This window comes from Schistocerca piceifrons, chromosome 2, assembly GCF_021461385.2.
Source record: "Schistocerca piceifrons isolate TAMUIC-IGC-003096 chromosome 2, iqSchPice1.1, whole genome shotgun sequence".
Taxonomy (NCBI): domain Eukaryota; kingdom Metazoa; phylum Arthropoda; class Insecta; order Orthoptera; family Acrididae; genus Schistocerca; species Schistocerca piceifrons.
In genome coordinates this window covers 527,040,876-527,112,964 of record NC_060139.1, presented here as the reverse complement: position 1 = coordinate 527,112,964, position 72,089 = coordinate 527,040,876, and the positions used below count along the sequence as shown (strand labels likewise).

At 40.5% G+C, this 72,089-nt stretch overlaps 2 protein-coding genes across 2 annotated transcripts; both read right to left on the bottom strand.

The window, feature by feature from the left end:
• Positions 1-15,171: 15,171 nt before the first annotated feature.
• On the bottom strand, positions 15,172-22,596 carry LOC124777571. The gene is made up of 3 exons (XM_047253026.1): positions 22,515-22,596; positions 19,701-19,925; positions 15,172-15,586 (listed from the first exon to the last, which is right to left on the bottom strand). The coding sequence occupies exons 1-3, from the start codon at positions 22,540-22,542 to the stop codon at positions 15,525-15,527; spliced, it is 315 nt and encodes a 104-aa protein (XP_047108982.1). The 5' UTR covers positions 22,543-22,596; the 3' UTR covers positions 15,172-15,524.
• A 21,502-nt stretch (positions 22,597-44,098) lies between these two features.
• Positions 44,099-48,002, bottom strand: LOC124777595. The gene is made up of 3 exons (XM_047253058.1): positions 47,971-48,002; positions 45,151-45,375; positions 44,099-44,494 (listed from the first exon to the last, which is right to left on the bottom strand). The coding sequence occupies exons 1-3, from the start codon at positions 47,996-47,998 to the stop codon at positions 44,433-44,435; spliced, it is 315 nt and encodes a 104-aa protein (XP_047109014.1). The 5' UTR covers positions 47,999-48,002; the 3' UTR covers positions 44,099-44,432.
• Positions 48,003-72,089: the final 24,087 nt, after the last annotated feature.

Sequence of the window (72,089 nt, the reverse complement as noted above, 5' to 3'; positions counted from 1 at the left end):
CCATTTCATTCATCTATGGAGTGTAGGTGGATTATTGGTCGTATGTATCTCAGCCAGCAGGCATGACCTTCATTTTATGCTCAAAGTATCTACGCCGATATATAAAGGGATGACAGACATTCACAGATTATATTGTATCCGTGCATAGGAATGACTAGGTTTCCACGGAAGATCTGGCGTCATTGACAGAACATTTGCCAGTGGAGACTCGTGGACGAGGTTTTTGGAATTCACTGACTATTTACACCACCTTTCATTTATGTAGTCTATGGATTAGACGTCGTCTGGTAGGACGACCTGATATGAATTCTGCTGGCTTGTGCGGTATTTTAGTACACATTGTATAAGATTTCTGTGAGCAATCAAAAGCATACACAACAATGGACCAATAATTAAAACTCCAGAAATGAGCCAACGAGACAGACCCGCTTCAAATTCGTACAGGTTCTACTATTGACATATTTATAGCACATCAGAGACTCATATTATAGCCCATTAAGTGTGTAGTCTAGAACTGCGTTTTGTGAACTGCATTCCCAAGAGGGCTCACAACCCTTTTGTGAAAAAATGGTATGCAAACATCGCGACCTGAGCCCTTGCAATACTACCGTTACCTCTGGCAAGCTTCCGTTTGCTCGACAGCCGAGTGTTGTTGTATGGTTGTTACTTTGATTTGCTATGACAGGTGTACAGATATTCAATAATAGCGGGTTAAAAGCTGTGAGCTGTCTGGGGAAGTTAATCTTGCATTACTAAGCAACTGTTTCACCAGATATCTAGTCTAGGTTTACCAAATTCCCAAACAGACTAACATTAATTATAATCTTTTAATAGTCATACAACAACCGGTAATATATATATATATATATATATATATATATATATATATATATATATATATATAACACTCCTGGAAATGGAAAAAAGAACACATTGACACCGGTGTGTCAGACCCACCATACTTGCTCCGGACACTGCGAGAGGGCTGTACAAGCAATGATCACACGCACGGCACAGCGGACACACCAGGAACCGCGGTGTTGGCCGTCGAATGGCCCTAGTTGCGCAGCATTTGTGCACCGCCGCCGTCAGCGTCAGCCAGTTTGCCGTGGCATACGGAGCTCCATCGCAGTCTTTAACACTGGTAGCATGCCGCGACAGCGTGGACGTGAACCGTATGTGCAGTTGACGGACTTTGAGCGAGGGCGTATAGTGGGCATGCGGGAGGCCGGGTGGACGTACCGCCGAATTGCTCAACACGTGGGGCGTGAGGTCTCCACAGTACATCGATGTTGTTGCCAGTGGTCGGCGGAAGGTGCACGTACCCGTCGACCTGGGACCGGACCGCAGCGACGCACGGATGCACGCCAAGACCGTAGGATCCTACGCAGTGCCGTAGGGGACCGCACCGCCACTTCCCAGCAAATTAGGGACACTGTTGCTCCTGGGGTATCGGCGAGGACCTTTCGCAACCGTCTCCATGAAGCTGGGCTACGGTCCCGCACACCGTTAGGCCGTCTTCCGCTCACGCCCCAACATCGTGCAGCCCGCCTCCAGTGGTGTCGCGACAGGCGTGAATGGAGGGACGAATGGAGACGTGTCGTCTTCAGCGATGAGAGTCGCTTCTGCCTTGGTGCCAATGATGGTCGTATGCGTGTTTGGCGCCGTGCAGGTGAGCGCCACAATCAGGACTGCATACGACCGAGGCACACAGGGCCAACACCCGGCATCATGGTGTGGGGAGCGATCTCCTACACTGGCCGTACACCACTGGTGATCGTCGAGGGGACACTGAATAGTGCACGGTACATCCAAACCGTCATCGAACCCATCGTTCTACCATTCCTAGACCGGCAAGGGAACTTGCTGTTCCAACAGGACAATGCACGTCCGCATGTATCCCGTACCACCCAACGTGCTCTAGAAGGTGTAAGTCAACTACCCTGGCCAGCAAGATCTCCGGATCTGTCCCCCATTGAGCATGTTTGGGACTGGATGAAGCGTCGTCTCACGCGGTCTGCACGTCCAGCACGAACGCTGGTCCAACTGAGGCGCCAGGTGGAAATGGCATGGCAAGCCGTTCCACAGGACTACATCCAGCATCTCTACGATCGTCTCCATGGGAGAATAGCAGCCTGCATTGCTGCGAAAGGTGGATATACACTGTACTAGTGCCGACATTGTGCATGCTCTGTTGCCTGTGTCTATGTGCCTGTGGTTCTGTCAGTGTGATCATGTGATGTATCTGACCCCAGGAATGTGTCAATAAAGTTTCCCCTTCCTGGGACAATGAATTCACGGTGTTCTTATTTCAATTTCCAGGAGTGTATATTCATGATGTTGTAAGGATTGACATTTGAGAATTGAAGCGCAGTACACACACCACACATACGAGCTTCTGTCGCTGCACAATCAGCATACTTGCTAGATCGCTATTCAGCTATCCAGAGGTCACTGTGAGCACAGCCGAGAGGATTTGACACCAAAATTGCACCCAACAGCCGACTAGCTGGATTCTCTCCTTGTACCCGTCTGTTGCACGACATTAAGCACAACTTCCGATCGCATAATACGTGAAGACGACTTTGGTCCTTTGGCCATGGCACACTGCATGACAAGCAGGTGTGTCATACAGTTACACCCTGGGACAGACCCTCCAGGAGATGCTCTTTTCAAGGAACACTATGGAGAACTGATATTTGAAGATGACTACTAAATGATTCTACTTGTACCAACACATATTTCACGTAACGACCACAAAGACAAGCTACAAGATACTAACGCTCCCATAGAGGTTTATAGCAGTCTTTTTCTCTCTCGCTGTTTTTGCAAGTGGAATCGGAAAGGAAATGCCTAGTAGTGATACAAGCACATCATCTGCCAAGGCTTGCGAAGTATACCGATATAGATGTAAATTTCGCCTACTTATTAAGATGTCGGTCCCACCATTTATAGACAGACAAACCTCATGTTGCCCGTTATTTGTCAAGGAAGCAAAAGAACTTCTCCTGCTGATTGTCTCTCTATAAAAACCTTTGGGTTATAATATTCATAACAATACAGAAACATAGCACCTAAATTTCTTTGCTATCTAATGATTGTCTATACATATTCCCTGCACTTGTCCTACACTGCTTTTTCACAGTTCTACGATTACTGTGCTAGAGATACGAAAGTATAAGGGTGTCAGAATCATTTATGACTGCGTAGTGTTCCGTGAGAGAAATATCACTTTTCTTCAATTTGTGCATAACTCCATAATACGAATCTATCAGTAACACAGAGCTTCCATTAAACTGTTGCACGAAAACTACAGTATCACACATCATACACTGATCAGCCAGAACATTATGACCACCTAGTTAATAGCCAACTTTATCATGGATAACAATTGTTACGTTTCATGGCATGCAAGCAGTAAGGCGTTTGTAGGTAAATGGATAGGGTTGGCACAACTTCTGCCCATACAAGTCACCTAATTCCTGCAAATTCGGGTGATGGGGGCAATGAGCTCTGACGTCTTGTTCAGTCACGTCCCAGACTTGTAAGATTGGTTTCAGACCTGGCACGTCGGTGGGCCGGCACTTCAACTTGATCTCGCCACAGCGTTCCTGAAACCACTCCATCACACTCCTAGCCTTGTGACATGGCGTTTTATCTTGTTGGAGTGTGCCAATGCAGTTGTAAAACATGATCGTCATGAAGGACTGTACATGGTCAGCAACCAGCGTGGTTACTCCTAGGCCATCATGGTGCCTTGCACGAGCTCCACTGAACCCATGGATGCCCACGTGAATGTTTCCCAGCATAATGGAGCCGACACGGCTGGGCTCCAGCCCTCAGTACAAATGTCAACGAGCTGGTACTCTCGAAGACGACTGATTCGTGTACTTCCATCAACATGATGAAGGTTATCGGGATTCATCAGACCAAGCAACCCTCTGCCACTGCACCAGCGTCAAGTGCCGATGGTCACATGCCCATTTCAGTCGTAGACGCTGATGTAGTGGTGTTAACTCTGGAACATGCATGAGTTGTTGGCTGCAGAGGTCCACAGTTAGGAGCTTGTCTACAAGATCGCCAATCTAGGAGATCTCGTGTTCCTTTAACTTTAGCATGCTTTTTTCGTTGTTTCTGCAACACGGTTCTAATTCGTTTTATGTACCAAGCGTTATCAGCACCGTCCTTTGTTAAATTATTTGGCACGAATTTTTAAATTTCTCTCGAACTATTTCTTTGAATTCAAGACACATCTGGTCTACACTTACAATGTTAATTTGGAACAAGTGAAGATCGACTCTGAGGAAGGCATTGAAAAAAGGTGACATATTTGTCACGAGACACTATGCTGTCAATGAAAACTCTGTCACCATTACACTGTCATATTTCTGGCGTAGTAACCATAGAAACATAATAAAGGAGATTAGGCCACGTACAGGGTGACATTTGTAGGCACTCATTCGATATCGATGAATTGTAGGTGCTATGTGTCTGAATTCCTTTGTGCAGTCGACATATAATTTACATGGCTGTGACTATCATCCTATAAGACAGTGCAGTAGTTTTCTAGTTGTGGTAGCTTTCTACATAGTCAGTGATGGGCAGAGGACTAGACAGTCTGCTGAAATGGTTCAAACGGCTCTGAGCAATATGGGACTTAACTTCTGAGGTCTTCAGTCTCCTAGAACTTGGAATAACTCTTACTCGTTTACTCGTTGAAATCAGGTGGATTCAAACGTTATATATCAAAGACAAAAAGAAACTTGAGAATATAGTATGTATGTTATACTCTGACGAAAGGAGAAAATTGAGCTCTATACCGCTTTATTCGAGGTTTGTGAGTAAACTAATTACAGCCTCTGACATACCTCTCATGAACTGACTGCAGCGAGAAAACTGGAGGTTCACATGACGTTTTCATTGAGAGACGATCTGCAGCAGATGTTCTGTCTTTTGTATTCTTGATAAATAGGAGACAATATATTTCCATTGGTTTCTATTGATCTGACGAAGACTTAGGCAATACTTCCTTAATAGGTTTTACAAACACAGCAGGATGATTTTTTCATGGGTTGTGATAACCTCGAACTGTCGCTGCTTCAATAGACATTCATCTAACAAAACGGCAACTCCCGCCCTGTATGGAACACAGTTATGTGACACATTTATTTCACCACTTTGCATTCTTTCAGACAGCGCCAGACTAATATAGTCACCACGCCCTACTAACTGATGGCGGCATGTCATGAACCATTTCTTTGACAGCAGACAATACTAGCTTATATCACTAATTTGAGAAGTGGTATTGAAAAGCCTTTCAGGCAACTCTTTACTTAAATTAGCTTTGATTTCATTTAACTTTGACCTGAGTGGTTCATCTGAAGTTCCTCTCTCAGATAACAGATCAGAAGAGGACCTTTGCCCAACAAGCTGTAAGTCTTAATATAGTTTTTCATTCATCTGAGTGCCTATATGCAAAATCAACTTTTAAAAGTACTGTGAATAATTTTTCCCTCTGCATGTGAAACTGTTTCTTTAACTTATAACTTTCCCTCTACTGTTCTAACTGTTTCTTTAACATAACGTCTTTTCCAGAAGTGAACTTATCGGATTTTCCATTTACCTCCTGAACATATCCTTTTATATAACTTATTCCACCTATTAATTTTCGTATGGCCTTGGTATTGCCATGGTATTCAAAAATCGTTTTCACCATTGCCTTTAAACTTCGACATATTGCCGTAAATGGGTACTGAGTATGGCTAGCCAATTTGTTCACTCTCAGCCTTTGACTCCAATTCACGCCCCTGACGAGACAATATTTTTGCCGGTCGCATCAACGAATTCTCTACCTTCAGGGTACAATTCTACGTGATTATGTTTTTCAGATTAAATTTTTATTTTTTTTCTATTTTTGCCATAATACGGAGATGGCTATAATTACATGGGCAAATTACATATATTAGTGTAATAACAGCACACAAGCAATTTTAATTAAAAATGGGCACCTTTCACTAAGAATTTCAAACAATGTAACAGCACTGTACCATGTTGCATATTCGCTACACATAGTCAGCTAACTTGCACAACATAACTATGTAACAGTGGCAATTAATTCACAAATAACTCAAATAATGCAAGTTTGATTGAATATGGGCTGTCAATGATTAATTATATAATTAATTATATGCATAAATTAAGTAAATAAGTAATGTTGTCCTTACCTCGAACGTTTTGACGTAAAGAAAAGCACATAATTTCAAAAAATTATAACATCTTTTTCTTCGACTTCAGTCCGTTTCCGCCAATATTTTAGAGTTTTCGTTCAGTACAAGAAACAGAGAAAAACAAGTTTTAATAACGTAATGGCAATAAAAATTCGTATACATAATATTTATAAACTGTGCTGTAAGACGGCCGACAGTGTAATATATCACCTCTCTTCCCCCCCCCCCCTTGGGTTTTGTTATTTTAGGATTGTTCATTAGACCTAATGTTATTAAGAAAAGCATACATCACACTGCGAAGAAGAAAAGAGAACACGTAATTATAAAATTTAGGAAGATGACGTTGATTCTTTCACTTTTTTCTTACTGTCTAATAGATCCTCCAAGATATTGCGAGTTTGATTTCATTTTCATGAACAATTAGCAGCAGACCAAGAAGTAGTCGTTGGAATGAAAAGAGTTTGATGACAACGTATCGTCTTGGTGTTAACTGACAAAGTAAACTGATAGTGTTTGTAATAATAACGAAACTTCGTTTATAAACATAGATTGCAGTTTCAACTTACTATGTTGAGTTCAGAATACGATAGAGCGCTTACTGGGTCCGACCGTCATGTTACTAAACAGGCTGCTTCAATCTGAACAGAATGCAGGACTATGCACTATACTGCAAAGTAAATAGGAAATAAATCAAGTTGAATTACTGTGTCACAGTATAACTCAAGTTACAGGAATGACACAACCCTCTGGCAGCAAGGAAGAAAGAAACCACTATAATCTATTACTCTAGAAAAACCAAATATCAGAATGTTTTTCTCAGGCAAAGTGTCTACAAAGATGACGTTTATCATCACCGATTTCACTGTTAGGTTAAATAATTTGCTGCAGATGCTAACAGAAAAAAAAATCAAGGGACAAACCCTCACAAGATCTTACTACCGAAATTAACTGACGACATTGCAGGACATTCTCAAGACAAAACTTCGCGGGGTGGATTTACATAGGAATCCTCTTTTAGTTAATACAACTTCGCTCTCCTCTGGTAAAATCCTGATATGGTAAGAAGTGTCATGTTTCTCTTCGTTCGGATGAAGAATCCGTTTTGCTGCAGGCATTTCCAGAGACACGAGAGGATTTTCGAGGTGCTACCGTTTCATGAACAGCCAAAATGCAGACTTCTACAACCATACATCCTAGGGCACACTGTGTCGCAGATGTAGAAGACGAACACAGTTCGAAATCGCAGCATGACTTGTGCTCTTCTTGTAGCGAAAGATTGTCGCGCTGTCTTGGGAGCCTTGTCACGGTCCATGCGACTCCACCCGTCAGAGGTTCGAGTCCTCCATCAGGCATGGGTGTGTGTGTTGCCCATAGCGTAAGTTAGTTTAAGTTAGTAGTGTGTGGGCTTAGGGACCGATGACCTCAGCAGTTTGGTCCCATAAGACCTTACTACAAATTGCCAGTTTTCGACTTTGTAACTGATAACTGTACTATCGTAGTTGCTGTATCCTGCGTGGAAACCAATAAATATCAGGAAAGTTCAATTGCTGTAATATAGGCTATATGCTATTTGTAAGAGTATATGTGGATGCTTTGTTACAGTAAGAAAATATTCCTGTCTTTGTGCCAATACAAACAGAAAGAAGTATGCTAGCAAATGAATGGACAACAGAAGTCGCGTTATATAGTAAGAAATGATATCAAGTGTCAGTTTACATTTCACACATTTTAGATACAGTGCATATTCATTCCAAAGACGTATTACAAATTCTGTTAGCATCCTGTCACAAATCCCACTATAATATTCGATGTTGCACACAACGACACATGTATTTTCACCGTTCCCAACTGGTCGACTGCGTGTCTGAGTGAGACAGTGTTGTCTCCTGGATAGTTAGCCTTGCGGGTCTGTTTCGTAGAGTAGGTCAGTGACTTTGTGTTGTGTTAAGATGCCAAATGGTTGTACAAACATCAAGTACAATTGATATCAGGGTCTCCTCAACATTCGGAAACGGTGTAAGGATCACGAGAGTCTATTTTAATGTTTTGAGCTACAAGGCTTTGTAGTCGTGAATTTCAAAACAGTTTGAGAACTTTACGACGAATTTTTCTTCCTGAAATGTTACGCTCGTGGCTTTGTGAATTCAGTGGTCTACAGTGCACGGTACAGAATCACTCTTTTACCCATTGGAATATTTGTGCGTTTGTGTACATCACATGCCCATTCAATGAGCACAATTACGTTTTCGGTGCGACTGTAAGGTTATATAATAAAATATTTTCAAATCATTGGAATTTCCTTGCTTTTATGTTCCAGTGTTAACCATTTGACACCGAGCTGTTCTTTGTTACTGGTAGCAATTCATTCCACTTTGATTCAGAAATGATGTTCATGTCGCTGAGTTCTTTCTACGATCCACAAGACGCTAATTGTACTGTAACCAATCATCTCTGTTCTTCTCAGCACACCAGGGCACAATATAAGTCAGTTGTTGTTAATGTAGGTGAGGCACCGCTTTATGTTTTCATATAAAGTCTTGTATTGTAAACTACGATAACAATCTGAATAAAACCTGCCTCGTGCACAAAGCTGAGCTATAGCCGCAGTTACATACATGTACTTCAAGTAAATTCAGGTGTTTATTGCAACTTGTCGGTTCTGTGCATATCAATTAATTCGTTACCGTGTCCATTATAAACGCGTTGCGCAAAGTGAGTCCCTCTCGTATCAGGTCATGTTTAATTGATGATTAATTGAGGGCACGCTAGCACATAAATTCGTGGGTCTAAGCTTTCTATAAGAATTTTAGAAGACGAAACTTATACTGTTTAGCAAGTCATCGACTTATCTCTCATATGAGATAATCAAACAAGCCCTAGGCAATGAACATTTTGCCCAGACTGTATTTTCCATAAATGAGAATGAAAATACGTCCAATACTTTGCTTCTGACCGACCGGGTGTTCAGAAGGTTTGCATTTTTCACTACTGAACAACGCTTTGGTACACTTTGTCGTCTCGTGATATTTGTTCTAAGTCAACTCTGCTCCACTGTGTGTTGGATGTCTTACAAACTGCCCACACTACATTGCAGAGAATAAAAGCCAAAGGAAAAAAACTACCCTTCCTGGGAGTGAATGAGGCTTTCTTTTTAAAATATGTCTTCCGTCGTTTTAGATCACTAAGGCCTAGGGGTAGAGATTTTCGCTAGAAATCAAAGTATCTTTGGTTCTGGTTTCGAACCCAGTCAGCGAGTAAAATTTTGATGAAAATCATTAGCAGAGACGGCCACAGATTTCCAGTGTAAAAGTCAGCCTAGTTCTCCCAACAGCATTATAAAAAGTGGGCGGAGAAGAAAAGTGAGATCTGGGCAACCTCTTGTGTTTTGGGTGGAAGCTGTCCCTAAAAGGCTGAAGAATCAGCGATGAACAACGGCATAAGAATGGAGAAGCCAATAGAAACCACTACGTTATGTACGTCCACAAACACGTCGCCTGTAATTCAAAGAGTGTCATGATAATCTCTCCATCGGCAAGATATTCTAGAGCAGTCGCTTATGAGTCGGAGCGTGGAATATCAGATGTTTGAACATTGTGGATAGGAAGCCTAATTCTAGTTACAGTGAGGATAAGTGAAGAGAATTGCAAACACGAGAACAGTGTCATTTCAGCGGCAGCAGAAAATGTTATCAAGGTAATAGGTTTCATCATGAACAGAAAGGACTATTCTCATCAGAATCAATAGTAATTAAGTGTCAACAAAAATATTTCAGGTATATAAGACGACATCGCAAGAAGAAGAAGGAGGGACAGCAAAAGTATATGAGGACTTTGAACAGGTAATCCAGTATGTAAAGGGAAATTAAAATGTAATAGTCATGGAGGGCAGCACCGCTGTAGTAGGTAAGAAAAGACAAGAAAGAGTTAAAGGAGAAAATGGGTGTGGTAGTAGGAACGTGTCAAGTGAAAGCCCGTCTGGCTTCTGCAATCAATATCAGTTTGTAATAGCTAATACCCCGCTCAAGAATCACAAGTGGATTGACTCTAGTTGAATTACTCATGGTACGTTGAGAGGCTCCAGAAATCAGGTATTAGATTCGAAGTGTACACAGGAGCAGATATACATTCAGGCCGTAATTTAATAATGGTGGATAGCGCATTGTACGTTAAGCGTATTGGTCGCAGAAATCGAGGTTGAAACAAGTGGGCTACTGAAGTACCGGTAGTGAGGAATGGTGTGGGTTTGGAGTCAGTGAGCAATGTATAGTTCTAAAGTTGGCAAACGCGGAAGTAGCACCAACATAGATACAAACAAGGGAACTGTAAAGAGACCGTAGGTAAGACAAAAAAAACTTCTTCTGATCAACGGAAAAACAAAGTACATAAATGATCTGGGAATGGCCACACTGTAGCAAAATTACTGATTTAGCAATTAAAGAAATGGCAAGTGCCGGGGAACTGCGGAGAAATGTCTGCAAGAAATATGTGGAGAAATTGGAAAAGAAAATGTCGTCAGAAGGACAGCTGCCACATTCAAAAAACTCATAACACCCCTTGTTGTAATTAAATACAATACCAGTAACAATAACATGAAATGGAAATTCTACACTTAAACACAGAGAGAAGTGCAGGTACGTCGAAAGACTACATTTATCCCTCGAGCAGGTGCGCCTGTGTATAAAGTGTGCCAAGGACAAATAATATTGTTTTGTACGACCCATTGTTGTTTTATAATTGAGAGCCAATACTTTTTCCTTCATTATTGCTTCACGTAACACAGTGATAAACTATGTTGTCCTACAACCAAGTGAGGAGTATTAATAAAAAATAACAGCGAGCTAGGCGAGAAAAAAATTACGATCCGTGCAAGGAAATGTGCCAGATACACAGCTAACATCACAATACCATAATGAGACAATTTTCTATGAGATAGTAACTGATTAGGCGTTTGGCTGAGATCTGATGCAATAGCATTGTTTAATGCTCAGAGTGGTTTATTAATGTGGGGTAATACATGTATGCAGCAACACAATTATAAAATGATAGTTCCTTTTAGTATCGTTAGGCTTAACAGCGATTTATCTCATATGTTTATTTTATCTTTGTTCAGTGAACTAAAATTAAAAAGTGTTTCTGTTCATACTTGTTAACCTGAATAACATAAGACAGATATTCTACACATGTGTACAAAGTTAGCAAAGCACCCCTTTGTCTAATGAAATACAGCATACCAGCACGAGGGTTAAGGCCAGTAGTTCGAGGCAGGATTGTCTGATGTTATAAAAGAAGAGAGGGTAGTCGAAATGGGAGACGAAAACAAAGTTACTTGCTAGACTAATGAACTAAAGAACAGAGATAAAAATTGAGGGACTGTTAGACGACAACCAGTTTGGGTGTAGGGAAGGTAATGGCACCATTAGAAACGATATAAGGAAAGGGTGCGTTCTTTCTCTCCTACTGTTCAGTCTATACATCAAAGATACAATGACGGAAATAGAAGCAAAGTTCAATAGGATGATTGAAATTTAAGACGAAAGGAAATCAATGCCAATACTCACTAATTTCATTGCTATCATGAGTGAAAGAGCAGGAGATTCACAAGATCAGTTGAATGGAATGCACAGTCTACTGCGTGTAGAATATGGATTGAGAGTAAACCGACGAAAGACTAAAGTAATAAGGAGTGGTAGAAATGAGATTTGCGACAATCTTCACATCAAAATTGCAGACTACAATGGAAACAACCTGAATTAAGTCTGCTATGTGGAAGGATATAACAAACGACAGATAAAGCAAGGAGGACACAAAATTGAATAGTACAGGTAAGGAGGGCATTCCTGTCCAAAAGAAGTCTACCAGTACGATACAGTGGCATTACTTGGAGAAAAAATTTTAAAGAATGTATATCTGGATAACAGCAGTTTATGGAAGTGAATCATGGAAGTTGAGGGAACCGAAAAAGAATCATTAGAGACCTGGTGCTGTAGAAGCATATAGAAAAATAGGTGGGCTGGTAAGATAACGAATGTGGATGTTCTACCAAGAATCACCAAGGTAAGGAATGTGTGGAGGACGCTGACATGATGGATGATACGAGGTCTGCTATTACATCAGGAAATAAATTCCACAGATCTAAATACAGAGGGTAAAACCTTTAGGGGAAAACAGAAATTGTAAAATACACAAAATCTAATTGAGAACTTTGTGTGCAGGTAGTACTCCTCAATAAAGATTTTGGCATGGGCTATAGAAGGTGTGCATCAAACCGGTTCTAAGGCTGATGACCACAAAAATATGTGTTTCGTTAACCGCTGTACAATACATGAAAAGGGGTAGTTCCAACTGTTATCGTGTCTGTGGTTTCCTATTACAAGCTAGGGAGAAATGAGAATATTCCCTTATAGGCATCGCCTGTTTTATTTTGCCGTTATGGATCCTACACAGCTTATATGATGGGGGCCAGACGTACTTCATTGTCTACGTTAGATATTAGAACAAAAAATTATAAATCAGTTACGTGGAGTAGTTAGAAACCATATTATGACATTGGCCTGCCTACTGCCAAGTACACCATGTTGTGCTTAAGACAATGTTATGGAGCAGGATCAGGACATCGCTATGAGTTAACCAACAGCAGTTTATGAGTATACCACTGAGATCCTCAAGCGTCCTGGGTATCTGCATATCCTCGGTATAGACTGCCAGGAAATCAAAGACACCCGTTCGTATTTGATACGACAGGCTTCACATGCGCATTCCATTTCATATATAGAAATTATGGTACAAAAACAAGACTAAGATGCCTGAGCCTAGACTTTATAATATGATAGGGCATATTTTTTACCATTACGTTTCCCTTCAGGTATTTATAATTAAGCCGAGATGCCACCAATTGCACAATGTCAGTTGTTGTTTATATCGATCTGAAGTTAGTTGTTGTTTATATCGATCTGAAGTTGTTTATACTATTGGTCGGCACATACAACTGAACACTCAACAGACGCTATGAGAGGGTTCTCCACATTGTCTAAAACATGGTTTATTAATTTTGCATTCAGACCTCAGTCTTTCAAGTGTGTTGATGTTTTCCATAGCTTTATCGCCTCTGACGCTTGTCGCTCGAATCTACCAGACTTTATTAACATTCTACATCATTATTCTTCATATATACACGTTTACTCCTCAACATAGTCGCCCTAAAGACGAACACAGTTCTCGCAACGAGAAACCAGTATGCTAATACTATCACTGTAGAATGTCTGACATTGTCGACGTTAGTACTACCTTGCCTGCACCACTTCATTGCTATCAAAGTGAAGTCCTCAAAGGTGTTCCTTCGGCTATGGAAGCAGATGATAGCAGACTGGGACAAAGTCGGAATTGAATGTATGATGATGGATGACGATGAACCCGAGGCGTCTGCTTGTTGCAGACGCCGCTACGTTCGTTTCTGGTCTGGCTCTGTCACGCTGAAGGGGAGGGTGCTCTGCGTGTGGGCGAACACTTCGAACTCGTGATTTTAGTTTTCTGAGTTTTTTCTCAGGCACCGACGAGGTTACGTCAGACAACGCCATGTTACACTTCACAATTCGATATCTTTTACCGGCAGTTTGAGTGATCGATCCGGAAAAGTCGACTATATGCTTGATATGTATTTCTTCAGCCGATGTAGACAATAGAACAAAGAATTCTGAAGAATTTATTTTCAGCAAGCCCTCGTAGCAGAAAATTATTCTGCATCTAGGGAACGGTTACCATTCTGAAATGTTCCGCACTACTCGCGATGAATTTCGTAAATTCATTTTTTTTATCATTTACATCGCCATATTCAATAAAGTCTTAGCATTTTGTCTACTTTGCATGGGTTTCTTGTCTGCTTGATATACCGACTATATCACAACCGCCAATAGTCTGCGTTATATTTTTTTCGGTTTTTACCTCCAATAACATTACTGCCCACGTGGTTCAGAACTACCTGAGCATGCGTTTAAGCAGTCTATATCTCCTGATATTTATGGGCTATCAGATGTGTATTTCTATATTCTAAGCCTGTAATTAAGGTCTACTTCATTTTTATCAGCTTTCAGTTAAGTGTCACGGAAATTACTTACAATTTGTTCATATACAGTTACAGTTGTCATAAAATGCCTTCCAAGAGACAGCCAACTGAAGATTGTGATGCAGCTGTGATTGCTTCCGTATTTGTCCAATGGCATTTATTTATATAACAGCTGAAGAGTTCACATAAATCCCTTATAAATACAACAGCATTAAGTTTTCGTTAATTTCATAAACAGTCATTTAAATATAGTACTTAAATATATGTGAAATGTAAAGAGAGAAATGTAAACTGGACCGCGGTCCCTGCCAAGGATGGGGGATGTGGACAACAGCAGGGGAGGGTCCTGGTGAAGATACAACGACTCTTTGTTAGATTTTTACTAATTCATAGAGCGCAGACATTCTTATATATATACCCTCTATTTTCTGGCACGATGCAGCGTCCCCTACAAATATTACGGCATCGCAACTGAGGTGTATACGTCTTTAGTTTGCGAGGCGACTTCAGATGGCATGATGTGGCCGCGTTGCTACCACGGGTGGCAACCAGGGGTTCTGTGACGCTGCAGATGGCGTCGTTCCAGTGGCACGGCGATGGCGTTGCCCAGAGTGCAGGTCTGGCCATCGGTGAGGAGCAGGAGCAGTCGGATGTGTTATCCAGGAAAGGCAAGGACAAGCCACTGTGTCAGTCATAAGTCTCCTCAGTGTCCATCGGTGTCATCGTTCCAGTTAAAGTGTTAAGGCAAGAACAGGGTATTTGGATGGTTCATGGTTAGCATGAATGGATGTTGTGTATTTTGTATAATTAATACCCAGTTATACTTTGCCACTATTTATGTAAAGCTACAGATTAGGAAATGTGTTCTACAATTGATATATAACAGTTGAGGACATGAAAGAACAGTTTTATTGTGTCAGAATAAAACTATTAAAAGTCCAACAGAAAGATACAACAGGCTAAACCATGTTTAAAAAATAATTCTTCCACTCAGTTTGTAGCCTGGTTGTAAAGCTGATTTATTGCATATCTTGAAGCAATCAGAAAGTATCACAAAACAAGATATGTTGATTCCACCAGTTTTTCTTGCTAGTGAAAGAGGTAAGTTCTACACTCTTGGAATTTACTTCTTTCTGTGAAAATTGTTGATGTCTTCAGTCAACAGCTCAGCCATCTCGTCTTCACTCAATCCTAGATGAGTCAGCTCCTCCAGGATGAGCCGACACACTTGCAATACTCCTAGTTCTTGGGACAGTCAGACAGGACTGGTTTACACAGACTCTTTGGTTTCACCACGTAAACTACAATAAATAGAAGAAATATATTTTAATAGAGTTAGAAACTATGAATAGAAATATATACCACTATACATTTACTACTGATAACACAATGATAAGTCATCAACTATTTACATGGCATGAATTTCATTTTTCGCTCTCTTATGGTGCCATAACAGTGAGATTGTGGAAGACCTCTAGGTACCAAACAGGCAACACAGTACTGTCAAAATAAACCCCACAGCACGAATATCTATTGCCTATTAAAATATCTCTTCGCTAAATGTTGAGACCAAAGCCCATGGAGAACTTCATGTAGCTTTATATAATATAATTTGGACCTACTACGGTGTCGTAGCAGGCGGAGAGGTGATACTCCGACGTGGCGCGTCCCAGGTGGCGGATAGGGGGGTCCTCACCGGCTTGCCGGCGGACTTGAGCGAAATAAAATAGCTCTCGCGGACCAAACACGCAACATCAAGAAATCCATTAGTGTCTGTTCTGGTATCCAGCGACTGGTGGTCTGCGTCTGTTTACCTAGTTGGTGCGGCTGTGAAATATGGCTTGATCTCAACAATCAAGTCTGCAATTACCGTGATCTTGTTGAAGGTCACCACAACCAACTTCAACTTGAAGTAATCATGATGGAACAAATGGAAAGAAATCCGCTACCCCAGGCCCCAGTCAACGGACTGGACTTTCCTGGTCATCGGATTCTGGGGGACCAGGAACATCATGAGGAGAAGAGTCGGAGCTTCTCAAAACCTCTTCGCAAGCACTACCTTGGCACTCTCAATGCAAACACTCTGTTCAAACTTGGAAAACTAAAACAACTGACAGACATGCTAGATAAATTTCACATCAAAATTCTTGCCATCCAAGAGACGCGCTTCGTAGATGAAAACCATTTCGACACAGAACATTACAGGATTTACAAAGGTAAACCTGCTGTCAGAAGAGGAACACCATTATTGTTTGGTACAGGGTTTGCAGTACACAAATCAGTCATGGATAACATCATAGACTTCAATTCAATATCAGAACGTATCTCGACACTGTCCTTCAAATCAGGTAATAAAGCATACACAATTATCAACGCACATGCACCTACAAATGACCATAACAGAAAGAAGCCACAAGAAATTGAAGACTTCTGGGAAGACATGGAGGAAGTAACTAACAACGTACCAGAAAGACATGTGAAAATTGTAATGGGTGATTTCAATGCGCAGCTTGGTAAGGAGAGAAAATTCAGAGAAATAACAGGCCCATACTCAGCACATATTCGAACGAACAGAAATGGGGAACACCTCATAAAATATTGTCAAAACTTTAACCTCAAAATCATGTCAACACAATTTCAAAAACCAAGACGAAAACTTACAACATGGAAAGCACCCAACACAGTGTGGGGAGAATTTCAGATTGATCATGTGGCCATATCCAAGAAAAATTCGCGGGAAATTCTAAATGTCAGAACACGTAAAGGAGTCTTCGAGTCTGATCATTATTTGCTACAAGTTAAGATTAGGCCAATCCCAAGACTGAAACAGACAGCGCAAAACAAAATAGTCAAACCTGATCCGGAATACTTGAAGATAAACAGGGATAAAATCGTTGAAGAAATTAATAGGCACTCAATAGACACATGGACAGATCTGGCGAAGGCAGTTCAGAAGACTATGTGCTGGGGACAACCACTTAGAAAACGCAAACATAGGTGGTGGAACGCAAAGTGTGATGAAGCCATTGAGAGAAGAAAGCAAGCATGGGACAAGTTCAGTAGCTACAGAAATTCAGAAACATGGAAAGAATTTCACGAAGTTCAGAAACTAGCATCGAAGGAAATCAGAAGGGAAAAACGAGCATATGACAATAACAGACTAAAAGAAATTGAGGAAGATTTCAAAAGAAATAACACAAGAAATTTTTACAGAACTTTCAAAGAAAATATTAAGGGCTATCAACCCCCTAGCCTCTGCTTCCGAAGAACAGATGGATCCCTGGAAACAAACACAAAAGAAAACTGTAAAATTCTCAAACATTACTTTGATAAACTTCTTAATTGCAAAAAACCTACAGGAAAATTAACATTCCAAAAGACCACATCTAATGCCGATTCTGATCCACCCACAATAGAAGAGATAGAGGAAATCATAAAACAAATGAAAAATAACAGAGCTGCCGGAGAAGATGGTATTATCGCCGAGATCTGGAAACTCCAAGATGAAAACATCACCAAAAAAATCCATAAGATTATCTCCGAAATTTGGATCACAGAGAAAGTGCCAGAGGAATGGAAATGTGCATTGATCCATCCATTACATAAAAAGGGTGATAAGTCAGATCCAAACAATTACAGAGGCATTTCGCTAGTACCAGTTACATACAAAATTTTCTCTAACGTGCTATTAAACAGACTAGAACCACAAGCAGATCTGCAAATTGGGGAATACCAGGCAGGCTTCAGAAAAGGGAGATCATGCATCGAACAGATCTGGAACTTGAGAACACTTTTGAAAGTCAGACAGGCAAGAAACACTGTAGTTACCTTTGTGGACTTTAAAAAAGCATATGATTCCATAGACAGACAGACACTCTTTGACGTACTGGAAGAATATGGTATCGACAGAAAAACCAGGGCACTTATACAAGAGACGCTTACAGACACTACCTCCAAGATTAAGTTCATGGGAGAAATTTCGGAACCCTTCCACATACACGCAGGTGTCCACAAGGAGACGGGCTCTCACCAATCCTGTTCAACATGGTGTTAGACAAAATTATCAAGCAGTGGGAGGAACAAGTTAAAGGAATACAGCTGGGAAGAACACGTGAAACCAAAACAATCATAAAATGTCTGGCATTTGCAGATGATTTAGCCATACGCAGCAATAATACACAGGAGGCAAAGGAAGCACTGGAATGCTTGCATGAAATAGCTGCCAAAACAGGTCTGCAGGTATTTTACGAGAAGACACAATATATGGAACGACAGACCAACAAAATACACACCATGCATACGGTATATGGATCCGTAGAAAGAGTCGAAAAATTTAAGTATTTAGGGGAGTACATACAAATGGGAGGATCAAACAAGGCGGCTAACATGGAACGAACGAAGAAACTCCAGAAGGCATACAAACTCACATGGTCACATTATAATAAGAAAAGCATATCGAGGCAGGCCAAACTTAGGCACTACAAAACAGTTGTATTACCAGAAGCATTGTACGTGTCAGAAACAACCACAATTGGAGCATCAGGCATCATAGACACAGAAAAAATAGGACGAAAATTCTCAGAAAAATATTTGGACCAATTCACAGAGATGGCATATGGATGAAGCGACCTACCAAAGAGCTGTACCAGCACACTGACAGACTAACAGACGCGATCAGAAAACGCAGATTAACTTTCTATGGGCACATACAGAGAATGGACAACAACCGACTTACAAAGAAAATTTTTGATGTAGTAAACAGCTCAAGCAAGAAAACAAATTGGTGTCATGAAATAGACGAAGACTTAAGGCAGATAGGGATCAACAGGCAAATGATAGGAGACAGGAAATACTTCAAAAACAAAGTTAGGAGTGCAAAATTTATTGTAAAGGAGAGAAAGAAGAAAGGAACATTATGGACAGAGCAAAGGAAACAGGAGCACAGCCAAAGGATGAAGAGATTTTGGGAAGAGAAGAGAAAGAAAGGAAAGAAGTGAAAATTGTGTCATCATGTAATTTTCGAGTTCAAACACTGTCCATAAGGGCAACAATGAAATGAATGAATGAATGAATAATTCGGATGTTAGAACTCAGATTCTACATCGTAGAAAGATAAAAAATGCATAACATTTAAGAGTCTAACAAATAACTGGAAAAAAGGATTAAATATGTGCTGGAAATTGCTCTGAATAGTTTCGGTGAAGAATGTTAATGAGTTGCATTTTCGTAAAGTGCCGTATCTTTCATTGTTCACGGAGAGGTAACATTTTACCGTTAAAGTGTAACGTAAGGATAAACATTTTCCCTTGATGGTTTGATTTAACTCATATTCTCACATTCACTTTGGAACCCTTCAAAAATTGTGGTTATCTTGTCAACAATGGATACAAAATCGTGCTATGGAAAGTAACTTACCCTTCGGTAGTAGGTTGTAGCAAGAATACAGCTTCAGTGAATTGGCATACAAGTAGAACTTGTTGTCTGCCTGGACACAAATGGTATCGTCGTCTTCTTCCGCGTACGACGCCGCCACCAATGTTCTCACAGACGGGATGGTGGCGGACGGCTGTTCCTCACCCTGGATGGCGGCAGTGGTCGACTCTTCTGGTCGTCCGTATACCGCCGCAACTGCGACCAATGCTATAGAAAACAATGAACATTACTGCAGATTGCAGCTTTGTCTACTGGCTGTTGGTGCAACTTTACCATCTAGCGCTCTGATACTATTGTCAGGTAATCTGACTGCCATGTGCTAGCTTGAATATACGGAGATAAGGTGCAACTCAAATGACTAGTGCCACCATTCTGCCACTTGCAAATCTATCTCCTCTGGATGGTAATGGTACTCTGTTGTCTGGTAGACTCTAAGTTGTACATATATCCTAAGTAACTGTTATTAGGAAAGCTGTAGCAGCAGATTACGGCATATTTGTGACACTTGTGTAGAATGCTAAAAGATGTTTTGTACCACAACACGAGACTGTTTTGGTACCTAATTGCTGATATAACTCAACATGTTGCTCTTAACAGAACAAAACGGATACTGGGAAAGATAATGTCAATGGTACGACGAGGAAGTGTCACATGCGCACTACTGATCACAATTCACTCAGTATAAAAGAAGTGCTGCATACTTAGAGAGGTAGTTTGGATCAAACCATTAGAAATGTCCAGTACAAATGGGCTCAAAACGCTTTCCGTAAGAGCTATGAGCAGTTTGGGAAACTGTAAACCGTATTCATAGTTCTGGGTAGGTGCAGCACATACATTAATTCTAACTGAACCAGTATGTGTTGTGAACAGCTTGTGAAAACCATTTACATTGTGGTTTTTTCTCTACTTTTGCCATAATAATGGTAGCCTCTTATTACAAAGGCCAGTACCAAACACCATATTGAGCATGACCTTTAGCGACGACTCACAAATGCAGGTCATATGTAATACCCGAAGTCTCATGTATTTTTCAGCTACTGCCTTTCATGAGTTTATAACCATTTCTCGTAACTACATCTACTTATGAATTTTGTCATTAATTAAATTTCATCGAAATATAATGTATGCTGCATGAATAAATAAGAAATAATTACATAGATCGTTGTAATAAATAAGCTGCCAGAGACAAAAAAATTATTTCAACTAACGCAAAGAATATATTTCACGGAAAAATAACATTGTTGTCGCGAACGCACGCAGTCCTAGAACAGAGGGCAGAGATGAGTTGCGAAGCGTCTATGGTGCGGTGGAGACATGTGTGACGGTCCGCAAATGCCAAATGGAGATTGTTATCGAAATGGTGTTACAATATGTATGTGGGCAGGCAAAATATAATTAAGTCAGGACGTGTATGGACACACAACATGATCGCAAGAAGATGTTGGAATTAATGAAGACTGCTGTACGCATAAATTTTATTCAAGCTGCTGACTAATCAAGAGGAGCCTACCGCCAATACTGAATTTCGTAATAAGCATTACATCAGAAGCAACGCATCGCAAAGTAAGATACAGCCAGTATTTTTATAGCTCCATAGCAGGCATGCCAGCGCAATAGTAACTTTTTGGGACATTCTTCAAAGCAAACTTTACAGACCCAGGTCGATCAAACTATCTGACAATAAGACCAAACTGGAAGTGATTCAAATTCAATTCATATTTTATTGACAAAAGTATGCTGGCTAACTGACAGTCAAAGAAAGTTTACGAGTTTATGTTGTGTTCTGTAAATGACTTTATTGCATATGTGTACGTAGCATTAGCATTAGCAAATAACAGTTGGCATAAATGACGGTTTCTATGGCATCATTTTCGGAGTAACCGGTAAAGAACTGTACTCTGTTTTGGCCACGATTTAACATATTTTAAAACAGACAGCATTATCACGAATTACGTAATACAGCATAGCTTCTATGGACCGTTGCTAGTCGTTGCAGAATTATAATTAACATTATTGCATGTTAGATTTCAGTGTTCATGTTACACGTGTCTTCGCATCTGAGCTCACGCGAGTTCACTTCATTTTTTTGCCCCATTACCTTTCTTGCCCGGTACTTTCGTGATTAGCTATTTATCAAATTTAACTTTTGCCCCTTTTTGTTGCTGACGACCTTTCTACTCAGCAATCTAAATTCGTGCAGACGACATTGGCATACCCAGTTACGGCTAACTAAAGCAAAACTTTATTTATTCCCATTCTTTTAATTTATATCATTGTTGCACTCAGTAATCACTCCAGTGTTAACGATCAGGTAGTAACTCACTACGATCTATCAGCAAACATTGATATTCGAATTAGGTGCCTTGTTTCCAATTACTATGGAACAGTAGGTACACCTGTCACAAAAAATATTTTTCTAGTTCAGGGACAATATGAATAGTACATGCTGCTACAAAACAACAAAATAACGACATCTCATTTGATTACTCATTACTTTATTACATTCTGTGATTCGAGATAGCAAACAACTTATGTAGACATGATGTGTTTCAAAGTAGTCAAGATGGACAAGTGCTCATGCCCACTAAGGTGTGCATTTCATAGTCCATGTGCAAAGGAATTTTTTCTTGTTTCCTTCCATACAAGCATCTCTCAAAATTGTGGCAGTGACCAATTCTTCTCCGAGTGTGTAAATAGATTTTCAAGCGAATTGCTGTCTCAGAAATCATGTAAAAAGAAGGTAGAAAAAAAAATGTGTATCGTGAAAGAAAATTTATATATTCTGCCAATACTTACCAGCAACAAAGAACAGAGCAGCCTTCATTGCACTCGATAACAAATACTACTGCAGCCGGTCTTAGATTTTCGTTTATATATGTTTAAACACCCAATGGCATCATCGAATGTTATCGTACCGTTCCTTTCTGATTTTCCGTTCCGGGAACTGTGGTGCAGCAACAAGCAGCAGATTGACTTTCCTTGTTTTTGGCAAGCTGCATTATCGTTCGTTCTGCCTTATTTATTACCAACGCTATTTCAACAACCGGGATAAAAAAGACGGGTTATCATACTGCACCGTTCACTTCCTTCTCATTCGACGTAGCCGCGCGGGGTAGCCGCGCTGTCTGAGTCTCCTTGTCACGGTCCCTGCGGATCCCCCCGTCGGAGGTACGAGTTCTCCCTCGGGCATGGGTGTATGTGTTGTCCATAGCGTAAGTTAGTTTAAGTACCGTGTAGGCTTAGGGACAGATGACCTCAGTAGTTTGGTCCCATAAGACGTTACCACAAATTTCCTAGTTTCATTCGATGTCATTGGAAGAAGACGGGTATGTGTCACTTCTCTCTCAATTCGGTGTCATTGTAATAAAACCGAGAAAACAAAAAGACGTGTTTCCACGTAAGTTAAGTGCCACAGAGCATCAACACAGCTGAGTTGATATGTCACACACGTCTTGTGGGCAGTCCCCGTTAAATGTGGATTGAGAAGAGAAAGCTCTAGTAAAAAAGTTAATTCCTAAATCAGCTCATAACGCTTTTTTTTAAAATTAATACAAGACAGTTTACGCACAGGCTCTAAATGAAGATTCTTTTTCTATCAACGAAGCCTCTGATAATGCAGTAAGGCTCAAATCCTGAAGAAATGAAATGTATAGATGCCACCGATTGTTCATGCTATGTACTTTGCGATCCAAACAGCTTTCCATTTTTAAGATGAGAGCCCTGTGCCTAGAGGATAGTACACCTACGAAATAAGTGCGGTGCGGTTATAAATATATGCACTGAAGTGCCAAAGAAACTGACGTAGGCATGCGTGTTAAAACACAGAGATATCTTAGGAGGGAGAATGCGGCGTTGCGGACAGCAACGCCTGTATAAGACAACAAGTGTCTAATGCAGTTGTTAGATCGGTTACTACTGTTGAAATGGCAGGTTATCAAGATTTAAATGAATTTTAAAGCGGTGTTATATAGCCGGCGCTTATGCGGTGGGCCACTGCACCTCCGAGGTAGCGATGAAGTGTGGATTATCCCGTGCGACCATTTCACGATCGTACAGTGAATTTCAGGAATCCGATAAAACATCAAATCACCAACATCGCGACGGCTGGGTACCTGGGACAACAATGACTGAAGAGAATGTTTCAGCGTGACAGAACTGCAACACCTCCGCAAATTGCTGCAGGTTTCAGTGTAGGGCCATGAACAAGAGTCAGTGTGAGAGTGATTCAACGAAACTTCATCGACTTGGGCTTTCGGAGCCAAAGACCCATTCGTGTACACTTATCACTAAACGGCTCAAAGCTTTGCGCTTCGCCTGGGACCGTCACCACCGACAGTGGAAGGCTTATGAGTGGAAATATGTTGCCTGGTCGGACGAGTCTCGTTTTACATTGTATGGAGTGGATGGACGTGTACGGGTACGGAGAAAATCTCATGAATCAATGGAACCAGTATGACAGCAGCGGACGTTCAAATTGATGGAGGCTCTGTAATGGTGTGGGACGTGGGCAGTTGGAGTGATATGGGAGGCGTGATACGTTTAGAAACGTCTCTGACGGGTACCACGTACGTAAGCATCCTGTCAGATCACCTGCATCCATTCATGTCCATTGTGCGTTCCGATGGACTTCGGCAATTCTTTGGCTCTACACTGTAATATATATATGACTGGATAAAATCTGTGAGCGCTGTCAGAGGGACATGTTAGAATCTTTTACACACTCATTTTGCCTGTAACGGGTATGAAACAGACGATTTCTGGCGACACTAAGGGTCGCTTGAAAGTAGAGACGAGTACTACTTTTTTCGGCTGCTTCCAAGTAAACACTCAAAAACGTAATTGCAAATATCACCATAAAAGTCGGACCAAATGCTCCTCACGACTCTTCGGAGATCAGTTGTATACACATTTTAAGTGGTGAATCGATAGAGCGTTCCCATATTTAATCACGTGCGACATTCGTTTTAACTAAATGTGTTAACAGGTCAGCGAAACCCGAGCTCCGAGCTAAACGCCCTCTCACCCCAAACCACTGACATTTCGATTTCAGTGGTATGAATCGAGAGCTAATAGGAGGTCAGGAAGTATGTCTTTTATGTTTTCTGATGAAAGTTGGTTGTGCATCACTGACAATGATGGCCACTGAGGGCCTGCAACCAATTTGTGTGAATGCTATACACCCTGGACCTATACCGGGAGTCATGGTCATGGGTGCGATTTCGTATGTTGGCAGGAGCACTCTCGCGGTTATCCCAAGCAGCCTGAATCAAAATTTGTATGTCAATCTGTTGATTCGCCCTGTTGTCTTGCTATTACTGAATCGCATCCCATGGGTGATTTCCAACAGAATAACGCTAGCCTACACAGCACTATTGCAACATAACATGCTCTGCAGAGTGTCGACATGTTGCCTTGGCCTGGTACATCACCAGATCCGTCTCCAGTCGAGCACAATGAGACGACAACTCCGGATTCATTCACAGCCAGTATTAACCGTCCCTGTACAAACGAACCAAGAGCATAATGCATACACGCTTGCGTATTCACATTCAACATTCTGGCTGTTACACCGGTTTCTAACGTATCAGCAATGGCTTATTTCGCGCTTACGTTAACCTGTGATCGTACGAAGACAGTCACTTGCGTACGTTGTCTAGTCAAATGTATTCCAGAATTTTTAATACTCTACGTCAATAATTTCTGGTGTCGCGAATTTTTTCGTCAGTGTATATTAGATGCTACTCCAATAGTAGATCAGTACTTTGTATATAGTTTGGATAAGCACGGATTTTGTTGGTTGCTTATATAGAGGTCTTTCCCATTTCATTCATCTATGGAGTGTAGGTGGATTATTGGTCGTATGTATCTCAGCCAGCAGGCATGACCTTCATTTTATGCTCAAAGTATCTACGCCGATATATAAAGGGATGACAGACATTCACAGATTATATTGTATCCGTGCATAGGAATGACTAGGTTTACACGGAAGATCTGGCGTCATTGACAGAACATTTGCCAGTGGAGACTCGTGGATGAGGTTTTTGGAATTCACTGACTATTTACACCACCTTTCATTTATGTAGTCTATGGATTAGACGTCGTCTGGTAGGACGACCTGATATGAATTCTGCTGGCTTGTGCGGTATTTTAGTACACATTGTACAAGATTTCTGTGAGCAATCAAAAGCATACACAACAATGGACCAATAATTAAAACTCCAGAAATGAGCCAACGAGACAGACCCGCTTCAAATTCGTACAGGTTCTACTATTGACATATTTATAGCACATCAGAGACTCATATTATAGCCCATTAAGTGTGTAGTCTAGAATTGCGTTTTGTGAACTGCATTCCCAAGAGGGCTCACAACCCTTTTGTGAAAAAATGATATGCAAACATCGCGACCTGAGCCCTTGCAATACTACCGTTACCTCTGGCAAGCTTCCGTTTGCTCGACAGCCGAGTGTTGTTGTAAGGTTGTTACTTTGATTTCCTATGACAGGGGTACAGATATTCAATAATAGCGGGTTAAAAGCTGTGAGCTGTCTGGGGAAGTTAATCTTGCATTACTAAGCAACTGTTTCACCAGGTATCTAGTCTAGGTTTACCAAATTCCCAAACAGACTAACATTAATTATAATCTTTTAATAGTCATACAACAACCGGTAATATATATATATATATATATATATATATATATATATATATATATATATATATATATATATATATATATATATATATATATAAAAGAAAATTTAAACAAAAAGAAAGAAATCAGTTTATATTTGGAAATTTATTTTAAGATTGATCATTGAAATTTCAGCATATTAAACGTGAGTTATAACTGAGCTGGTGCCTTGTTTAGGACTGTGAAAATGTGAGTTTGTAATCTTACGGAACACATCAAATATAGAGCCAAGATTGGGAGTCTGCATACAACACTGCATTCATAAAACAACACACAAAGAACATTGAAACATATGCAACAGAAAATTAACCACTACCAACAGATTCAAATTTTCACCCAAAGAAATTACGTTCGTAGCACAATCCTGTCCGTCATGTAATTACCACACACTGGTATACTAAAGTCATATTAACTCTTTGTGAAATCTTCGCGAAAAGAATAGCTGAGGGGTACTTTGATGATTACACCACATGCTTCACGTGGTCAACTTGGTTTACACAAAGAGTGTCACTCCATAATAATTTTGATAATTAAAATAAATTAGATCGAAAAGCAATTTACAAAAGAAAAACCTCGAACTGGATAGTAACGTCTTACTATTAACCTGATGGGTCAAACAGTTATATAAGCACGTGGTACTGGTCTCGCAAAGTACACCCCACGTGGGTTGAACATAAAGAAAAGTTGCTATATTGAAAAATATTGTCAAGACGAGACGTTATAATCACACAAGCATTCGCATTTAAGATTGATCTTAGTTAGAGTTACTGATCAACACGTGGTTCCACTTTACGCACAAAGTAGTGACAAAGCAACTACCGGAAAATAATCTGAACTTCACACGAGAATTACACTGCGCAGCAATTTAAGATAACATTAGATATTTTAGAGCTAAACCTGAAATAAAGGTGATTAAATTTTCAGTTAGGCTGAACTTAAGAAATCCATTGTCCTACGGACTTAGCAGACACGCGCTTAGCCGGAGATCTTACCACTTCAGACGCTCGCCACGGACGGACTGCTTGGTCCCTTCCTGAGGGGTGGCTCACAAATACAAACGGAAGTGGCCAGAGGGGCAGCTTCCTATACCAACATGACAACGGACGGACAGGACTATACTAAGAATAGAAACCTCTCTGCTTTAAGAAAGCGTAGCTACCTGTTCCGACGTTGGTCCTACTGTTCTCTAGCAGACAGGCTTGTCTGCTACCCTCAAGCATGCAACTAGAAATACATTTGCTCATTCATCCTCTCACACAGAAGGAAAGGGGGATGACAGTATCTTATCATATACAGTATATAAAAGAAAGCGGATGTAGGTTCCGTATGAGACTGTGTGACATGAATTACATATAAACTCTGTTTTAAAGTGTAGTAGTGTGACAGATCGTTCTTGTTTATGTGTAAAAGTAACACGTTCCACTACTCAGTCCCCTCCCAGATAGTCAGAAACGCCACAGTAAATTTAGAAGAGGTATTTATGCCGTAAATGGCAACAGATTTAAGAAATTAAACATGAAAGGAATCCAACAGAGACCTTTCATTGTATGCCACACACTAAGCAGACAGCTATTTAACCGCATGGATAGCAAAGTAAATACAAACCTATACAAAAAGTCGATTTAAATATGTCGATGAGGTAGGTGAATGTTGAAGCGAAACATTCGTTGGTGAGCAACAGTGTGGAACTTGTCCATTTCAGTTGCATAACACACACCCAGGTACATTGGGCTCTGCCTATGTGTACTCCGTGTTTTCATATGTATTCTTTGAAACAATGTGGGTCTCGATTTTTTCAATCAGCAACACTCCCAGCAGAATGTGAACACCTCAGTGAGTAGAAACATTCAACACAATCGTAAAGTTACACTATACAGTTCTCCTTACCAAGCTTCTCTTAGAGATGGCAACAGGACGCGTCCTATAATTCATATAATGTTAACAGCAATAACACGTGAAAATTATCTTTTCTTACACCGTTCTATAGAACCAAAGATTTTGAAGGTCTTCTTATCGTTTATTACACCGTTCTATACAAACAAAGATTTTGAGGATCTTCCTAGTGTACTTAATTAAATTTGTTAACTGACCAAGAGCTGGTCTCTAGCTTAGCGGGAACAAATCAACTGGCAATGAACTTTGAAAGTATTCTGTTAATCGCTACTGGCATTAAAACGTATTTCAAAAAAATGTTTTGTGACGTTTTACATCTTCAGGCAAACTTCATTTGACAGATAGAAACGTGTTTGTTTCCAAACTCCTCTAGAAAGTTTTAATTAGCGTACTGTTTCACAACACAAAGCTGTTAGAAATGCGGAACATCTAGTCTCTCTGTCCATGAACAACCAGGAATGCCTAAGAGAAGAAAATCCAAAAATTTAAAGTAAATTATTCCGTAGCGTAGAATATGCGTAACATAACAACTCGCCTCCATCACGTCATAAGCATCGACCTTCATTAGATCTGCAATGGCCACAAATGCTTCAAATCAAGCAAAGAGGGTTACCTTGCCACGTACACATATCTGTACAAATACAAATGTCAGGTTGCATCTGTTAAAAATCCGGGTAAAACTCTACACTAAGGCAGGGAACTGCGAGATTCGTGAGTCCACGGCTACAGCTCTACCCATCCCCTTCCTATCCCGCCAACTATTCCCCTCAACCCTCCCCAACACCATCGTCACAATACCTGATGATGGTCGAAGTAGAGAGGATATAAAATGTAGACTGGCAATAGCAAGGAAAGCGTTTTTTAAGAAGAGAAATTTGTTAACACCGAGTATAGATTTAAGTGTCAGGAAGTCGTTTCTGAAAGTATTTGTATGGAGTGTAGCCATGTATGGAAGTGAAACATTTCGATAAATAGTTTGCACAGTAAGAGAATAGAAGCTTTCGAAATGTGGTGCTACAGAAGAATGCTGAAGATTAGATGGGTACATCACATAACTGATGAGGAGGTATTGAACAGAATTGGGGAGAAGAGGAGTTTGTGGCACAAATTGACAAGAAGAAGGGACCGATTGGTAGGACATGTCCTGTGGCATCAAGGGATCACCAATTTAGCATTGGGGACAGCGTAGAGGGTAAAAATCGTAGAGGGAGACTAAGAGATGAATACACTAAGCAGATTCAGAAGGATGTAGGTTGCAGTAAGTACTGGGAGATGAAATAGCTTGCACAGGATAGAGTAGCATTGAGAGCTGCATCAAACCAGTTTCAGAGCTGAAGACTACAACAACAACATTGGGTTAGACGTCGTCTGGTAGGACGACCTGATATGAACAAGTGCTCATGCCTATTAAGGCGTGCATTTCATAATCCATGTGCAAAGGAATTTTATTATTGTTTCCTTCCACATAACCATCTCTAAAATATGTGGCAATGACCAATTCTTTTCAAATATGTGGCAATGACCAATTCTTTTCCCCATTTCCTCCACTTGGGAAATACCGCAGACTTCCTGTACACCCCTTCACATACCCCTCTTGTCTCCAATCAGGATATTAGTGGGAAAAAGACTCACTTTGTCCTGAGAGAGGGATGTAAGATAGCGTGTTTATTTGTTTGCTTTATTTTGGGGGTGTTGGGTTGTCATCCACAATCCTCAGCCCCTCAACCCCATCCTCACATATTCCAATCATTTGTGTATCCGGAACCTCAGATATGAATGCAACACCCCCTTCCACCACCACATGTGAATAGGCGGTAAATTGGATGGAGTGGAAGGTACTGTCTTTACTTTTGGTGGGAAATGTGTTCAGTTAAGATGTTGGTGATGGACAGAGTGGATTTTAATACGTGTATTACCAGTAAGCATACAACTGAGGACTGCATTCTAAAATCTTCTACGGAACGGATGGAAGGAACTGATAATGAATGAATATAGTGGGAATACCTTTCAAGAGGATATGGGACGATAGACTGAGAATGTATTTCGCAACTCATAAAGAATACTGACTGTGCTAGAACTGCTCGTGTTTTTTAAAATGGCCGGTCAGTTCACAGTGTTTAAGACAGATTTGTCCTTTTCCACTACCACAGACTGAATGAAGCTCGGGTGCTCACCTTGGAGTATGGGCTCAACTGGGGACGCTTGAAACGGATTTTCTCTCAATTTCGTGTGAATATACGTTCACTTTGCTGTGGACTCTAATCCACAATACTAGTCGAAATTGGCGGGGAAGTCAGAATAATTATCTCCAAACGATCTAAAAATGTATATCGCCTAGGGAAGTTGTATACAGACCCATACATACGTGGTAAGATCGGACAGGACATCAAATAGCCACTAAAGTGTAGGAGAGTAGCTTCCTACCGATCTACAATTGTATAGCTACTCAGAAACTTGTACACAGACACATGTTAAGAAGGGATAGAATAGCTGACTATCATTGAAGTGTAAGAACGCCAATACACACTACCACACCTCTTAGAAATAGTTCACTTCTCAAATTACTAATAGAAATTGTAATAAAAAAACCGTCACTTGTGAACAATATGTCATAGTGCAACATATGCGCTAATTGTTGAGTAAAATCGTTGCAATAACACAGCTACTATAATAACTGAGCGTAAAATATATCGCCAGGACAGAGACGGTTTAGCTGCACATGTGTTCACCCGGAATGTGTTCATACAATCCAACCACCTTAGAAAAAATTTTATCTCCTTCCTTACCTCCCCTCTCCCATCAACTACTCCTCCGATAGCTAGATGTAATGGTTTTCAAGCCTGTGCTACAATTTCCCTGTTGCTGAAGGTACACGAAGATGTTGCAGTGAGACTCTTTATAAACACGTAATGTGTGAATACCCAAGCACAATCCAACACTCCCATTTCGCACGTCAATCGACCGCAAAGCTCCAAGTGCTAAATATATTCATGATGTTGTAAGGATTGACATTTGAGAATTGAAGCGCAGTACACACACCACACATACGAGCTTCTGTCGCTGCACAATCAGCATACTTGCTAGATCGCTATTCAGCTATCCAGAGGTCTCTGTGAGCACAGCCGAGAGGATTTGACACCAAAATTGCACCCAACAGCCGACTAGCTGGATTCTCTCCTTGTACCCGTCTGTTGCACGACATTAAGCACAACTTCCGATCGCATAATACGTCAAGACGACTTTGGTCCTCTGGCCATGGCACACTGCATGACAAGCAGGTGTGTCATGCAGTTACACCCTGGGACAGACCCTCCAGGAGATGCTCTTTTCAAGGAACACTATGGAGAACTGATATTTGAAGATGACTACTAAATGATTCTACTTGTACCAACACATATTTCACGTAACGACCACAAAGACCAGCTACAAGATACTAACGCTCCCATAGAGGTTTATAGCAGTCTTTTTCTCTCTCGCTGTTTTTGCAAGTGGAATAGGAAAGGACATGTCTAGTAGTGATACAAGCACATCATCTGCCAAGGCTTGCGAAGTATACCGATATAGATGTAAATTTCGCCTACTTATTAAGATGTCGGTCCCACCATTTATAGACAGACAAACCTCATGTTGCCCGTTATTTGTCAAGGAAGCAAAAGAACTTCTCCTGCTGATTGTCTCTCTATAAAAACCTTTGGGTTATAATATTCATAACAATACAGAAACATAGCACCTAAATTTCTTTGCTATCTAATGATTGTCTATACATATTCCCTGCACTTGTCCTACACTGCTTTTTCACAGTTCTACGATTACTGTGCTAGAGATACGAAAGTATAAGGGTGTCAGAATCATTTATGACAGCATAGTGTTCCGTGAGAGAAATGTCACTTTTCTTCAATTTGTGCATAACTCCATAATACGAATCTATCAGTAACACAGAGCTTCCATTAAACTGTTGCACGAAAACTACAGTATCACACATCATACACTGATCAGCCAGAACATTTTGACCACCTAGTTAATAGCCAACTTTATCATGGATAACAATTGTTACGTTTCATGGCATGAAAGCAGTAAGGCGTTTGTAGGTAAATGGATAGGGTTGGCACAACTTCTGCCCATACAAGTCACCTAATTCCTGCAAATTCGGGTGATGGGGGCAATGAGCTCTGACGCCTTGTTCAGTCACGTCCCAGACTTGTAAGATTGGTTTCAGACCTGGCACGTCGGTGGGCCGGCACTTCAACTTGATCTCGCCACAGCGTTCCTGAAACCACTCCATCACACTCCTAGCATTGTGACATGGCGTTTTATCTTGTTGAAGTGTGCCAATGCAGTTGTAAAACATGATCGTCATGAAGGACTGTACATGGTCAGCAACCAGCGTGGTTACTCCTAGGCCATCATGGTGCCTTGCACGAGCTCCACTGAACCCATGGATGCCCACGTGAATGTTTCCCAGCATAATGGAGCCGACACGGCTGGGCTCCAGCCCTCAGTACAAATGTCAACGAGCTGGTACTCTCGAAGACGACTGATTCGTGTACTTCCATCAACATGATGAAGGTTATCGGGATTCATCAGACCAAGCAACCCTCTGCCACTGCACCAGCGTCAAGTGCCGATGGTCACATGCCCATTTCAGTCGTAGACGCTGATGTAGTGGTGTTAACTCTGGAACATGCATGAGTTGTTGGCTGCAGAGGTCCACAGTTAGGAGCTTGTCTACAAGATCGCCAATCTAGGAGATCTCGTGTTCCTTTAACTTTAGCATGCTTTTTTCGTTGTTTCTGCAACACGGTTCTAATTCGTTTTATGTACCAAGCGTTATCAGCACCGTCCTTTGTTAAATTATTTGGCACGAATTTTTAAATTTCTCTCGAACTATTTCTTTGAATTCAAGACACATCTGGTCTACACTTACAATGTTAATTTGGAACAAGTGAAGATCGACTCTGAGGAAGGCATTGAAAAAAGGTGACATATTTGTCACGAGACACTATGCTGTCAATGAAAACTCTGTCACCATTACACTGTCATATTTCTGGCGTAGTAACCATAGAAACATAATAAAGGAGATTAGGCCACGTACAGGGTGACATTTGTAGGCACTCATTCGATATCGATGAATTATAGGTGCTATGTGTCTGAATTCCTTTGTGCAGTCGACATATAATTTACATGGCTGTGACTATCATCCTATAAGACAGTGCAGTAGTTTTCTAGTTGTGGTAGCTTTCTACATAGTCAGTGATGGGCAGAGGACTAGACAGTCTGCTGAAATGGTTCAAATGGCTCTGAGCAATATGGGACTTAACTTCTGAGGTCTTCAGTCTCCTAGAACTTGGAATAACTCTTACTCGTTTACTCGTTGAAATCAGGTGGATTCAAACGTTATATATCAAAGACAAGAAGAAACTTGAGAATATAGTATGTATGTTATACTCTGACGAAAGGAGAAAATTGAGCTCTATACCGCTTTATTCGAGGTTTGTGAGTAAACTAATTACAGCCTCTGACATACCTCTCATGAACTGACTGCAGCGAGAAAACTGGAGGTTCACATGACGTTTTCATTGAGAGACGATCTGCAGCAGATGTTCTGTCTTTTGTATTCTTGATAAATAGGAGACAATATATTTCCATTGGTTTCTATTGATCTGACGAAGACTTAGGCAACACTTCCTTAATAGGTTTTACAAACACAGCAGGATGATTTTTTCATGCTTCAATAGACATTCTTCTAACAAAACGGCAACTCCCACCCTGTATGGAACACAGTTATGTGACACATTTATTTCACCACTTTGCATTCTTTCAGACAGCGCCAGACTAATATAGTCACCACGCCCTACTAACTGATGGCGGCATGTCATGAACCATTTCTTTGACAGCAGACAATACTAGCTTATATCACTAATTTGAGAAGTGGTATTGAAAAGCCTTTCAGGCAACTCTTTACTTAAATTAGCTTTGATTTCATTTAACTTTGACCTGAGTGGTTCATCTGAAGTTCCTCTCTCAGATAACAGATCAGAAGAGGACCTTTGCCCAACAAGCTGTAATTCTTAATATAGTTTTTCATTCATCTGAGTGCCTATATGCAAAATCAACTTTTAAAAGTACTGTGAATAATTTTTCCCTCTGCATGTGAAACTGTTTCTTTAACTTATAACTTTCCCTCTACTGTTCAAACTGTTTCTTTAACACAACGTCTTTTCCAGAAGTGAACTTATCGGATTTTCCATTTACCTCCTGAACATATCCTTTTATATAACTTATTCCACCTATTAATTTTCGTATGGCCTTGGTATTGCCATGGTATTCAAAAATCGTTTTCACCATTGCCTTTAAACTTCGACATATTGCCGTAAATGGGTACTGAGTATGGCTAGCCAATTTGTTCACTCTCAGCCTTTGACTCCAATTCACGCCCTGACGAGACAATATTTTTGCCGGTCGCATCAACGAATTCACTACCTTCAGGGTATGATTCTATGTGATTATGTTTTTCAGATTAAATTTTTATTTTCTTTCTATTTTTACCATAATACGGAGATGGCTATAATTACATGGGCAAATTACATATATTAGTGTAATAACAGCACACAAGCAATGTTAATTAAAAATGGGCACCTTTCACTAAGAATTTCAAACAATGTAACAGCACTGTACCATGTTGCATATTCGCTACACATAGTCAGCTAACTTGCACAACATAACTATGTAACAGTGGCAATTCACAAAAACTCAAATAATGCAAGTTTGATTGAAAATGGGCTGTTAATGATTAATTATATAATTAATTATATGCATAAATTAAGTAAATAAGTAATGTTGTCCTTACCTCGAACGTTTTGACGTAAAGAAAAACACATAATTTCAAAAAATTATAACATCTTTTTCTTCGGCTTCAGTCCGTTTCCGCCAATATTTTAGAGTTTTCGTTCAGTACAAGAAACAGAGAAAAACAAGTTTTAATAACGTAATGGCAATAAAAATTCGTATACATAATATTTATAAACTGTGCTGTAAGACGGTCGACAGTGTAATATATCACCTCTCTTCCCCCCCCCCCCCCCCCTGGGTTTTGTTCTTTTAAGATTGTTCATTAGACCTAAATGTTATTAAGAAAAGCATACATCACACTGCGAAGAAGAAAAGAGAACATGTAATTATAAAATTTAGGAAGATGACGTTGATTCTTTCACTTTTTTCTTATTGTCTAATAAGCAGACCAAGAAGTTGTCGTTGGAATGAAAAGAGTTTGATGACAACATATCGTCTTGGTGTTAACTAACAAAGTAAACTGATAGTTTTTGTAATAATAACGAAACTTCGTTTACAAACATTGATTGCAGTTTCAACTTACTATGTTGAGTTCAGAATACGATAGAGCGCTTACTGGGTCCGATCGTCATGTTACTAAACAGGCTGCTTCAATCTGAACAGAATGCAGGACTATGCACTATACTGCAAAGTAAATAGGAAATAAATCAAGTAGAATTACTGTGTCACAGTATAACTCAAGTTACAGGAATGACACAACCCTCTGGCAGCAAGGAAGAAAGAAACCACTATAATCTATTACTCTAGAAAAACCAAATATCAGAATGTTTTTCTCAGGCAAAGTGTCTACAAAGATGACGTTTATCATCACCGATTTCACTGTTAGGTTAAATAATTTGCTGCAGATGCTAACAGAAAAAAAAAATCAAGGGACAAACCCTCACAAGATCTTACTACCGAAATTAACTGACGACATTGCAGGACATTCTCAAGACAAAACTTCGCGGGGTGGATTTACATAGGAATCCTCTTTTAGTTAATACAACTTCGCTCTCCTCTGGTAAAATCCTGATATGGTAAGCAGTGTCATGTTTCTCTTCGTTCGGATGAAGAAACCGTTTTGCTGCAGGCATTTCCAGAGACACGACGAGAGGATTTTCGAGGTGCTACCGTTTCATGAACAGCCAAAATGCAGACTTCTACAACCATACATCCTAGGGCACACTGTGTCGCAGATGTAGAAGACGAACACAAAGTTCGAAATCGCAGCATGACTTGTGCTCTTCCTGTAGCGAAGGATTGTCGCGCTGTCTTGGGAGCCTTGTCACGGTCCATGCGACTCCACCCGTCAGAGGTTCGAGTCCTCCATCAGGCATGGGTGTGTGTGTTGCCCATAGCGTAAGTTAGTTTAAGTTAGTAGTGTGTGGGCTTAGGGACCGATGACCTCAGCAGTTTGGTCCCATAAGACCTTACTACAAATTGCCAATTTTCGACTTTGTAACTGATAACTGTACTATCGTAGTTGCTGTATCCTGCGTGGAAACGAATAAATATCAGGACAGTTGAATTGCTGTAATATAGGCTATATACTATTTGTAAGAGTATATGTGAATGCTCTGTTACAGTAAGAAAATATTCCTGTCTTTGTGCCAATACAAACAGAAAGAAGTATGCTAGCAAATGAATGGACAACAGAAGTAGCGTTATATAGTAAGAAATGATATCAAGTGTCAGTTTACATTTCACACATTTTAGATATAGTACATATTCATTCCAAAGACGTATTACAAATTCTGTTAGCATCCTGTCACAAATCCCACTATAATATTCGATGTTGCACACAACGACACATGTATTTTCACCATTCCCAACTGGTGGACTGCGTGTCTGAGTGAGACAGTGTTGTCTCCTGGATAGTTAGCCTTGCGGGTCTGTTTCGTAGAGTAGGTCAGTGACTTTGTGTTGTGTTAAGATGCCAAATGGTTGTACAAACATCAAGTACAATTGATATCAGGGTCTCCTCAACATTCGGAAACGGTGTAAGGATCACGAGAGTCTATTTTAATGTTTTGAGCTGCAAGGCTTTGTAGTCGTGAATTTCAAAACAGTTTGAGAACTTTACAACGAATTTTTCTTCCTGAAATGTTACGCTCGTGGCTTTGTGAATTCAGTGGTCTACAGTGCACGGTACAGAATCAGTCTTTTACCCATTGTAATATTTGTGCGTTTGTGTACATCACATGCCCATCCAATGAGCACAATTACGTTTTCGGTGCGACTGTAAGGTTATATAATAAAATATTTTCAAATCATTGGAATTTCCTTGCTTTTATGTTCCAGTGTTAACCATTTTACACCGAGCTGTTCTTTGTTACTGGTAGCAATTCATTCCACTTTGATTCAGAAATGATGTTCATGTCGCTGAGTTCTTTCTACGATCCACAAGACGCTAATTGTACTGTAAGCAATCACCTCTGTTCTTCTCAGCACACCAGGGCACAATATAAGTCAGTTGTTGTTAATGTAGGTGAGGCACCGCTTTATGTTTTCATATAAAGTCTTGTATTGTAAACTACGATAACAATCTGAATAAAACCTGCCTCGTGCACAAAGCTGAGCTATAGCCGCAGTTACATACATGTACTTCAAGTAAATTCAGGTGTTTATTGCAACTTGTCGGTTCTGTGCATATCAATTAATTCGTTACCGTGTCCATTATAAATGCGTTGCGCAAAGTGAGTCCCTCTCGTATCAGGTCATGTTTAATTGATGATTAATTGAGGCCACGCTAGCACATAAATTCGCGGGTCTAAACTTTCTATAAGTGTTTTAGAAGACGAAACTTATACTGTTTAGCAAGTCATCGACTTATCTCTCATATGAGATAATCAAACAAGCCCTAGGCAATGAACATTTTGCCCAGACTGTATTTTCCATAAATGAGAATGAAAATAACTCCAATACTTTGCTTCTGACCGACCGGGTGTTCAGAGGGTTTGCATTTTTCACTACTGGACAACGCTTTGGTACACTTTGTCGTCTCGTGATATTTGTTCTTAGTCAACTCTGCTCCACTGTGTGTTGGATGTCTTACAAACTGCCCACACTACATTGCAGAGAATAAAAACCAAAGGAAAAAAACTACCCTTCCTGGGAGTGAATGAGGCTTTCTTTTTAAAATATGTCTTCCGTCGTTCTAGATCACTAAGGCCTAGGGGTAGAGATTTTAGCTAGAAATCAAAGTATCTTTGGTTCTGGTTTCGAACCCAGTCAGCGAGTAAAATTTTGATGAAAATCATTAGCAGAGACGGCCACAGATTTCCAGTGTAAAAGTCAGCCTAGTTCTGCCAACAGCATTATAAAAAGTGGGCGGAGAAGAAAAGTGAGATCTGGGCAACCTCTTGTGTTTTGGGTGGAAGCTGTCCCTAAAAGGCTGAAGAATCAGCGATGAACAACGGCATAAGAATGGAGAAGCCAATAGAAACCACTACGTTATGTACGTCCACAAACACGTCGCCTGTAATTCAAAGAGTGTCATGATAATCTCTCCATCGGCAAGATATTCTAGAGCAGTCGCTTATGAGTCGGAGTGTGGAATATCAGAAGTTTGAACATTGTGGATAGGAAGCCAAATTCTAGTTACAGTGAGGATAAGTGAAGAGAATTGCAAACACGAGGACAGTGTCATTTCAGCGGCAGCAGAAAATTTTATCAAGGTAATAGGTTTCATCATGAACAGAAAGGACTATTCTCATCAGAATCAATAGTAATTAAGTGTCAACAAAAATATTTCAGGTATATAAGACGACATCGCAAGAAGAAGAAGGAGAGACAGTAAAAGTATATGAGGACTTTGAACAGGTAATCCAGTATGTAAAGGGAAATTAAAATGTAATAGTCATGGAGGGCAGCACCGCTGTAGTAGGTAAAGAAAGACAAGAAAGAGTTAAAGGAGAAAATGGGTGTGGTAGTAGGAACGTGTCAAGTGAAAGCCCGTCTGACTTCTGCAATCAATATCAGTTTGTAATAGCTAATACCCCGCTCAAGAATCACAAGTGGATTGACTCTAGTTGAATTACTCATGGTACGTTGAGAAGCTCCAGAAATCAGGTATCAGATTCGAAGTGTACACAGGAGCAGATATACATTCAGGCCGTAATTTAATAATGGTGGATAGCACATTGTACTTTAAGAGTATTGGTCGCAGAAATCGAGGTTGGAACGAGTGGGCTACTGAAGTACCGGTAGTGAGGAATGGTGTGGGTATGGAGTCAGTGAGCAATGTATAGTTCTAAAATTGGCAAACGCGGAAGTAGCACCAACATAGATACAAACAAGGGAACTGTAAAGAGACCGTAGGTAAGACAAAAAAAACTTCTTCTGATCAACGGAACAACAAAGTACATAAATGATCTGTGAATGGCCACACTGTAGCAAAATTACTGATTTAGCAATTAAAGAAATGGCAAGTGCGGGGGAACTGCGGAGAAATGTCTGCAAGAAATATGTGGAGAAATTGGAAAAGAAAGTGTCGTCAGAAGGACAGCTGCCACATCCAAAAAAGTCATAACACCCCTTGTTGTAGTTAAATACAATACCAGTAACAATAACATGAAATGGAAATTCTACACTTAAACACAGAGAGAAGAGCAGGTACGTCGAAAGACTACATTTATCCCTCGAGCAGGTGCGCCTGTGTATAAAGTGTGCCAAGGACAAATAATATTGTTTTGTACGACCCATTGTTGTTTTATAATTGAGAGCCAACACTTTTTCCTTCATTATTGCTTCACGTAACACAGTTATAAACTATGTTGTCCTACAACCAAGTGAGGAGTATTAGTATAAAATAACAGCGAGCTTGGCGAGAAAAAAATTACGGTCCGTGCAAGGAAATGTGCCAGATACACAGCTAACATCACAATACCATAATGAGACAATTTTCTATGAGATAGTAACTGATTAGGCGTTTGGCTGAGATCTGATGCAATAGCATTGTTTAATGCTCAGAGTGGTTTATTAATGTGGGGTAATACATGTACGCACCAACACAATTATAAAATGATAGTTCCTTTTAGTATCGTTAGGCTTAACAGCGATTTATCTCATATGTTTATTTTATCTTTGTTCAGTGAACTAAAATTAAAAAGTGTTTCTGTTCATACTTGTTAACCTGAATAACATAAAACAGATATTCTACACATGCGTAGAAAGTTAGCCAAGCACCCCTTTGTCTAATGAAATACAGCATGCCAGCACGAGGGTTAAGGCCAGTAATTCGAGGCAGGACTGTCTGATGTCATAAAAGAAGAGAGGGTAGTCGAAATGGGAGACGAAAACAAAGTTACTTGCTAGACTAATGAACTAAAGAATGGAGATAAAAATTGAGGAACTGTTAGACGACAACCAGTTTGGGTGTAGGGAAGGTAATGGCACCATTAGAAACGATATAAGGAAAGGGTGCGTTCTTTCTCTCCTACTGTTCAGTCTATACATCAAAGATACAATGACGGAAATAGAACCAAAGTTCAATAGGAGGATTGAAATTTAAGATGAAAGGAAATCAATGCCAATACACACTAATTTCATTGCTATCATGAGTGAATGGAATGCACAGTCTACTGCGTGTAGAATATGGATTGAGAGTAAACCGACGAAAGACTAAAGTAATAAGGAGTGGTAGAAATGAGATTTGCGACAATCTTCACATCAAAATTGCAGACTACAATGGAAACAACCTGAATTAAGTCTGCTATGTGGAAGGATATAACAAACGACAGATAAAGCAAGGAGGACACAAAATTGAATAGTACAGGAAAGGAGGGCAATCCTGTCCAAAAGAAGTCTACCAGTACGATACAGTGGCATTACTTGGAGAAAAAATTTTAAAGAATGTATATCTGGATAACAGCAGTTTATGGAAGTGAATTATGGAAGTTGAGGGAACCGAAAAAGAATCATTTGAGACCTGGTGCTGTAGAAGCATATAGAAAATTAGGTGGGCTCGTAAGATAACGAATGTGGATGTTCTACCAAGAATCAGCAAGGAAAGGAATGTGTGGAGGACGCTGACATGATGGACGATACGAGGCCTGCTATTACATCAGGAAATAAATTCCACAGATCTAAATACAGAGGGTAAAACCTTTAGGGGAAGACAGAAATTGTAAAATACACTAAATCTAATTGAGAACTTTGTGTGCAAGTAGTACTCCTCAATAAAGATTTTGGCATGGGCTATAGAAGGTGTGCATCAAACCGGTTCTAAGGCTGATGACCACAAAAATATGTGTTTCGTTAACCGCTGTACAATACATGAAAAGGGGTAGTTCCAACTGTTATCGTGTCTGTGGTTTCCTATTACAAGCTAGGGAGAAATGAGAATATTCCCTTATAGGCATCGCCTGTTTTATTTTGCCGTTATGGATCCTACACAGCTTATATGATGGGGGCCAGACGTACTTCATTGTCTACGTTAGATATTAGAACAAAAAATTATAAATCAGTTACGTGGAGTAGTTAGAAACCATATTATGACATTGGCCTGCCTACTGCCAAGTACACCATGTTGTGCTTAAGACAATTTTATGGAGCAGAATCAGGACATCGCTATGAGTTAACCAACAGCAGTTTATGAGTATACCACTGAGATCCTCAAGCGTCCTGGGTTTCTGCATATCCTCGGTATAGACTGCCAGGAAATCAAAGACATCCGTTCGTATTTGATACGACAGGCTTCACATGCGCATTCCATTTCATATATAGAAATTATGGTACAAAAACAAGACTAAGATGCCTGAGCCTAGACTTTATAATATGATAGGGCATATTTTTTACCATTACGTTTCCCTTCAGGTGTTTATAATTAAGCCGAGATGCCACCAATTGCACAATGTCAGTTGTTGTTTATATCGATCTGAAGTTAGTTGTTGTTTATATCGATCTGAAGTTGTTTACACTACTGTTCGGCACAGACAACTGAACACTCAACAGACGCTATGAGAGGGTTCTCCACATTGTCTAAAACATGGTTTATTAATTTTGCATTCAGACCTCAGTCTTTCAAGTGTTTTGATGTTTTCCATAGCTTCATCGCCTCTGACGCTTGTCGCTCGAATCTACCAGACTTTATTAACATTCTACATCATTATTCTTCATACATACACGTTTATTCCTCAACATAGTCGCCCTAAAGACGAACACAGTTCTCGCAACGAGAAACCAGTATGCTAATACTATCACTGTAGAATGTCTGACATTGTCGACGTTAGTACTACCTTGCCTGCACCACTTCATTGTTATCATAGTGAAGTCCTCAAAGGTGTTGCTTCGGCTATGGAAGCAGATGATAGCAGACTGGGACAAAGTCGGAATTGAATGTATGATGATGGATGACGATGAACCCGAGGCGTCTCCTTGTTGCAGACGCCGCTACGTTCGTTTCTGGTCTGGCTCTGTCACGCTGAAGGGGAGGGTGCTCTGCATGTGGACGAACACGTCGAATTCGTGATTTTAGTTTTCTGAGTTTTTTCTCAGGCAACGACGAGGTTACGTCAGACAACGCCATGTTACACTTCACAATTCGATGTCTTTTACCGGCAGTTTGAGTGATCGATCCGGAAAAGTCGACTAAATGCGTGATATGTATTTCTTCAGCAGATGTAGACAATAGAATAAAGAATTCTGAAGAATTTATTTTCAGCAAGCCCTCGTAGCAGAAAATTATTCTGCATCTAGGGAACGGTTACCATTCTGAAATTTTCCGCACTACTCGCGACGAATTTCGTGAATTCATTTTTTTTATCATTTACATCGCCATATTCAATAAAGTCTTAGCATTTTGTCTACTTTGCATGGATTTCTTGTCTGCTTGATATACCGACTATATCACAACCGCCAATAGTCTGCGTTATATTTTTGTTCGGTTTTTATCTCCAATAACATTACTGCCCACGTGGTTCAGAACTACCTGAGCATGCGTTTAAGCAGTCTATATCTCCTGATATTCATGGGCTATCAGATGTGTATTTCTATATTCTAAGCCTGTAATTAAGGTCTACTTCATTTTTGTCAGCTTTCAGTTAAGTGTCACTGAAATTACTTACAATTTGTTCATATACAGTTACAGTTGTCATAAAATGCCTTCCAAGAGACAGCCAACTGAAGATTGTGATGCAGCTGTGATTGCTTCCGTATTTGTCCAATGGCATTTATTTATATAACAGCTGAAGAGTTCACATAAATCCCTTATAAATACAACAGCATTAAGTTTTCGTTAATTTCATAAACAGTCATTTAAGTATAGTACTTAAATATATGTGAAATGTAAAGAGAGAAATGTAAACTGGACCGCTGTCCCTGCCAAGGATGGGGGATGTGGACAACAGCAGGGGAGGGTCCTGGTGAAGATACAACGACTCTTTGTTAGATTTTTACTAATTCATAGAGCGCAGACATTCTTATATATATACCCTCCATTTTCTGGCACGATGCAGCGTCCCCTACAAATATTACAGCATCGCAACTGCAGGTGTATACGTCTTTAGTTTGCGAGGCGACTTCAGATGGCAGGATGTGGCCGCGTTGCTACCACGGGTGGCAACCAGGGGTTCTGTAACGCTGCAGATGGCGTCGTTCCAGTGGCACGGCGATGGCGTTGCCCAGAGTGCAGGTCTGGCCATCGGTGAGGAGCAGGAGCAGTCGGATGGCCGGCCAGAGAAGACACCATTTTTTCTGGCTTTTAACTATTTCATGTGTTATCCAGGAAAGGCAAGGACAAGCCACTGTGTCAGTCATAAGTCTCCGCAGTGTCCGTCGGCGTCATCGTTCCAGTTAAAGTGTTAAGGCAGGAACAGGGTATTTGGATGGTCCATGGTTAGCATGAATGGATGTTGTATATTTTGTATAAATAATACGCAGTTATACTTTGCCACTATTTATGTAAAGCTACAGATTAGGAAATGTGTTCTACAATTGATATATAACAGTTGAGGACATGAAAGAACAATTTTATTGTGTCAGAATAAAACTATTAAAAGTCCAACAGAAAGATACAACAGGCTAAATCATGTTAAAAAAATAATTCTTCCACTCAGTTTGTAGCCTGGTTGTAAAGCTGATTTATTGCATATCATGAAGCAATGAGAAAGTATCACAAAACAAGATATGTTGATTCCACCAGTTTTTCTTGCTAGTGAAAGAGGTAAGTTCTACGCTCTTGGAATTTACTTCTTTCTGTGAAAATTGTTGATGTCTTCAGTCAACAGCTCAGCCATCTCGTCTTCACTCAATCCTAGATGAGTCAGCTCCTTCAGGATGAGCCGACACACTTGCAATACTCCTAGTTCTTGGGACAGTCGGACAGGACTGGTTTACACAGACTCTTTGGTTTCACCACGTAAACTACAATAAATAGAAGAAATATATTTTAATAGAGTTAGAAACTATGAATAGAAATATATACCATTATACATTTACTACTGATAACACAATGATAAGTCATCAACTATTTACATGGCATGAATTTCATTTTTCGCTCTCTTATGGTGCCATAACAGTGAGATTGTGGAAGACCTCTAGGTACCAAACAGGCAACACAGTACTGTCAAAATAAACCCCACAGCACGAATATCTATTGCCTATTAAAATATCTCTTCGCTAAATGTTGAGACCAAAGCCCATGGAGAACTTCATGTAGCTTTATATAATATAATTCGGATGGTAGAACTCAGATTCTACATCGTAGAAAGATAAAAAATGCATCACATTTAAGAGTCTAACAAATAACTGGAAAAAAGGATTAAATATGTGCTGGAAACTGCTCTGAATAGTTTTGGTGAAGAATGTTAATGAGTTGCATTTTCGTAAAGTGCCGTATCTTTCATTGTTCACGGAGAGGTAACATTTTACCGTTAAAGTGTAACGTAAGGATAAACATTTTCCCTTGATGGTTTGATTTAACACATTCACTTTGGAACCCTTCAAAAATTTTATAGTCAACAGTTTGTGGTTATCTTGTCAACAATGGATACAAAATCGTGCTATGGAAAGTAACTTACCCTTTGGTAGTAGGTTGTAGCAAGAATACAGCTTCAGTGAATTGGCATACAAGTAGAACTTGTTGTCTGCCTGGACACAAATGGTATCGTCGTCTTCTTCCGCGTACGACGCCGCCACCAATGTTCTCACAGACAGGATGGTGGCAGACGGCTGTTCCTCACCCTGGATGGCGGCAGTGGTCGACTCTTCTGGTCGTCCGTATACCGCCGCAACTGCGACCAATGCTATAGAAAACAATGAACATTATTACAGATTGCAGCTTTGTCTACTGGCTGTTGGTGCAACTTTACCATCTAGCGCTCTGATACTATTGTCAGGTAATCTGATTGCCATGTGCTAGCTTGAATATACGGAGATAAGGTGCACCTCAAATGACTAGTGCCACAATTCTGCCACTTGCAAATCTATCTCCTCTGGATGGTAATGGTACTCTGTTGTCTGGTAGACTCTAAGTTGTACATATATCCTAAGTAACTGTTATTAGGAAAGCTGTAGCAGCAGATTACGGCATATTTGTGACACTTGTGTAGAATGCTAAAAGATGTTTTGTACCACAACACGAGACTGTTTTGGTACCTAATTGCTGATATAACTCAACATGTTGCTCTTAACAGAACAAAACGGATACTGGGAAAGATAATGTCAAGGGTACGACGAGGAAGTGTCACATGCCCACTACTGATCACAATACACTCGGTATAAAAGAAGTGCTGCATACTTAGAGAGGTAGTTTGGATCAAGCCATTAGAAATGTCCAGTACAAATGGGCTCAAAACGCTTTCCGTAAGAGCTATGAGCAGTTTGGGTAAACTGTAAACCGTATTCATAGTTCTGGGTAGGTGCAGCACATACATTAATTCTAACTGAACCAGTATGTGTTGTGAACAGCTTGTGAAAACCATTTACATTGTGGTTTTTTCTCTACTTTTGCCATAATAATGGTAGCCTCTTATTACAAAGGCCAGTACCAAACACCATATTGAGCATGACCTTTAGCGACGACTCACAAATGCAGGTCATATGTAATACCCGAAGTCTCATATATTTTTCAGCTACTTCCTTTCATGAGTTTATAACCATTTCTCGTAACTACATCTACTTATGAATTTTCTCATTAATTAAATTTCATCGAAATATAATGTATGCTGCATGAATAAACAAGAAATAATTACATAGATCGTTGTAATAAATAAGCTGCCAGAGACAAAAAAATTATGTTCAACTAACGCAACGAATATATTTCACGGAAAAATAACATTGTTGTCGCGAACGCACGCAGTCCTAGAACAGAGGGCAGAGATGAGTTGCGAAGCGTCTATGGTGCGGTGGAGACATGTGTGACGGTCCGCAAATGCCAAATGGAGATTGTTATCGAAATGGTGTTACAATATGTATGTAGGCAGACAAAATATATAATTAAGTCAGGACGTGTATGGACACACAACATGATCGCAAGAAGATGTTGGAATTAATGAAGACTGCTGTACGCATAAATTTTATTCAAGCTGCTGACTAATCAAGAGGAGCCTACCGCCAATAACGAATTTCGTAATAAGCATTACATCAGAAGCAACGCATCACAAAGTAAGATACAGCCAGTATTTTTATAGCTCCATAACAGGCATGCCAGCGCAATAGTATCTTTTTGGGACATTCTTCAAAGCAAACTTTACAGACCCAGGTCGATCAAACTATCTGACAATAAGATCAAACTGGAAGTGATTCAAATTCAATTCATATTTTATTGACAAAAGTATGCTGGCTAACTGACAGTCAAAGAAAGTTTACGAGTTTATGTTGTGTTCTGTAAATGACTTTATTGCATATGTGTACGTAGCATTAGCATTAGCAAATAACAGTTGGCATAAATGACGGTTTCTATGGCATCATTTTCGGAGTAACCGGTAAAGAACTGTACTCTGTTTTGGCCACGATTTATAATATTTTAAACAGACAGCATTATCACGAATTACGTAATACAGCATAGCTTCTATGGACTGTTGCTAGTCGTTGCAGAATTATATTTAACATTATTGCATGTTAGATTTCAGTGTTCATGTTACACGTGTCTTCGCATCTAAGCTCACGCGAGTTCACTTCATTTTTTGCCCCATTACCTTTCTTGCCCGGTACTTTCGTGATTAGCTATTTATCAAATTTAACTTTTGCCCCTTTTTGTTGCTGACGACCTTTCTACTCAGCAATCTAAATTCGTGCAGACGACATTGGCATACCCAGTTACGGCTAACTAAAGCAAAACTTTATTTATTCCCATTCTTTTACTTTATATCGTTGTTGCACTCAGTAATCACTCCAGTGTTAACGATCAGGTAGTAACTCACTACGATCTATCACCAAACATTGATATTCGAATTAGGTGCCTTGTTTCCATTTACTATGGAACAGTAGGTACACCTGTCACAAAAAATATTTTTCTAGTTCAGGGACAATATGAATAGTACATGCTGCTACAAAACAACAAAATAACGCCATCTCATTTGATTACTCATTACTTTATTACATTCTGTGGATGATTCGAAATAGCAAACATCTTATGTAGACATGATGTGTTTCAAAGTAGTCAAGATGGACAAGTGCTCATGCCCATTAAGGTGTGCATTTCATAGTCCATGTGCAAAGGAATTTTTTCTTGTTTCCTTCCATACAAGCATCTCTCAAAATTGTGGCAGTGACCAATTCTTCTCCGAGTGTGTAAATAGATTTTCAAGCGAATTGCTGTCTCAGAAATCATGTAAAAAGAAGGTAGAAAAAAAAATGTGTATCGTGAAAGAAAATTTATATATTCTGCCAATACTTACCAGCAACAAAGAACAGAGCAGCCTTCATTGCACTCGATAACAAATACTACTGCTGCCGGTCTTAGATTTTCGTTTATATATGTTTAAACACCCAATGGCATCATCGAATGTTATCGTACCGTTCCTTTCTGATTTTCCGTTCCGGGAACTGTGGTGCAGCAACAAGCAGCAGATTGACTTTCCTTGTTTTTGGCAAGCTGCATTATCGTTCGCTCTGCCTTATTTATTACCGACGCCATTTCAACAATCGGGATAAAAAAGACGGGTTATCATACTGCACCGTTCACTTCCTTCTCATTCGACGTAGCCGCGCGGGGTAACCGCGCTGTCTGAGTCTCCTTGTCACGGTCCCTGCGGATCCCCCCGTCGGAGGTACGAGTTCTCCCTCGGGCATGGGTGTATGTGTTGTCCATAGCGTAAGTTAGTTTAAGTACCGTGTAGGCTTAGGGACAGATGACCTCAGTAGTTTGGTCCCATAAGACGTTACCACAAATTTCCTAGTTTCATTCGATGTCATTGGAAGAAGGCGGGTATTTGTAACTTCTCTCTCAATTCGGTGTCATTGTAGTAAAACCGAGAAAACAAAAAGACGTGTTTCCACGTAAGTTAAGTGCCACAGAGCATCAACACAGCTGAGTTCATATGTCACACACGTCTTGTGGGCAGTCCCCGTTAAATGTGGATTGAGAAGAGAAAGCTCTAGTAAAAACGTTAATTCCTAAATCAGCTCATAACGCTTTTTTTAAAATTTATACAAGACAGTTAACGCACAGGCTCTAAATGAAGATTCTTTTTCTATCAACGAAGCCTCTGATAATGCAGCAAGGCTCAAATCCTGAAGAAATAAAATGTATAGATGCCACCGATCGTTCATGCTATGTACTTTGCGATCCAAACAGCTTTCCATTTTGAAGATGAGAGCCCTGTGCCTAGAGGATAGTACACCTACGAAATAAGTGCGGTGCGGTTATAAATATATGCACTGAAGCGCCAAAGAAACTGACGTAGGCATGTGTGTTAAAACACAGAGATATCTTAGGAGGGAGAATGCGGCGTTGCGGACAGCAACGCCTGTATAAGACAACAAGTGTCTAATGCAGTTGTTAGATCGGTTACTACTGTTGAAATGGCAGGTTATCAAGATTTAAATAAATTTTAAAGCGGTGTTATATAGTCGGCGCTTATGCGGTGGGCCACTGCATCTCTGAGGTAGCGATGAAGTGAGGATTTTCCCGTGCGACCATTTCACGTTCGTACAGTGAATTTCAGGAATCCGATAAAACATCAAATCACCAACTTCGCGACGGCTGGGGAACTGGGACAACAATGACTGAAGAGAATGTTTCAGCGTGACAGAAGTGCAACACCTTCGCAAATTGCTGCAGATTTCAGTGTAGGGCCATGAACAGAGTCAGTGTGAGAGTGATTCAACGAAACTTCATCGACTTGGGCTTTCGGAGCCAAAGACCCATTCGCGTACTCTCATGACTAAACGGCTCAAAGCATTGCGCTTCGCCTGGGACCGTCACCACCGACAGTGGAAGGCTTATGAGTGGAAATATGTTGCCTGGTCGGACGAGTCTCGTTTTTCATTGTATGGAGTGGATGGACGTGTACGGGTACGGAGAAAATCTCATGAATCAATGGAACCAGTATGACAGCAGCGGACGTTCAAATTGATGGAGGCTCTGTAATGGTGTGGGACGTGGGCAGGTGGAGTGATATCGGAGGCGTGATACGTCTAGAAACGACTCTGACGGGTACCACGTACGTAAGCATCCTGTCAGATCACCTGCATCCATTCATGTCCATTGCGCATTCCGATGGACTTCGGCAATTTTTTGGCTCTACACTGTAATATATATATGACTAGATGAAATCTGTGAGCGCTCTGTCAGAGGGGCATGTTAGATTCTTTTACACACTCATTTTGCCTGTAACGGGTATGAAACAGACGCTTTCTGGCGACACTAAGGGTCGCTTGAAAGTAGAGACGAGTAATACTTTTTTCGGCTGATTCCAAGTAAACAATCAAAAGCGTAATTGCAAATATCAGCATAAAAGTCGGAGCAAATGCTCCTCACAAACTCTTCGGAGATCAGTTGTATACACATTTTAAGTGGTGAATCGATAGAGCGTTCCCATATTTAATCACGTGCGACATTCGTTTTAACTAAATGTGTTAACAGGTCAGCGAAACCCGAGCTCCGAGGTAAACGCCCTCTCACCCCAAACCACTGACATTTCGATTTCAGTGGTATGAATCGAGAGCTAATAGGAGGTCAGAAAGTATGTCTTTTATGTTTTCTGATGAAAGTTGGTTGTGCATCACTGACAATGATGGCCACTGAGGGCCTGCAACCAATTTGTGTGAATGCTATACACCCTGGACCTATACCGGGAGTCATGGTCATGGGTGCGATTTCGTAAGTTGGCAGGAGCACTCTCGCGGTTATCCCAAGCAGCCTGAATCAAAATTTGTATGCCGATCTGTTGATTCGCCCTGTTGTCTTGCTATTACTGAATAGCATCCCATGGGTGATTTCCAACAGAATAACGCTAGCCTACACAGCACTATTGCAATATAACATGCTCTGCAGAGTGTCGACATGTTGCCTTGGCCTGGTCCATCACCAGATCCGTCTCCAGTCGAGCACCATGAGACGACAACTCCGGATTCATTCACAGCCAGTATTAACCGTCCCTGTACAAACGAACCAAGAGCATAATGCATACACGCTTGCGTATTCACATTCAACATTCTGGCTGTTACACCGGTTTCTAACGTATCAGCAATGGCTTATTTCGCGCTTACGTTTACCTGTGATCGTACGAAGACAGTCACTTGCGTACGTTGTCTAGTCAAATGTATTCCAGAATTTTCAATACTCTACGTCAATAATTTGTATATTGTTTGGATAAACACGAATTTTGTTGATTGCTTATATAGAGGTCTTTCCCATTTCATTCATCTATGTAGTGTAGGTGGATTATTGGTCGTATGTATCTCAGCCAGCAGGCATGACCTTCAGTTTATGCTCAAAGTATCTACGCCGATATATAAAGGGATGACAGACATTCACAGATTATATTGTATCCGTGCATAGGAATGACTAGGTTTCCTCGGAAGATCTGGCGTCATTGACAGAACATTTGCCAGTGGAGATTCGTGGATGGGGTTTTTGGAATTCACTGACTATTTACACCACCTTTCATTTATGTAGTCTATGGATTAGACGTCGTCTGGTAGGACGACCTGATATGAATTCTGCTGGCTTGTGCGGTATTTTAGTACACATTGTACAAGATTTCTGTGAGCAATCAAAAGCATACACAACAATGGACCAATAATTAAAACTCCAGAAATGAGCCAACGAGACAGACCCGCTTCAAATTCGTACAGGTTCTACTATTGACATATTTATAGCACATCAGAGACTCATATTATAGCCCATTAAGTGTGTAGTCTAGAATTGCGTTTTGTGAACTGCATTCCCAAGAGGGCTCACAACCCTTTTGTGAAAAAATGGTATTCAAACATCGTGACCTGAGCCCTTGCAGTACTACCGTTACCTCTGGCAAGCTTCCGTTTGCTCGACAGCCGAGTGTTGTTGTAAGGTTGTTACTTTGATTTGCTATGACAGGGGTACAGATATTCAATAATAGCGGGTTAAAAGCTGTGAGCTGTCTGGGGAAGTTAATCTTGCATTACTAAGCAACTGTTTCACCAGGTATCTAGTCTAGGTTTACCAAATTCCCAAACAGACTAACATTAATTATAATCTTTTAATAGTCATACATCAACCAGTAATATATATATATATATATATATATATATATATATATATATATATATATATATATATATATATATATAAGAGAATTTAAATAAAAAGAAAGAAATCAGTTTATATTTGGAAATTTATTTTAAGATTGATCATTGAAATTTCAGCATATTAAACGTGAGTTATAACTGAGCTGGTGCCTTGTTTAGGACTGTGAAAATGTGAGTTTGTAATCTTACGGAAAACATCAAATATAGAGCCAAGATTGGGATTCTACATACAACACTGCATTCATAAAACAACACACAAAGAACATTGAAACATATGCAACAGAAAAATAAACAACAACCAACAGATTCAAATTTTCACCCAAATAAATTACGTTCGTAGCACAATCCTGTCCGTCATGTAATTACCACACACTGGTATACTAAATTCATATTAACTCTTTGTGAAATCTTCGCGAAAAGAATAGCTGAGGGGTACTTTGATGATTACACCACATGCTTCTCGTGGTCAACTTGGTTTACACAAAGAGTGTAACTCCACAATAACTTTGATAATTATAATAAATTAGATCGAAAAGCAATTTACAAAAGAAAAACCTCGAACTGGTTACTAACGTCTTACTATTAACCTGATGGGTCAAACAGTTATATAAGCACGTGGTACTGGTCTCGCAAAGTACACCCCACGTGGGTTGAACATAAAGAAAAGTTGCTATATTGAAAAATATTGTCAAGACGAGACGTTATAATCACACCAGCATTCGCATTTAAGATTGATCTTAGAGTTACTGATCAACACGTGGTTCCACTTTACGCACAAAGTAGTGACAAAGCAACTACCGGAAAATAATCTGAACTTCACATGAGAATTACACTGCGCAGCAATTTAAGATAACATTAGATATTTTAGAGCTAAACCTGAAATAAAGGTGATTAAATTTTCAGTTAGGCTGAACTTAAGAAATCCATTGTCCTACGGACTTAGCAGACACGCGCTTAGCCGGAGATCTTACCACTTCAGACGCTCGCCACGGACGGACTGCTTGGTCCCTTCCTGAGGGGTGGCTCACAAATACAAACGGAAGTGGCCAGAGGGGCAGCTTCCTATACCAACATGACAACGGACGGACAGGACCATACTAAGAATAGAAACCTCTCTGCTTTAAGAAAGCGTAGCTACCTGTTCCGACGTTGGTCCTACTGTTCTCTAGCAGACAGGCTTGTCTGCTACCCTCAAGCATGCAACTAGAAATACATTTGCTCATTCATCCTCTCACACAGAAGGAAAGGGCGATGACAGTATCTTATCATATACAGTATATAAAAGAAAGCGGATGTAGGTTCCGTATGAGACTGTGTGACATGAATTACATATAAACTCTGTTTTAAAGTGTAGTAGTGTGACAGATCGTTCTTGTTTATGCGTAAAAGTAACACGTTCCACTACTCAGTCTCCTCCCAGATAGTCAGAAACGCCACAGTAAATTTAGAAGAGGTATTTATGCCGTAAATGGCAACAGATTTAAGAAATTAAACTTGAAAGGAATCCAACAGAGACCTTTCATTGTATGCCACACACTAAGCAGACAGCTATTTAACCGCATGGATAGCAAAGTAAATACAAACCTATACAAAAAGTCGATTTAAATATGTCGATGAGGTAGGTGAATGTTGAAGCGAAACATTCGTTGGTGAGCAACAGTGTGGAACTTGTCCATTTCAGTTGCATAACACACACCCAGGTACATTGGGCTCTGCCTATGTGTACTCCGTGTTTTCATATGTATTCTTGGAAACAATGTGGGTCTCGATTTCTCAATCAGCAACACTCCCAGCAGAATGTGAACACCACAGTGAGTAGAAACATTCAACACAATCGTAAAGTTACACTATACAGTTCTCCTTACCAAGCTTCTCTTAGTGATGGCAACAGGACACGTCCTATAATTCATATAATGTTAACAGCAATAACACGTGAAAATTATCTTTTCTTACACCGTTCTATAGAACCAAAGATTTTGAAGGTCTTCTTATCGTTTATTACACCTTTCTATACAAACAAAGATTTTGAGGATCTTCCTAGTGTACTTAATTAAATTTGTTAACTGACCAAGAGCTGGTCTCTAGCTTAGCGGGAACAAATCAACTGGCAATGAACTTTGAAAGTATTCTGTTAATCGCTACTGGCATTAAAACGTATTTCAAAAAAATGTTTTGTGACGTTTTACATCTTCAGGCAAACTTCATTTGACAGATAGAAACGTGTTTGTTTCCAAACTCCTCTAGAAAGTTTTAATTAGCGTACTGTTTCACAACACAAAGTTGTTAGAAATGCGGAACATCTAGTCTCTCTGTCCATGAACAACCAGGAATGCCTAAGAGAAGAAAATCCAAAAATTTAAAGTAAATTATTCTGTAGCGTAGAATATGCGTAACATAACAACTCGCCTCCAACACGTCATAAGCATCGACCTTCATTAGATCTGCAATGGCCACAAATGCTTCAAATCAAGCAAAGAGGGTTACCTTGCCACGAACACATATCTGTACAAATACAAACGTCAGGTTGCATCTGTTAAAAATCCGGGTAAAACTCTACACTAAGGTAGGGAACTGCGAGATTCGTGAGTCCACGGCTACAGCTCTACCCATCCCCTTCCTATCCCGCCAACTATTCCCCTCAACCCTCCCCAACACCATCGTCACAATAGTGATGGGCTACAGTCAGATTTAAATTGGGGTCTAAATAATGTGGAAGTCCGCTGATCAAAACCATTAACAATCTCCGAATCTTCCCGGAGACTCACTACAATCACGAAGGGGAAAAAGGGTGTCACCCATACTAAACTGGCATTTGGATGACTGAAGGGCTCAGACAGAAAATAAAAGTCCTAGTACATACAAAAACTTTCTGTGTATGTGAGACCCGAGTTTCACCTGGCTTATACAACTTTGAAATAACTTCCGGGAATTCAGGCAGGTAACACTTTCAGCGACGTCGATATTTCGCCGGGAGAACACCCCGCCATTTTCAAGGCAAAATGCAACGGACAGACGACGTACATGCAAATTTAAAACACTGGTTCTAGGACTGGTGCAGGAAAGATAACACACACACTGAACACTAGTGCCACCAAAGACGACCAAAGTCAGAGATATCGATAGTGAGACTACGGTGTAGCCGGCCGTAGTGGCCGTGCGGTTCTAGGCATACAGTTTGGAACCAAGCGACCGCTACGGTCGCAGGTTCAAATCCTGCCTCGGGCACGGATGTGTGTGATGTCCTTAGGTTAGTTAGGTTTAATTAGTTCTAGGTTCTAGGCAACTGATGACCTCAGAAGTAAGTCGCATAGTGCTCAGAGCCAATTGAACCATTTGAACTACGGTGTATATGTCCACCAGATAAACACTTCAAACCCTTTGCAACCTAATGCTAAGCATAACTCTGAGGTAGAACAGCAAAAAGTGGAGTCGCTGTGCTGCCTTGTAAATTATCAGTCACCACACATCACCCTTAGCATTTGACTACAGACTGTATCTGTGTATTCCAGATGATAACATAATGTCAGTGTACTGTATGCAGTTTCCCCATCATAAGAACTCAAAAATAAAGAGGACACCTTATTCAAGACCTTGCAGCAACGTTTCTTCGGACTACTTCTCAAGTGCATTGTGTCCATTACACATGTATGTAACACACTGAATGAAATTCCTTAGTAAATAGTCTGACAAAATGAAATTGTTCATGGCGGCATTTTTAACGTAATACACTTATTTTTAACAACTTTCTAGACAGTAATGAATAACTTTCGGCAGGAGAAACAGGAAGCTGAAAATCTGTGGAGGGGTGCATGATACTAATAGTTCCCAAAACTGGAAGCTGTCAGGACACAAAATTGTAAAACTCGTTGAAATTTTGTGTAGAGAGGCCTCACGAGAAAAAATAGCCAAACTATGTTTGATATTTATAGCATTGTGCGGGGGCACCCCAGGATTTCTTTTAGTTTTTCACTTTATTGAGCTTTAAATAATGGTAATCCACAAGAACGACCACTTCAGAAGAGCTCATGATTGCAACTGAAAAAGAAACGTGATTCCTGCTGCCTTGTTGTAGTATGACGAGCTTGGGATAGGTGTCATTGCCGGCTTTAGGTTAGTTTAAGCAGTTCTAAGTTCTAGGGGACTGATGACCTCAGCTGTAACAACGTAACTGGTTACATAGCATGCATGTCATTTGAAATTGATACAGTAGGTATTTTTCCACTGTAAGTATGATCCATTATCAAAATTGGCAATGAATAAATGTGTTACATGGCAACAAAAGTATAACACGCTTTTCTAAATGTTCATCGCTTTGAATCAGTAGATGACCTCAACAGCAGCATTGTAAATTTAATGTTAGCAACATGCAGTGAGACAATGCCTCTCTGTTTTCTCTGCATTTCCAGTACAGTTAAGTCAATAACCACCACAAACACACAGCAATTCACATTTACATCTACATCCATACTCCGCAAGCCAGCTGACAGTGTGTGGCGGAGGGTACCTTGAGTACCTTTATCGGTTCTCCCTTCTAATCCAGTCTCGTATTGTTCGTGGAAAGAAGGATTGTCGGTATGCCTCTGTGTGGGCTCTAATCTCTCTGATTTTATCCTCATGGTCTCTTCGCGAGATATACGTAGGAGGGAGCAATATTCTGCTTGACTCCTCGGTGAAGGTATGTTCTCGAAACTTCAACAAAAGCCCGTACCGAGCTACTGAGCGTCTTTCCTGCAGAGTCTTCCACTGGAGTTTATCTATCATCTCAGTAACGCTTTCGCGATTACGGAACGATCCTGTAACGAAGCGCGCTGCTCACCGTTGGACCTTCTCTGTCTCTTCTATCAACCCTATCTGGTACGGATCCGACATCGGTGAGCGTTATTCATGCAGTGGATGAACAAGGGTACTGTAACCTACTTCCTTTGTTTTCGGATTGCATTTCTTTAGGATTCTTCCAATGAATCTCAGTCTGGCATCTGCTTCACCGACGATCAACTTTATATGATCATTCCATTTTAAATCACTCCTAGTGCCTACTCCCAATAAATTTATGGAATTAACTGCTTCCAGTTGCTGACCTGCTATATTGTAGCTAAATGATAAGGGATCTTTCTTTCTATGTATTCGCAACACATTACACTTGTCTGCATTGAGATTCAATTGCCATTCCCTGCACTATACGTCAATTCGCTGCAGATTCTCCTGCATTTCAGTACAATTTTCCAATGTTACAACCTCTCGATATACCACAGCATCATCCGCAAAAAGCATCAGTGAACTTCCGATGTCCTCCACAAGATCATTTATGTATATTGTGAATAGCAACGGTCCTACGACACTCCCCTGTGGCACACCTGAAATCACTCTCACTTCGGAAGACTTCTCGAACATAATACGTGTTCCAAAATTCTACAACTGATCGACGTTTGAGATATAGGTTCTGCACATCTGTTCGACATCCCTTCTTGAAAACAGGGATGACCTGCCCCCTTTCCAATCCTTTGGAACGCTAAGTTCTTCTAGAGACCTACGGTACATCGCTGCAAGATGGGATTGGTGCTGGCAATTTGATAAGGCAAACCTGGCCGATTTTGTTTGTGCATGATGCATACATTTATGATCAAGTTTACAAACAATGCTAAATTATCAGCCTCCTCTTCCTGTTAACCAATTGTTTGTCCAATTTATTTATGGACCCCTGGAGTTGAATTGTGACCTCGAGGGATTATCCACCCTACTGAGAAAGCCCCACCCATGCCTCTCGCACTCCTCCTCTCCCAACCTCTGGAAGAGACACATTTCTCTTGTCATTCCTCCAAAGTCCAGTTTACAGTCACTCTTCCACGTTTCCTCCACTTGGGAAATCCCCCAGGCTTACTGTACACACTTTCACACGCGCCTCGTGTCTCCAATCAGTATATTGGTGGGAAAAAAAACTCACTTTTCGCTGAGAGAGGTATGTAAGATAGATTGTTTATTTGTTTACTTTATTTTTTTTGGGGGGGGGGGGGGGGGTTGTCCTCCACAATCCTCAGCCCCTCAACCCCACCCTCACATTTTCCATCATGTGTGTAGCCGTTGCCTCAAATATGAACACAAAACCCCCTTCCACCTTCACTTGTGAATGGGCGGTAAACTGGCTGGAGTGGAAGGTACTGTCTTTACTTTTGGTGGGAAATGTGTTCGGTTAACAAGGTGTTGGTGATGGATGCAGAAGATTTTAATAAGTGTATTACCTGTAAGCATACAACTGGGGACTGCATTCTACAGCCTTCTATAGAACAGATGGAAGGAACTGATAGTGAATAATTATAGGGGGAATACCTTTCAAGAGGATTTAGGACGATAGACTGAGCATGTATTACGCTACTCATAAAGAATACTGCCTGTAATAGAACTGCTAATGTTTTTCTATTTTTTTTAAAAATGGCCAGTCAGTCTAGGGTGTTTAAGACAGATTTGTCCTTTTCAACTACCACAAACTGAATGAAGCTGAGATACTCACCTTGGAGTATGGTCTCAACTGAGGAAGCGTGTAACGAATTTTCTCTCATTTCAAATTGAGTGCACGCATATGGTCACTTTGCTGTGAGCTCTAGTCCACAATACTACCCGAAATTGGCGGGGAAGTCACAGAATAATTGCCTCCAAACGATCTACAAATGTATATCGCCTGGGGAAGATGTATACAGGCCCATACATACGTGCTGAAGAGTAGCCTCCTACCGATCTACAAATGTAGAGCTACTCAGAAAAGTGTACAAAAATACATGGTAAGAAAGCAAACTATCATTGAAGTGTAAGAAGCCCAATACACACTACCACAACTCTTGGAAAATGCGTCACTACTCCAATTACTTATCTAAATTGTAATAAAAAAACCATCACTTTTGAACAAAATGTCATAATGCCACATATGCGCTAATATTTATGAAAAATCATTGTAATAACACAACTACTACAATAACTAAGAGTAAAATATATCTCCAGGACAGAGACGATTTAGCTGCACATGTGATCACCCAAAAGTGTGCATACAATCCAACCATGTCAGAAACAATTTTATCTCCTTCCTTACTTCCCCTTTTCCAATAACTCCTCCTCCGATAGCTAGACGTAACGGTGTTACAAGCCTGTACTAGAATTTCCCTGTTGCTGAAGGTACACGAAGAAGTTGCGGTGTGACTCTTTATAAATATGTAACGTGTGAATACACAAGCACCCTCGAACACTCGTTGTTCGCACGTCAATCGGCTACAAAGTAGCAAATGCTAAATATATTCATTGTGTTGTAAGGATTGACATTTGAGAACCCAAGTGCACCCATACCACAGCGTTTCCAGTTAACGTATACTGCAAAAAAAAAAAAAAAAAAAAAAAAAAATGTGTTTACGCACACTCCTGATAATGACGAATGCAGTGTCACCAGACTGGAGGAGTGTCAGGAGCCACGGCCATACGAGCCGTGCCAGACGTTGCAGCCGCCTCTCCAAGGTATTCACACATCAGCTGCAGCGGGTACAATGAGGACAGAGAGGCAGTCACTGTGAAGTCCCAGAAGGCAAACCATCATTGTACACTCGGGAACAATCGTCTAACGCAAAAACTTATCATACTGAATCTTCTCAATATTTCATGTAAAAATCGAACAGTACACACACCACACATAACAGCTTCCGTCGCTGCACAATCAGAGTAATTGCTAGATCGCTATTCAGCTATCCAGAGGGCGCTGTGAGCCCCGCTACCAGAATTTGACCCCAAAATAGCGCCCAAGAGCCGACTAGCTGGATTCTTTCCTTGCACCCGTCTGTTGCACGAGATTAAGCACGACTTCAGATCACATAATGCGTCATGACGACTCTTGTCCTCTGTCCATGGCACACTGCGTGACAAGCAGGTGTGTCCTGCAATTACACCCTGGAACAGACTCTCCAGGAGGTGCTCTTTTCAGGTAACACTATGGAGAACTGATATTCGAAGCTGACTACAAAAGGATTCTACTTCTACCAACATATAGGTCCCTATCTCACGTAACGACCATAAAACATGCTACGAGATATTAACGATCCTATAGAGGTTAAAGCGGTCTTTTTCTCTCTCGCTGTATTCGCAAGTGGTACAGGGATATCCTCTGCCAAGGATTGCTAGCCTTGTGACTTGGCGTGTTATCTTGTTGAAATGTGCCACCGCTGTTGTAAAACATTATCGTCATGAAGGACTGTACATGGTCTGCAACCAGTGTCGTTTCTTCTTGACCATCATGGTGCCTTGCACGAGCTCTACTGAACTCATGGATGCCATGTGAATATTCCCCAGCATAATGTAGTCGCCACAGCTGCTCTCCAGCCCACAGTACAAATGTCAAGGAGCTGGTCCTCTCGAAGAATACAGATCCGTGTACTTCCATCATGATGAAGGGTATAGCAGTTCATCAGACCATGCAACCCTCTGCCACTGCACCAGTGCCGATGGTCACATGCCCATTTCAGTCGAAGACGATGATGTAGGGGTGTTAACTCTGGAACATGCACGAGTTGTTGGCTGCAGAGCCCGATAGGTAGGAGCTTCTGTGAAAGATAACCACTCTTGGAGATCTTGTGTTCGTTTAAATTTGACATGCTTTTTTCGTTGTTTCTGCAACAGGGTTCTAATTCGTTTTATATACCAAGCGGGATCAGCACCGTCGTTTGTAAATTTATTTGGTACGAATTTTTCAATTGCTCTCGAAACTATTTCTTTAAATTCAAGCCACATCTGGTCTCCACTTACATTGTTAATTTGGAAGGAGTTAAGATCGACTCTGAGGAAGGCACTGAAAAAATGTGCTTTCTCAACATGTCTGTACCCTCTCCGTCGCTATCTCGAAGCATCTGGTGTTGAGGGAGCTGGCGATTGATGTTGGTGGCGATGTCCCTCTGATGCGTAGAGGTTTTTACAATTTTTATTTTCATATATTTGTTATTGTTATTTACAAAAAACTGATTTTATATAATGCAATTTTATTTTATATGATATATTTTAGATCATTTATCTATATTTATAATTATTTTAAATACTATATTTTATATAATTTTATTTTATATAATGCAATTTTATATAATGCAAAAAATTTCTGATAGTGGCAAAAATTATTAATTGATACATATCATATTATTCTAATTATGTCCTACCACTTCTTCGTCCTTTTATTTTAAAGCATTTGTGATAATTTTCGAATAGTACGTTTTTTAGATAATGGATTATTCGTTCTTCATCTTCAATGTTGATTTTCTGGTCCTCTACCACTCTCTGTGGTGAATGACACAATGCATTGGCCAGAATATTTTCATATCCTAGTATGTATGTGATTGAAAAGTTATACTCCTGCAATACTTGCGTCCATCTTGCCAAATGTCCTTGGGTTAATTTAGAAGAGATAAAAGACTCTAATGCTTTATGTTCTGTGTATACTTGTGTTTTTCAGCCAAACAGAAAATGTCGAAATTTTTGAAATGCCCATACTGTGGCTAGAGCTTCTAACTCCGTTATAGAATAATTCTTTTCAGCTTCCGATAGTACTCTACTTGCAAAGGCTATTGTTTTATGTATTTTCTTACCGTTTTCTTCAATTTGTTGAAATAATACCGTCGCCAGCCCGGTCTTTGCACTATCAGTAACTAGACAGAACTCCTGACTTAAATCTGGGTGTGATAAAATCGGAGCATTAGTCAGTGCCTCCTTCAGCTTACGAATTTCTTCTTCTGCCTGTTTATCTCATATCCAGGGTATATTTTTTCCCGTCAGCGTATATAGTCTAGGTGCTGCAAGAGTGTCTATCCATATAAATGTTTTGTAAAAATTTATAAACCCCAAGAATTCCCTTAAACTTTTCTTGTTGTAGGTAGTAGGAGTATTACGAATAGCGTTCATCTTCTGCTCGTCTGGCGTTATACCTTCTGCAGATATTTTATGTCCTAAAAATTTAATTTTTGACTTTCCAAAATGCGATTTGGTAATGTTAACGGTGACCCCATGTTTTTTCACAATTTGTAGGAAATTATCCAGTATATAATTACGTTCTGCCCAAGATGCCTCCTCCACAAGAACGTCGTCCACATAGCAAGTAATTTCCTGAAGTATGTCGAGATTCAGTGTAGAGTTCATACCGCGAATAAAGGAAGCTGACGAAATTTTCAGATCAAATGGTAAACGTTTGAATTGGTATCAACGACCAAAGACAATAAAGGCCGTGTATTTTCGACATAAAGTTTCCAATTCTATTTACCAAAAACTTGAACGCAAATCGATGGCTGAAAAGATCTGTACTCCATGAAACTTCTGAATCAACTCCTCCAATTTCTCCGGTCTATCTGTTTCCGAAATTATGATTGTATTTGTTTTTCTCGAATCGAGTACCAAACGTCTGCTCCCGTCCTTCTAACTCACAATGTGTAAGGGTGAATTATATGGTGACTTGGCTGGTTCGATTATGTCATCATCCAACATTTTTCTGATCTCAAGAAATACTTGCTCTCGATAACTATATGGTATGGAATAATGTGGAACACAAAAGGGATCATGATCTTTGACCTCAAATTTGTATTGAAAATCTTTAATGCTACCCGTCTTTGGTGCAAATACCTCTGCATGTGAGCTCAATATCCCTTCCAAATTTTTCCTATCCTGGAGGGAAATATCATCTATTTCCTCTATCTTATTACTGATCTCTTGATGAATTTCTTCTATTATTTCTGGTGGGAGTGGGTCAGGGTTTTCCTCAAACTTATATCTAGGGTGTTTCTCCTCCTCTATTTCATCCCCATCTTGACTTAAATGCAATTGCGTTACTTTTCCCTGTTCTTTATCGTCATTCAAAGCCATTTTCATTTTTTCCTACTGTCGCCTGTTGGTATTTTACCGGTAACTTCATTCTACATAGACGTATCAACTCTCCGTTACTGTATGGTTTGTCTAGGCATTGATTCTTTTTGTCCATTGTCTCAAAGAATTTTACCATACTTTTCTCCCATGAGTTTTCATATGGTGTCATCCGAAGTAACTCGCATTTAATTTTGTTTTGCGCCAACATAGACCAATACCTGCCGTTCTGAACTGTAGGTAAGACGTACAGGTAGCAGCGGTCATTTGCATCACCTCCGCTATTGTTCCTGACATGTGCGCACAAATTAAGTCAAGTTTGTGAGCCACGCTCCAATGGTTTGTCAAGCGTACTTTGGAACTGATCTATGAATGTGCGTGCATGCAAGCTACAACCTTCTTCCTTGAAATGTTGAAATTTTCTAACTGTTAGGAAGTGGTCTGTATCATATCTACTCATAAATCCGGTTTTTGGCTAATTCCAGGACTCAAATAATCTGCCACTTCTTGTGTCATCTTGCCTATTCTCTGGTAATCTACTACCTGTCTGCATATCCTCAGTTTCCTGCCTCATAATTGCATCATATCGTAACATTGGTGAACAAAAGTGTTGTTCGTTTGTCTCTACTCTCGTTATTCGCGGTACTGTACCTATGCTACTGTTAAATTGTGTCAATGGTTTTACTGGTTCACTCGCCTGTCTTTCTATTGGTATCAGGTGACTGTATGTGTCCTGTTTTTCTAGATACTGTGCCTGGTTCTGTGGTATGTCATGTATTACTTTAATTAGGGTTTTCTGTTTCGATTTCTGGCCTCGGTTCTACTTGAACTTTCTTAGACGGCGCGTGTTCGTGTACTGAATTAATGCTTAACGTATCAGTTGTTTCGCTACACGTGTAATCGGTCTCGATCGTTTCTTCGAAAGTTTGTAACAACTCTGTTCGCAGCTTTTCAAACTGATCTTTGTTTTTAAGATCTGCCTTATTGATCCGCTGATCATATTTTTTCAGTGAAACTTTTGCGACCTTGCTTTGAATTGCTTGTTCTTCCGAAATTTTTATTGTTGTTTGAGTCGTTTTTTTTCGTAAAACGTTCCACCTTTTTGTCAACGTTTACGATGTCCAATTGGACCTTGTCCACGTCAGTGCGTAATTGCTGCTGACTTTGTGTTAGTACCTGAATTCTTTCTCTAGAGCTTTCGCGAGTTTGTTTATCAGTGCGATCTGACTATCAATTCTAGCGATCCCTTCTTCCATCTGGACTTTAACATGTTGAATCTGTATGTTTATCTCTTGTCTCAAGTTCTGATTATCCTGTTTCAATTGCTGATTCTCTTTCGTCATCTGTGTATTAATACCCTGATTCTGTTTTGTCATCTGTATATTCTGTTTCGTTATACTATCGTTCATTTTTTGTAACATCTCCATGATCGCGTCCTGTCCTGTAACACTGCCTTCAGCTGAACTGCTGCACTGTGTGTTCTCGTCTGTTGTTTTCTACTCGGTCATTTACGTCGTTTACTGGGCTATGCTGTGGCGTTTCTAAAGTTGATAACTGCAGCAATCTGTGCTATCCTCCCTTCTGCCTGTGTTGTTCTTCGTGTTGAGGACTAGTTGCGTATGTCACTGAACCATTAGGTGGCGCAAACAACTCCGCCCACTGCCCTCTCTATTGTGTATGTCTTGTGCTTGCAGGTACAGTTGTGTCTGTTACGGTGCCCTTTCGCGGCGCTCGCAATTCCACAAAATTCTGTGCCTGTTGCTGAGGCATAATTAGAATGTGTACAAGAGGTTCGACGTATTCTAAATGTTCCCCCTCTTCCTCACTGTCTACTTCTCTTTGGACGTCAGCTAACTGCCGATTTATTGACTGTATTGACGCGTGTTCTGTCTCTGAATATGCGCCGAACAAACGCGTTTCTTTAGCTCGTTTCGCTGTTAATCTTTGCCATTTCTTGCGTGGGCTATCTATTTCTGGCTCAGAATGTGCCCTACACGGAATTTCGTACTCTGTAAATTCGATGTTCTCATCCCTTAGATTCCCATCTGTCTTATCTGTCTCAATTCTATCCCAATCTAACTGAGCCTGCTGATTCTGATACTCACCGGCTGTTCTATTCTCTGATTCACCGTCTGTCCTATTCTCAGGTTCACCGCCTGTCCTATTCTCAACAATCTCGTTTATTTGCTGTTTATCTGACTGATTCTTCCCCATCTTGTCTACTTGCTGTCTATCCCGTAACCTTTTCCCTTGTGCTCTTGTTAACATGGAAGTTCTTTCAACACACCACAACCTTATCTACAAAACTGTACGAGCACTTACCAGTTGGTTGAAACAACAACAACAACGTCATGACTTATCGGCTGTTCTGTCTGCTCTGCTACAGTCTCCAATCTCCACCTGTGAGCTTGCAAAGGGAGAAAAATGTTATTTCTTAATTCTAACTCATTTGATACTGCGTCTCTCTATGTTTCTGCATCTCCCTGCATCTGTGTCTATCACCTGAAATTCCTATGCCCTAACAGCTACTCAAAAATCGTAAAAATCCAAAATTTTCCAACACAATAGCACAAGATCTTATCCCTACAATTCTACTTGTATCTGTTCTAATCCATAATCTTTGCAAACAACTCTTTAATACACTAAAGAAAATTTTTTCAAAGTGATAATGCTGCTACCTGATGTACCTAACTACCATATATCACGTGTTATGACACTTTTCTATCTTGGTAACGTACCTATTTTACCTATACTGTCAGTTTTACCTATTCTGGCAATTTTGCCTATCCTGGCAGTTTTACCTATCCTGGCAGTTTTACCCACCCTGGCAGTTTTATCTATCCTGGCAGGATCGTCGTTTCCTGTGAGTGTGTGCGTTTTATTTTGTCAAGTTACACAATGGATTGATCCAAAAAGTACCCTTGGCTTCTGCAAGAAACAATTTCTACCTCACACTACTACAGAAGTCAGACACACGCTCCTAATGTACGAACAAGAACTGCTTGAAAAACATTCACCAACAAGTATCTTCTGGAGTTGTCCACTGCAAGGAAAAGACACAAATATATTCTATATTCTTATGTAACTAGTGGAATACTTGGGCACTGGAGTATTGCTAGTTAGTGTAAGAAAAACATTAAATGAAGGAAAAATATTATTTATTCCAAAAAAGTTCTGAGAAATCAAATGAAACTTTTTCTTATAAAACAATAAATTTCCGGGTTCTTTTTGGAACAGTAGATTGCCTCTTATGGGCAGGAATGCTATTATTTTACAAAGTATGGAAAGGTTCTTTCTCCCTTATCTTTAAGAGTGTTATTTACTTGGCAGAGTGGCTGAGAGCTGCGCCTACACAACTTAAATAACTTTTCTAGGTATAGTCAAGGCTGTTGCGTGAGAAATGTAATGAAGTGCACTGTTATGGAGAACATATGGAGCTCACATACGCTCTAGCGCACAATACCGTGAGCTGCGACGACTGCTGCCTGGGTCACTCGCTGCTGACAAATAACACAACTATCTCTTTCTATCTAGATTGACCTTCGCAAATCAAACTGTCCCTATGCCTTGATGAAGTCAAGGACTCCTATCCACCCCTAGTCTAACCGTTGGCATGGTACACCAGTCAGATAACCAGTCCACCGCAATGCCACTCAGTATTCACTCACAGGCGTTTAACTAGTGCTCTGTCCATGTTCACACCGCACAATAAGTGTGGTGGCCAAACACAGTGAACAATGCTTAATAGCGAGCGACTCAATATAGAGTATCACTCCGATTTGCTAACGACAGAGGTGCTCTCCCAGTGAAGTATTGAGGAAAGACTTTGTTTCCTGCTCTTTGCGTACATGTACGAGCGCACTCGCTATCATTACGTGTTCCCGCTCCAAGAGCGACAACGGAATGGCTCCCCTTTTTCTGGAAAAGTTGCAAGGGTATATCATTTGCTGTCTTCCCTCACTCCTCTGGCTCTTTGCGTCAGAAGATGCAAAAATTGTTATGCGGATTGTTCTTCATCCTGTATCATATTAATGATTTTGATCATTAAGTACCTGTTCTTTTCCTGCTAGACAGACGTACCAATAGTTCCATTTATCTGCGTCAGACATATTCCGCCAATCAGCATTGCTCTTTTAAACAGGAGGATGATGTTTCGTTTAAGTATACCAATGCAGAAATATGTAGCACCTCCGTTAGGCATATACTGTCCTCCTGTGAGAACTCCATAATTACGCAGTCGGTCCATAAAAAAATGCATCTTCTGGGCACTCCCACACAATGTAGCGTAACTTGTTTTTAAGTCAAACGCGGGGGTCGTTATCCCTTCACTCTGGCAAAAGCTGTCCTTTCTGTGGGTGGTCGTTCCAGCCGAAGTAGGTGTGCGCTGACCCACCCTTATGAAGGGGCAGGCCTCCCAGTGAGCTGGTTGCCTCCCTAGAACGAAAATTCCTGTGGCCGTCATGTTGTGTATGCAAGCCTCGACTTATTCAACTTCAGTGCGCACTTGCGATTTACTTATTAGATTTGCATATCGCTTACATGAATTCATACAAAATTGACTCTACCTTATCGCGTTTGGGTTCGAATGAAGCGTCTTGATGTGCAGAATACGATTGTGAGGACGGAATATATACGAAATGAAGGTCAGGAGACCACGCCACCTTACAGCTTTCACAAAGGAAATTACTATGGAACGGGTAAAAAAAGCTTTCAGTGGCCCCACAGATATTTCAAACGCAGTTATAACCAACTAGGGCCTTCGTTGTGGACATACAAGGAGGGAACGTCACATCAATGGTTTGCTTATTAGAAACTGAGCATCACTTCAATCTATGTTATATAGAAAAGGAACTAAACGTAGCGTAGTCAAAATAACCACTGTAGAGAAACTACGAAAAACGTGGATTCACCTGGCTAGACGAGCATTTCAGCATCGTCCCTGCTTTAGTTACTGAACCAGTTTGCATGTCTTCCACTAGCTGTCAAATGCAAAAATTGTTATGCGGATTGTTCTTCATCCTGTATCGTATTAATGATTTTGATCATTAAGTACCTGTTCTTTTCCTGCTAGACAGACGTACGAATAGTTCCATTTATCTGTACTGGAATCCTCTACAGTATAGACGTTTTCGATGCAAGAGAGTTTGTTTGAATAAATTATTTGCATTTAAAATAAGTTATTAAAGAGCTTTGCCTTTCAGGTTCATTAAACCATTTTCCACAGCTCGTCGATGCTACTGACCACTGGAGTTTACGTTCAGCCCTTGTTGCTTCTGACGAACGTTAATGACAAGGAGAAATAAGCATGAACATCGTAATTCTTGTGAATTTTTCATGTCTGAGCATCATTTATGGCACAGTCTGTATCGTCTAAACCTTGCCATCACTATAGTTAATTACCCAGCAGCAGTAACAGTAGTGATATGGAACTCGTTTTTCTTTTTTCACAAAATGACATTATTATCAGTTCGATAATAAAAAGTTGATGAATATCGTTAGTTAGGCAGAAAGACAACACAATAACTTTACTTACATGTCTTTTCATTATAGTAATCAGTTCAAGTGTTAGTATGAGGGCTTGTTGCAAAATAATGGCTCCGAATTTTTCATGTGAAATCTGTTAAACTTTATCATTAAAACAAACTATAGTAACATTCTACATCTTTGTTCTTCATATCTAAATGTTTACTCCTCAACATGGTCGCCCTGATGACGAGCGCATTACACGTAACGAGAAACCGGTATGATGATGCTGTCACTGTAGAATGTCTGACATTGTCGACGTTACTGCAAGCTTGCTGCACCACTTCATTGCTAATAAAGTGAAGTCCACAGAGGTGTTCCTTCGGCTTTCGAAGCAGATGAAGACAGGATGGAACAAAGCCGGAGCTGAATGTACGATGATTGATGTCTAAGAACCCGAGGCGTCGGCTTGTTGCAGACGTCGATACGCTCGTGTCTGGTCTGGCACTGCCATGGTGAAGGAGAGGATGCTCTGTGTGTGGATCAATACTTCGAATTTGTGATTTCGTCTCTCAGGAATCGTAGAGGTTAAGTCAGACAACGCCCTGACGCACATCAAAATTCGATGTTCTCTACCGGCAGAAGGATGCAGTTTGTGTAAGCGAAGTGGAAAAATCGAGTAAATAATATCTGTGACATGTATTTCTTCAGCCGATGTACACAACAGAATAAAAAATTTTGAGGAAATACTTTCCCACAAGACCTCGTAGCTGAGATTTATTCTCCATCCAAGGAGTAGTTACCAGTCTGAGATGCTCCGCACTAGTAGCGTTTAATTTCGTAAATACATTTTTCCATTTATATCGCCACTTTTAATACAGTCTTTGAATTCTGTCTTCTTTGTATGGATTTCGTCTCTGTTTTATACATTAAATATATCAAAACCATTAATAATCTGTGTTATAGCTTTTCAAATTTTATCTCTAATGACATTACTGCCGACATGGTTCATAACTACCTGAGAACGTGTTTAGACAATCAGTATCTTCTTATCTTCATGGATTGTGGCACTAATTGTTGGATATGTATTTCTATTTTCTAAGCCTGTAATTAAGGTCTACGTGAGTTTTGTCAGCTTTCAGTGATGTGTCACTAAAAGTACATACAATTTCTTCATATACAGTTGTCATAAAATGCATTAGACAGCCAATTGAAGATTGTGATGCAGCTGCGATTGGTTACGTATTTGTCCAATGGCATTTATTTATATAACAGCTAAAGAGTTCACAGACATCGGTTATAAATACAACTGTATTTAAGTTTTCGTTAATTTCATAAACTGTCATTTAAGTGTAGCATTTAAACATGTGAAGTGTGAAAGAGAGAAATGCAAACTGGACCGTGTTCCCTACCAAGGATGGGGGATGTGGACAACAGCAGGGGCGGGTCCTGGTGAAGAGACAACGACTCTTCGTTAGATTTTTACTAATTCATACAGCGCAGACATCCTTCTGTATACGCTCCATTTTCTGGCATGGTCCGGCGTCCCCTAGAAATACTGCGGCATCGCAACTGCAGGTGTGTACGTGTGGCAGGTGGCATGCACGCGTTGTTCGGGTCACAGAGCGCTTCGCTGGCGTCTGCGGTTTGGGAGGCGACTGCAGATGGCAGGATGTGGCCGCGGTGCTATCACGGGTGGCAACTAGGGGTTCTGTAACGCTGCAGATGGCGTCGTTCCAGTGGCACGGCGATGGCGTTGCCCAGAGTGCAGGTCTGGCCATCGGTGAGGAGCAGGAGCAGTCGGATGGCCGCCCAGAGAAGACGCTATTTGTTCTTGCTTTCAACTATTTCATGTGTTATCCAGGAAAGGCAAGGACAAGCCACTGTCGCAGTCATAAGTCCCTGCTGTGTCCATCGGTGTCATCGTTCCGGTCAACGTGTGAAGGCAGGAACCGGGCATTGGGGTGGTCCAAGGTTAGCATGAGTGGATGTTGTGTATTTTGTACAATTAATTCGCACTTATAATTTGCCAGAATTTATGTAAAGGCAGCTGATTAGGAAATGCATTCTACAATTGAAGTATAACAGTTGACGACATGAAAGTACAGTTTTATTGTATCAGAATAAAACTATTACAAGGCCAAAAGAAAGATTAAAAAAACACGTAAAACCATGTTTTAAATAATAATTTTTGCACTCAGTTTCTAGCCTTATTGTGAAGCTGATTTATTGCATATCTTGAACCAATCAGACACTGTCATAAAAGAATATAAGTTGATTCCACCGGTTTTTGTTGCTAGTGAAAGAGGTAAGTTCTACACTCTAGGAATTTACTGCTTTCCGTGAAAATTGTTGATGTCTCCAGTCAGAAGCACAGCCATCTCGTCTTCACTCAGTTCCAGACGAGTCCATTCCTCCAGGATGAGCCGACACACTAGTTCTCGGGACAGTCTGACAGGACTGGTTTACGTAGACTCTTTGGTTTCACCACGTAAACTACAATAAACAGGAGAAATATATTTTAACAGAGTTAGAAACTATTAATAGAATTATTTACTATTTCACATTTACTATTGACAACACAGTGATAAGTCATCAACTTTTTACATGGCATGAAGTTCATCTGTTATGGTCGCAAAACAGTGAGATTTTGGAAGGCCTCTGGTAACAGATGCACTACAGAGAATGTCGTTGCCACATGTACCAATAACAGCTCCTTGGGATCTCGTATTCGTTTAGACGTCACCATTACGGAAAGTATCTTTTTTTCGTTCATGCGTTTTTAGTAGGTTTTCCTTCAATGGACTGGGAAGTAGCTTGTCTGATCTGGACCCAAATATTTAGGAAGACATGTTTTAACAGGCGGTGACTGATGTAATGAGTACTGCAATGCTGGAGCAGGCGTCCTAACTGCTGACAAACGCCCTATGCAGCCGCCATCCTATCCTTAGTGACAGATATTTGGTAGGTGGGCCCTCCGTGTAAACCTGAAGTTTGGTGCATTTCGAGAGAGTTTGGATGTCATAGAACCAACTTCTTCAAGGAGGGTTTTGGTCCCCAAGTGCACGGCATTCAATAAGCCACAAGTCTATTCTGCAACGTGCCAAATCATCACCAAACCTGGGCCTCAATTTCGCAACCCTTGGAGAATCCCGAATTTGGGAGTTGGGGAGTGATGACCACCCCGGTCCCTTGTAACCGTATCAACTTTCCCTACGTGAACGACCTGATAAGAGACCGGTGAGGCCTGAGGCTGTACATTGGAATGAGCAACGTGAAGCGGTACAAAGCGGTTATTCTCTTCTATACATGCAGCACAGCCACGGAATTCCCCCGGCCACACATGCCCACCCAGTACAGATCAGTCATTGTGGATTGACGAAAAATATTTTATATTCAAAATGCGTACAGAAGGAACATGGCCGACGAAAAAGATTTGTAACCAATAATATATACCTGGAAAAATTTATTCCTAGAGCAATCCTACTTTCTATGAACTACTGATGCGTCAGTCCCTGCTATTCAAGGGGTGAATTTATTTTCACATGGATTCAATTACAGTCCAGCAATCTCAGTTCGATAGTCTCAAACCTCGCCATAAAGTGTTTAACTGGACGCTTCTGGATCTCTGTAGATCTTCCCCATCTAGTACAAGCGTATTAAGATAGTCAAGAGATTTCAAGCATGATCGTTAGAGCAATTAGACTAAACAATTTTAGCATTCCATTCCCCATGAGGCTGTCGAAGGTGAACGTAATAACTGGCATTACCTTTGACCATGAGTCTCATATTAACAACAAAACTTTCACACAATTTGAAGACAGTCTCTTCAGGCAGTATATATCTACACTGACTTTGCTGGAAGCGCATACTGAACACCATGTTAACAGAAGTCTGGCAACAGCAGGGCCAAATGTCAAAGAAGCGGAAATTGTCAAGATACTGGCAGTACTTCCGACCT

Coding starts and splice junctions, on each gene's coding strand:
- LOC124777571 (XM_047253026.1), bottom strand. CDS start 22,542: ATGAAGGCTGCTCTGTTCTTTGTTGCTG. Junction 19,926..22,514: donor TGCTCTGTTCTTTGTTGCTG/GTAAGTATTGGC, acceptor TGTTTTCTATAG/CATTGGTCGCAGTTGCGGCG. Junction 15,587..19,700: donor CTACAACCTACTACCGAAGG/GTAAGTTACTTT, acceptor TATTTATTGTAG/TTTACGTGGTGAAACCAAAG.
- LOC124777595 (XM_047253058.1), bottom strand. CDS start 47,998: ATGAAGGCTGCTCTGTTCTTTGTTGCTG. Junction 45,376..47,970: donor TGCTCTGTTCTTTGTTGCTG/GTAAGTATTGGC, acceptor TGTTTTCTATAG/CATTGGTCGCAGTTGCGGCG. Junction 44,495..45,150: donor CTACAACCTACTACCAAAGG/GTAAGTTACTTT, acceptor TATTTATTGTAG/TTTACGTGGTGAAACCAAAG.